The sequence below is a fragment of the Parasteatoda tepidariorum genome, chromosome 7 (genome assembly GCF_043381705.1).
Source record: "Parasteatoda tepidariorum isolate YZ-2023 chromosome 7, CAS_Ptep_4.0, whole genome shotgun sequence".
In the NCBI taxonomy this organism is placed as follows: Eukaryota; Metazoa; Arthropoda; class Arachnida; order Araneae; family Theridiidae; genus Parasteatoda; species Parasteatoda tepidariorum.
In genome coordinates, this window is record NC_092210.1 from 40,055,258 (window position 1) to 40,118,762 (window position 63,505).

Here is a 63,505-nt window from a genome sequence, read left to right on the forward strand (position 1 = left end):
TATATTGTATGTATGTATATATATATATATATATATTGTATGTATGTATATAATATGCATAGAGTCATAGATTGTTGTAACAATTTTACTATTCATTTTAATTTTCTCTGTTATAATAATTCCTTTTGTTAATTGAAAAATTAATTATTTTTTAAAATGTTGTAATTAATAAAATATTGTAATTTTAAAATGGAATTTTTTTTTTAAAAGTCGATATTAATATCAAGCGTTTATCGTTTACATAAGAAATATAAAGTATTGTTCAACTCTTTATCTGTACTAGGTAGTAATTTCATTCTGCCATCGGTGAGAAATAAACGCATCCTGTAACCCAGAAACACTCTCTCAGCTTGATATGTTTACCTAGTAAATGAGAATCGTACGTCTCCGGGTTGATTGGCGAGCTTTAGAAGTGTTGGCGACAAGGAAAGAGTGATGCTATAACCCCGAAACCGGCAATGAGATACAAAGTTGGCTGCTTTCCAGAAGAACATCAGCATCGCCAAAGATAGCGGAGAGCAAATCTTTAGGCACATTGCCAGGGTCTAATGAATTGCAAAGTAAAAAAAAATATAAGATGTTTTCTTATGAAATATTTTGATCGTTTTTAGATTTTTATTAACCGATGCTCAATAAAATTTGGTGCTTCGTTTCCTACAAATGCGGAGATTAAGAGTATTGATTTATGCCACTTTTACAGGTAAGGGGGACACGCTTTTTTTTGATAATTTCAATGTGTTTGAGTTATAAATATAAAACGTAATGGTACGTTGGAGTTTTGATAGAATGCCAAAAGTCAGCGTGTTGAACATGACAGGTATTATTCTAAAATGAGGGAAATGATTTAGTTTTCGAATAGTTCAATAAAGATAATGCCATCAAAGGTTTCGATTTTTACAAATTACGTTTTAGCATGTTAAGTATAAATTAAGCCATTCCTCTACAGTAATGAATAATAAAATTTATTTAACTTTAAATATTGTTTGTATTTATAAACAAAAATATAGGAAATCAAAATAAAGGCAATTAAATTGTTTTAAAGATTAGCGATTTGTATGGGGATACTAAATTTCTATGTTAATGTTTTTTTTATCCATATATCATGTACATTTTATGTACATCATGAGCATTTTATTTAAAAGACGAAATCAAAATACACGAGGTGTTTGTTATGGTTTATAAAATTTTTCAATCACTGTTTCTTAATTTGTTATTAAATCTGCAGCGAATATAATAATCTGAATCAAGTAAAATAATTCATACTTATGATTGACAAGATCTAAAAAAAGTATAAAAAATAAACAAGAAAAAACAAGCGAAAACAAAATAGTAAATAAACAAAACTGTAGGAAACCAAAATAAATTTAATTAAATTTTTTCGAAATCTATGTTTTGAGTGTAGCAACTAAACTTTCGTGATATTTTTTTCGTATAATTAATATTATTAATATTATTGCATAATTCATTTAAAAACCTAAACAAAAAGACACGTGGTATTATTATGTACAAAATTTTTTAATACCTTATATTTAATTTGCCATGAAATTGATTACGGATAATAATCATCAAGTTAACTAATTCATATTTATGATGGATAAGACCTAAAAAAAGTATCTTGAAAATAAAAAGATCCTGTTCTAATTAAGAAAAAGATCAAGCCTTGAAAAATATGCAATTTTACACGACTGCTTTTTGACTGCAGGATTCTATTAATTTAGATATTTGTTTTATACTTTCGATTTTCAGTGACAAGCATCAATTAATTAAATTGATGTATCTGTGACCTAATGCACGTAAAAATAATGTCTAAATTCTTTAAATGATTAACTTTTTGATAAATAATATGTTAAGGGCATGTTGTTCAATAAACAAGAGAAGGAAAAGAAATAATAAATTGATGACTAGATCTTGAAAATTTCAAGTTTCAGTTTGTGGTCAGTGGCCGGCTGACTCTAACTTAGTAGCTACTTTATCCTTAAATTTAATGAACTTAATTAAATTCATTAACTAAATTTATCAATCATTAATTAAATAATTTAATTAAATTTAAATAAATTTAATTTTACGGTGGCCAGTACCAATTTATCCTATTTATTTAACAACCAATTTTTTTTAACTTGGATTAAATTTTTTTTTAACTTTAAATTTCGATTAGAAATAATTTACGGCAGTAAAGAGTTAATTCAACAATAAAAATAATATAAAGATGTGACAAAATTTAGTTAAACATACTGACTTGACTTCACAGAACAAGAAAATTCTATGAACAATAAAAAAAAAATCGAAAAAAAATATTGGAAAAAGTGTCTGGTTTATTTAGTGTAATTTAAGTTGCTACTATTTTCCTGCTGACTTGGACATGGCAAAGTGGCAAGTAGCTATTTTCAGGTCCACTAATGACTCTAATCTATCCTATTAAAGGTTTACTTTAGTCGTTCAATTTGATAAAAAACATATTAGTTGATATTTTTTCGTTCGTTAAATAATCTCTCTCCTAATATTGACATAAACATTTATTTAGTTACACGAGGCTACATAGATTTGAAATTAGTTGTCCGAAAACAATATTAATTTTTTTTAAAAGTTTAATAAAAACATAAGCCAGGTGTATTTTATAATTTGTAGTCAGCTATTATTTTGATCGTGCAGTAGTAACTTTGATATTCTTTTTTCATTTCTAATGAAATCTATAAAAATCATATTAGTTATGAGTAATTCATATTTAGGCTATCAAAATTAGGTAAACATATGAAATAGATATAAAATAAGTTATTTGAAAGTAATATAGTGATTTCTAATTAAAGTTGCAAAAAGAATTTCCGAATATTTCGCAATTTTCCTTAATGTTAGTTAAGCTGCAACATTTTTATTTATTTGAATATTGCTATTAAACCTATTTCAAGTAACAGTTACCAACGAAGCTAATTACATAGGCTTGTGACAGGTTCAATAATCTCAACATATCCATGAAAACAATTAAGTATATTTCATAATATAAATAGTTACCATACGAAATATTCATAATAATAATGATATTTGTAGTATCAATTATATCTTATTTATTTAGTATATAAATATATATATATATATTAATATTAAGCAGACAATTGAACAATTGAAGACCTTAAGAGAAAGAAAAGATAAAGATATTTGATTATGATATAATAACAATAGGCATTACATATTTCCTAGCTTTAAAAACATTTTTAATATCTTAAATATATTTTTAAATCACATTTAATACATTTAAATACATTTTTCAATCTAATTTTAATTAAATTGAATCAATTATTTAATTTTTATTGCATTTTATAAAAAGCAGATATAAATATTTTATTCTCTACTTATCAATCAATTTAACAGCAAATTTTTTAATTCAATACAAATGTAAAACTCATTAGCTCACAGTTGCGACTACATCGAACATCAAAATTATATTTTATCATCAGAAATTATTATATTTTTAATTCATTCCTTAAATTACTTTATTTCTCATACCACAAAAATATTTCAGTTACGGGGTTATATTAATTCTTAAGTTTTTTTGGCGATTAAGTTATAGCCAAATTATTTAAAATTTAGCATTAAGTTGGGTTGGCCTTCTTTGTGGCTATTTTATCTTTCGATAAATTGTCAACTATGGATCTCTTCCCATGCACCTAATTCTCCATTGGGAGCAATTCAGTGACTTTTAATTTTAAATTCTTGACGTTAAGACTGAGTGGTGGGGGTTCACCCCACGGTCCAACCCTTAATAAATTTTACGAAAATCTACATGTTAGAGACAACGCATATCTTTATCCCTATAAGGGAACAGTTTTTATTTTTGATATATAATAGCCATGATGTATCTAATAATAATATTTCTAAAAATAAATCTGCAATTCTTTTTTTGAAATAATTTTGTTCAATTCTCTGGAATAAAAAATCTCTAAATCATAAGAAGCGCAAATGTACTAAAATTATTTTACGACTATGTTCAAAATCTTCATAAACCTGCAATGAATTCACTTCCATCATATAAACGGGAACAGCTTCCAATAAATTACTAAATGAACTAAACTTCCTTCAAATCAAATATGAGGATAAATGTCTGCTACCAGTGTAGAAACCTGACTACCTAAAATATTTGTAAAATGTTATTTTCATTAAGGTGAAACGAGTATCATAAGATCAAAACGGAATATTTTTCACGGAATATTTTCACTTTATGCTATTCTTTTTTAAAAATAACTTTATTTGGAAAGTTCAGAAACATTTAAGACTGTGGAAAACTAAAAACAATACATAATTTTTCTTTACTTTGTTTCTTTTTTTACTAGATGGTAAAAGGGGAAAAACTAGTTATTTAGCTGAACTACTTAAGTTATTCAATGAAAAATATTACATACAAAAACTTGATCTACAACGGAAAAGTACCAAAAGCTGACTTTTAAACTCAACATAGTTCCACTCTATAAAGAGATATAATAATATATCATTTTTTGAAAGTTGCATTAGGTTCCACAGAACCAAAAATTACGTTTTTGATTTAGTTTTTTTAAAAATACAACGTTAATTTAGTTGTAGGAAAGTAAGAGGCAGAAAAAATGAGCTATTTCTAAGAATATTTTAGAATAATTAATTTTAAAAATTTTGCCTCTAACCCTAAGAATATTGAAAGCTGACTCTCCAAACGTAATATAAAAACTCTCTAAATAAAGTAAAGTATTAATTTATAAAAGCTTTATTGGGTCTTACAGAACAAAAATGGGAATTTGGAGTTTTCTTTAAAAAACAACGTTATTTGAGGAATTAAATACCCAGAAACATTTAAGATTGAGAGAAACTGAAAATATTAAATTTTTCTTAATACAGTTTTTTTTAAATATAAAAAGAATGAAAAAAGCTGATTTTTCGGAAAATTTCAATTTAAAGCAATGCAATAATATAGAAACTTGAACAGAATGAAACTATATTAAACTTGAAACTTGACTCAAAGTACCAAAATAAGAGTTTCTAAATTTAACAATAAAAAGAAAATGCAACTCTCTAAAAAGATACGTGAAATATTGTTTCATAAAAGCTACACGGGTTTCCCCATAAGCAAAATAGGATTTTTGTTTACGTATTTTCCTTTGAAAATCAACGTCACATGGAAAATTAGATATCAGAAGCATTTAAGATTGAAGAAACTGAAGACAATAGACAGTTTTTTTAAAATGTTTCATTTTACACAACGTTAAAAATCCATAAAAAAAGAGCTATAACGAAAAATATTTCAGTAATCAAAATTTGACCTCTAAATCTAATAGTGCAAAAATTTAACCCTCTAAACTAGGTAAATTTGAAAGATAGAATAATTAAATAACTAATACATAAAAAAAAAGATAGTTTATAAACATACATAGTTTCTCAAACCTAACGAATAAAGTAACTCGAAAAAATTTATATAAATTTTAGCTAGCTGACTCCGTTTTATGTTCTATATTTACTTAGAAAATCTTATTTTAATTTAATTTTTTTTAATATAAAATAATTTTCTTTTAATTTTTGACTGTGCTACAAAAAAAATACTGAAAATATTTCAATAATGTATTGATAATTTACAGAAAATACACATGAATTATACGCATTAATAACAAAATAAAAAACAATTGAATTATAATGAAATTACTGTCCATTAAAAAGTAATTTTATAGCATTGTATAATAACTGGTAAGAATAACTACGTTATTAAGGAAATTAGATACCCAAAAAACATTTAAGATTTTTTTTTACGAAAGTGTAAAAGCAGAAAAAGATACTTCAAAGAATCTGATTTCCCAAACTTAACAATTTATCTCTTTAAAGAAAGACGTAAAATATTGTTTTATAAAAGTTGAAAATTGCACAGGGTTTCAGAGAGCCAAATTTGCATTTTATAATTTTGCTTTCTTTAAAATAAACGTCATTTGGTAAACCCAGAAACATTTAAGATTGAGGGAACGGAAAACAATAGACATTTTTTTCAACTTTGTGTTTCTTTGTTTTGTTAAAAGGCAAAAAAAAAAAAAAAAAAAAAAAAAAAAAAAAAAAAAAAAAAAANAAAAAAAAAAAAGAAAACTGTGCTATTTCGAAGAATATTAAGTATAAAAAAATATTAAGTACATTAAGAATACATAAAAAATATAGAATATTAAGTATATTTTACGTCTCTAAAGAGGGAGTAAAAATTATAAATTTAGCAATATAAATTTGTAAAGTGATAGCCTAGTAGTATAAAAGTTTGACCTTCTTAGATCAATGAAATTGAGGGGTAACTTTCTGAAAAGGGATATGAAATAGTGTTTCATAAAATCAAAATAGTGTATACTTAAACTATTTTTTATTTGTTTTTCATAAATTTTTGTTAAATAATTAATGATAAATCACTTATTATCAAAACATGTATAATAAAATTTTATATTTTAATTCAAATTTATTTTGTAATATTTATAAATTTCATAAAATAATTATTACAGGAATGTAATTTTTTTTTTTGCTTTCATAATTAATCCGAGGAAAAAATTATTTGAAATTCCTTTTCGAACTCCAACGTAACATATTTTTAAATCTACAATATAAACTTGCGTATTTGTAAGTAAAAGCAAATTTATTAAATAATTTCAATATATTATAGTTGCAAAGAAATAGTATGTATGTTTCTAAGAAAAGAAAAATATATCTGGAAGTCTCTAAAATGTAACTTTAAATTTCTGCAATATGATGAAATGATGAATATGATATGATGACCGGCTTTGAATCAAATTATACGTTAAGCATTTATTTAGAATTATTTTGCATTTTTATAGTAATAAAACTTTCAATTTAAACTTTAGAATTTACAAACGTTGCTGAATTCCACTGTGGAACTATGACTGAAGCACGTAATTTTTGTCACGCAAGGTATTGGCAAGATTTCTATGATGATCAAACTTTTGAAAGGGTTGTTCTGGATCTGACAAAAATTGTATTTAGTCATTGACCAGCTATCTGTTGGACTTTCCAGAATGAAGTCTTTTGAGTCGGTGACCATTGTGTCACCCAGTTCTGAAATAAAAAATTTTATCTATAAAGAGATCAGTAGAACATTCGGCAGAGTATTTAGTAGTACCTCTTTCACTCATACATTTTGTTTCTGTGTGTATATTTTAGCCACCCTATTTCATTGTCTAATTGAAATAGAAATATTTTATCTATATATTTTTCCCCATATATTTTTATACAGAATATTTAAATACAGTTGTGCTACGCATTTAGCTCGGTTATCATTAACGTTCATATTTTGTACAAGACAATTTTGAAAGGTAGCCAAGCTGGTCGCCAAAGGCAAATAGTTTGTTTTAAATATGGTAAATTAAATAACTCTGTTAACTAGTAAAATAAAATTCATAACCATCTCTCCTAGTTTAATGTATTTGCAAAGTAGAAATCTTAACCTAAAGAAATCGCACACTTGTCTTATTCAATGGTTCTTAAAAGTTATCTTATTAAATAATAAGAAGGAGATAGAAATCATTTGGTGGCTTATGCTCATTTTGCACTTTTCTAAATGTGTTGAGAATTTCTGATCATTTAAAGTAATTACAGTTTTAAATTATGAAATTATTAGTATCATTCTATTTTTAGTATCGTCATTATTAGTATCATTATTATGTCATTATTATATCATCATTATTAGTATCTTCTTCTTATTCTTTCTTATTTTCCCATTTTATTATCTTAAGAGAATATTTTATTTTGTTGCTTAATGTTTAGCGCTTATAAATTTAAAACTTCTTTGTTTATTGGATGAAAAAAATCTCAAGTTTTTTACTTTTTAGTGTTTCCTAAATATATTAAGTAACAACGTGAGATTAAATTAAATCATATTTCAATCAAAATTTTAAGCTTTTGATTAGATTAACTTTTATAGGAGTTTTTTAGTATTGAATTATAAATAATAAATAATTTTAGAAATAACTGTTTTTTTTGCATTTAAAATACTAAAGTGCATCCGGAAGAAAAATGACACGTTGAATCATTTTCAATAAAAAAATTTGGAAGCATGCTATTTTTTACAAATATGATTTTAATATTTATTGACTATTTCATGCTTAAAAATATAGAGGAAATTTTTTCCTTATGTTGTATTTTATCACAATATTTCTTATAGAATAAAACTCGTTTAAAGTGATAATCATTTTTCAATAATGGGCATATTATAATAAAATATATGGTGGCATAGCATTTCACTCACATGTTGCAGAGCATTTACATTACATTTTAAAAATATATTAACACTTTAAATCTTCAAATTTCAAATTTTTTAAGCATTAGTTCACGGAGAAAAAATTTGTAAAATTTTCATACTGCATGGTAAGGAAATTTTTGGTAAAAAATCCATAATTCTGGATAATAAAACCAAAATGTTAGGCATTTAAACCATTCATTTGGTAATTTTTCCGTTCATATGGTAACAAATAAGAAGTTCTGATTTTGAAAATTATTGTTCTTATTACACATGACATGAAATACTCAAAAGTAAGTTTATCCGAAAAAATGGCCATGTTCTAAGAGACTCATGATAAAAATGACCAAATTTTATTACGTTTAACAAATTTTATCGCATGATATAAAACCATATTTTATTGTTAACTTTACCAAAATCCTTCCCGAAGTGCTTTGGTAAAAATTACCGAGATTTTAGTTATTAGAATGACAATAGCTTTTGTCAATTACAATCACAAACCGCATGTCACAATGCGGTTTGTGATTAATTATTTAAAGAGTTAAGATAATTTAGAAGCTTAGTTCCATCACTAAGAAGATTACGATGGAATAAAAGAATAGGACATGAATAAGAATTAGGAAGAATCAAGAATAGAAAACTAAGGATAAAGGAAGTAGATATCGTTTATGATCAACTTTCGAAAACTGCTTGAAAATATTTTTGCTAATATTAGACTTGATTTCTAAGGCAGTTATCATTTTAGTTTAAATTCTGCTTACAGGAATCAAGCGGTATTTATTCGGCTCTTGGGAAACAAAAATTTTGAGACATCGGTCAAAATTTATTATTTTCATTTAAATAATTTATATTGAAGGCTATTAATTTTATATTTTCTTGAACTCTTACATTTTCGCGAAAGGATTTTGTTGTTGGTTTGTTTAATGTTATTAAAAACTCTTTTTCTGCACTGAGATGTTCTTAATTGTTGGTTAAACTTAGTGAATTTCTGTGAAACAAATAAATGCATGTGTGATTAATTATTTCGAAAATATACGTAGCACCGGAAAAAAAGAAACCATGTTTTATGTTAAGTGCGTTTTTTATTTAGCTCTTAATAATTTGAAAAAAATATATTCTATGTTTTCCAACTCGAACCACTCATTTTGCCCCTTGTGGGGAAAGTGTAAACTTAAAGAACAAAGTCTTAAGTAAAGTCTTTTATTGCAGATATGATAATGAGAATTTTGGATAAGATTAGAGAATTGACTTAGTTATTCCTGATTAGTGTTTTGTAAAATATTAAACATGCGTTTTTTTATCATCCATTGTGTATTTCATGGAATATTTCAGACTATTTCGGGACTTATGGCACGCTCATAGGTTACAGAGTCAATCTTTAGAATAACATTCATTTAGAATAACATATTATCTTCAACCATCATCAATCCAATATTGGTTAAAGGTCGTGTCCAAACCTTTCCAAAACATTTGATTTATTGCTATTGTTTGTTCTCCAATTCACACCTGCTGCTTTTATAATTGAATTGAATCACCATTTTGTGACCGTATGTTGATATTAGGATATCAGACCAAAGTTTTTTCAGGCCAGAGATTGTCATTTGTTGCAATCTAATTAAGTATATAGCAACTAAACATTTTGTTTTGTTATCTTATTTATGTTACCCACTCTCGAAATTACTTTCCGAACAATCCAATATTATGAATCGAATATGAAATATTCTAAGTTTGCTAATCTATTTTTCTCAAAGTGAAAATTAAGAAAAAACCTATCAAGACTTAAAGACGTTTTTAAATATGAATGTTTTTAGAACAGCTTTAGTAAATATGATCCTATCTTTGTTTTGATCATGATAATAAACAATGTATCTTAATTTCTACTTGAAATCAGCTTTAGCTCATCAAATGAAATTGTCTACAGAAAAAGTTTAAAATTGTTTCTTACCGAAAATGATTACGTATGCTTTAAAAATGTTTTTTTATGTAAGCAACTTTTAGCTAAGCATATTATCAAATGTACCCATTTTCTTCTGGCATATAGTTTTGCGAAGATATATCTTCTTTAAATATTTTAAAGTAAAATATTATGCAAAATCTTAATGTTCGTGGCACAAAATGTGAAGAGCAGGGAAAATCCTAGAAACTATTTTCTCCTTTCTCTTTAAATTATTCTTAGAATCATTTAGGTAAAGTGTTTTCATTACAAGGCAGAATTTTCTTTAAATGTAAGGATTAGTAGAGTTAAGAGTAAAATATTATTAAATAAAAAATGACATAGTAAAATATTGCATTCAAGCCATTACAACATAAAGAGCAGAATTTCAAAACTAGAAAAGTTATTTTTTAAGCAATTTAGAATACAAAAAACGATAATAATTTATGACTAAAATAAGTTTATCTCAGAAGTTGAGTGTGGTTGATGGCAGATCTTTCGAAGAAAGTGTTTTGTTCTGATTACTCTCGCCACTTTCAGTATAAAGAAAGAAAAAAAAATTAGCAAGAAAAAAGCATTATTTCAGCGCTTTTCCTGCTAGAATTTTGGACATGTAGAGATAAGTTACGTTAGAAAGCATTTAAGAAAATGGTACAGTATTGTGCGCCAACGCCATTACATTAAGTGAGCTCTTTCCTTTGGGATTGGCAAGAGAGAAAGGCAATAACATTTTTTGCCTGGAACATTGTCTTGTTTGAGTCTGTGCTTATATTGGTGATTCAGGTTGAATATATAAAAAGCTCTTTTCAGAGCGATAACAGCTTGGCGCAACAGTGTTAGGATACACACCAAAGCCATGACAGAATTATTGGAAGGATATTTATATTTTGTCAACTATTTATACAATCTTGTGTTATTTGTTTTTAGATATATTGTTATATTGTACTTTCAGGTTATTACTTTCTATCACTATAAAATGACTTTCAAAATAAAATAAAAAGTAGTGCAAGTAATATTGGATAGACAGTAATATTATATGTTTTAAAACTGGAAAAAACAACAGAAGTTTTTCGCATTGCAATAACACAAAAATTAGTTATGTTTGATTTGAAAATCCAATGGAGAAATGGTTTGAAATTTTTTTAGTTGTGTGGATCATCAATTTTGAAAAAAATGTAAAATTTTTTTTGAAGATTACAATACACAAGTACAAAAAAACAAGGAGAAAAAAATATTTTTTAAAAGAGAAGAAGAAAAATATTAATAAATAAAATGCTTTTAAAAAATATTTAAACATTTAAGAAAATTTTAAAGCTAAAAATAAGGAAAAGATATAATTTAGTCATCAGCTTACACAATTATAACCGCGAAAAAGAGTGCTTTCTAATATTGTATTAATACAGCCAAAGCAAACCATACTAATACAATAGTTTGAGCATTACACTATTGTATAGATATATTTTTTTTGGCTATATTAATACAATATTAGAAAATCACTCTTTTTACTGGATATAATCATGCGAGCTGATGACGAGATTATGTCTTTTATTTATTTTGTTTTCCGGCTTTATAATTTTTTAAAACATTTTTAAATATGCTTTAAAAACATTTTATTTATAAACAATGTTCCTACTTCCTTTTAATTTTTTTCTTTTTTGTATTCTAGTGAACCATATTTGGCAATTAATAAAAAAAACTTGATTTGAATATCTTAAAAATTAAAAAGTTTCAATCAATTTTCGAAGTAGTTTTTGTATTTCTTAAAAGAAAGCTCAAAACGATCAGAGGTGTATCATTACCATTTCATTTTGCATCAGAAGACAAAATTTAAAAAGAAATGATAATACCTTACAATAATCCTCTGGAAACTAAATTTTAATTGTATGGAGAAAGAAAACACACTTTTATGAGGGTTGATCTCCCATAATGTCGATCATATTTTTAACAAATCTTGTTTAATAGTACAATATGAAATTTGTGCAGATCCCCTTATCGTTTTGAGCTTCCTTATAAAAAATACAAAAGCAACTTAGAAAATTGCGTGAAACTTTTTAAATTTGTAAAACATTCAAATAAAGCTTTTATCATTAGTAGCCAAATACGATTCCCTACAAAATAATGAAAATACTTTTTTAAATTGCATGCTCAGTATAAAAGAACTAGCTTAAATTTTCATGTCTTGCTCAGTCGTTAAAGAATTTTTTTAAAATTTTAAATCAAAAATTTTGTAATTCACCTTAAATTTCTTGAAAATTTTTGTTTAATTCCATTGAATATTCATAAAGTTATAGCAAAAAAAAAANAAAAAAAAAAAAAAAAAAAAAAAAAAAAAAAAAAAAAAAAAAAAAAAAAAAAAAAACGTAAGGGAGGAAATTAATTTTTTTTTTATAAAAATGCCGCATCTCCATAAATATTTACTGTAGGTTTACGAAACCTTATGCATAATACATGCAAAATATATGTAATATATAAATATGCATAATATATACAAAATTATGGAAACACTTCTGTACTAGTTCATTTTTTCATATTTCTCAAGAAATACACAAAAAATTTATTTTAAGACTTTAGAAGTGTTAGTGCGAAATTATTAGTACGTTTTTATTAATCAAAATTTTCATTATGAGAGCTTAACTTTTGATATGACATAAATTTTGCTGTTTTTAAATATTCAGGCAAATTGCAATCATTTAAACATTTATGTAATTAACATTACATAAATCATTTCATTACGTAACATTTAATGTTAATAAATCATTTCGTAATCGTTAGACAGTAAATAAATTATGTTTACTTTCATAATTAGTTGTTTCCAGTTAAAATATGCAAGTAAAATCATGAATACGAAACTGTTATTAAAAATTAACTTCACCAAATATTACTAAACTGTCTGGGTGGTTAAGAATATTTAAATTTTTTTATAGTAACTAAAAGTTGCAATGGTAACAGAGAAAAATAGAGTTTAAATTTTATCATAATAAACTAAATCTTTGTTAATTAAATAAAAAATTTTGGGATCTTTTATTCGAACAGTTATAAATTTTTATATAAGAAACTTTTTGTCATTAAAATAAAAAAATCATAGCGCAGCAATCTAAAATCTCATAAGAAATGAATCACATTTCTAATGAATTACATTGCAACAAAATGAGTGATAAATAGTTACCAATTATTTAACTTTCATGATAGAAGCAAATTTTGCAAGTTGATTACTTGGGAATAAAAATATAAAATGATTCTGAACCCCCCCCCCTCCCAAAAAAAGCCAGTCTCTTTAAAAAAATTAAATCTCCGATTTTTTCAAACCCTGCTATCTGCTACTGGAACATAAAACGTTCATTATCTAAAGTGTTAAATTACTGTTGGCAATACTAAGATTTCGGCAAGATTTGGCGCTGGAAAAAAAGTTACAAATTTAGTACCTACATAATTATGAAATGATGGGTATGAACACGTTTTTATAAACTTGCATTGTTTGAACCAGAATTTCCATATAGTACAAGTTAAGGATCACACATTAGCTTTATAAAAATAGTTCCCTGATGAAAATAGTTCCCAAAACAAAATAGTTCCCAAAACATATTTATCTAGGACTCTAAATTGTCGAGATTCGAGATAAGAGAGTCATGGAATGGGATAGAAAAAATTATTTAAAGACAAAATTAAAATTTGACCTAGAGAATTCAATCTTCTAGAAATATATTTGAAAGTTGTAGGGCAAATGTGAATGTAATTTTTTAAAAAAATCTGTGGTAATATTGAGAAGGAGATTTAAGTGTTGGTTCCAGCTGCTATTACATTTCTACTCAAATCAATTCTATCTTTTCGCCTAAAAATTATTAACCTTTAGTTAAATCTAAGATTAAATTAACACAAACTTATGTTTAGGTAATATTCGTCTTAATTCAAGTTTAATTAATTATAAAATAATTATCGCTTGTGAGTGGCCTAATTCTATGGCCCCTTTTTAAATCGTATTTAACATGTTATGTTATGACGCTATGATGCAGTTAATCAGTATGGAAAACTGGAAAATAGTATTAAACGTTTGGTATTATTATGACGATAACATATTGATAAGATGAAATGCTGCAGAAAAGTTTTATGAATTATAATATGAAATTTCCGCATGAATGAATGGAAAGTTTTTTTTCTCTTTTCGCGAAATGATAAATGTTGGCAATTTATATATTGTTGTATGCTAAAATTTTTTCCGAATTTTTTGGCTAAGTTAAAGAAAAACTGATTTGGATTCTAATAATTGCTAAATGTCAAATATGATTTATGTTATGATGTAGTTAAATAAGAAAGTAATTTTGAAAACTTGTATGAAACCTCAAGCATTTTATAATAATTTAAGCAAAAATATGAGCAGTCGTGAGAAATTTTACGAGTTTTTATAATATGATATTACACTATACGATTTTATACTATATGATATTAATATACTATGATGATGAGAGAAATTTTTTGATGATATAATATGATATTATTTATAATATGCATGAACGACCGAAAAATTAATTTTTCTTTTTAAAACGTAAAATGTTATCATTAATACATTTTTGCTTGTTCAAATATGTTCAGAGCCATTTAGTTAGTTTAAAGTAAAAATGGTATTAATTCTAATTACATTAAAGCTGTTATTGAATAAAATGTTAAGAAATAGTTCGAAACGTTGCCCATTAAAGTTGTGATTAAAAACAAATGCAGGAGGAAAATGCAAGAAAAAAAATGTAGGTGAGGAAAAAGTGCTAAAAAACTGGGTGTAGCAGTTGAAAGCTAGCTTCACATGCTGTGTATCTTTACATTTAAGATATGATCGCTTTACCCGACTAAAAAATTTCAATACGAAATTAAACACCAAGTTATATTTCAAATAATAAATATTATTTCTGAAGTTCTCTACATTCTATTTGTAAAATTTATTTAACTTTAAAAAGACGTTGAAAGAAATAAGCTTTTGTTGAAGTAATGTCTGCAACATTTTATCTGACAATAAAAATTATAGGCAAACAAAGACAAACTAACGACCAAGTCAACAGTTTAGTTGTTTGTGGAAAAATTATTTGCGAAGAAAAAAAGCTGTCTATTTCGTTGATCAAACAAAGGATCACTTAGAAAGCAAAATGTTCAGCGGGTTTTTTTCATCTTGAAGTATGGGTAATACTTAATGGTATGGGTAATATTTGAAACTTCAAATATTATCGTAGATACACAAATTAAAGGTTTTTAAAAATTTGTTCAAAATTCGGTCTTACGAAAAAAAAAATTAAATAATTTATAAAATAAATAAAACTTGTTTATTGCTTTAATTTTGGAAAGTGAAATTTGTTAGATTAATTTTCACTACACTTTTTGTACCGGTTCCAAATGTGAAAATCGTTTTTGTATCTCAGGTCTGTAGTTAGAAATTCGTATTAGCTATGTTATATTTTCAGCCTTAAAATTTTTTTTCATGCTTTTTGCTTGGAATTGGTTTAAAAATTATATGGTAAAAAGATTACAAAATTAGTTTTTCTGGCATTAAAGATTTGTATATGCATGGTACCTGTTTTTCCTTCAAATAAAACTTAGAAAAAAAACATATCTAATACATTTCATTACAAACATAAAGATTTCATTGAAATTTTGTTATATGTAAAAAAAACCTATAAAGCAAGTAAATTGTAATAATTAGACAAATAAATGGTTCATCACTAAACAATAACTCATGCACTAATTATTAAAAGTTTTGATTTTTTTAAAACTATTTAGCGGTTTTGAGTTCTTTAGATTTTAATTTGATATTTTATAATAATAATAATTTAATTTATTATTACTTTTAAAAGTGAATAAGAAATTTAAAAGCNTATATATATATATAATGTTTGCTAAGTTTTAAAGGAAGAAAAGTGGTTTCGATTTTTCCTCGGACTGTGTCGAATCGCATTTTACATGTTGCCTCGAAGAATAAAAAAGAACAATGAGTTATCAAATAATAAAGATACCCAATTTACGGAAGGTAATTTTAGTTTGCTGCGTTTTAAGAATAAAACAAGAGTTCGATCGTTTAATTTATATTTTTCTACCAAAGTAATGGTATGAGTTAAAAGTACCACTGGTAGCTGGACGCAATAAATAAAAGTAACGCCCTTCGTCTAGTTTAGAGCTTAAATCAAGAAATCTTTAAATTACAGGGGGGCAGGACATTTGCTGAAGGAACAAGAAAGTAGGGGTAGATTTTGAATTCGGTCTGCTTGGCAGCTTGCCACAGTAGGCTCTGCAGCGGCCGCTTTGGCCGCATGCGCTGTCGCAGCAAGATTTTCTCCGGAATTCGGGATACTTTTCCAAAAAATGAGATTTGTAAAAAAAAAAAGTTCAGATTCTTATTTACTTTTCTGATGTCTTAATTTTTTTTAAAAAAAATAAACGTATGTTAGTTTTTGCTAAATATTGATAAAAATATTGAATTTAATTTGAATCGAATTAAGATGATAAATAAGTAGATTGAAATTTAAATATCAGAATAAATTATTATGTTTTATAATTTTACATTAAAGACGTGATTTCAACCTCGATCAAATTTTGAGATATTTTTTAATTCTTTGCGATTCATTGATATATTTAAAAATAAAGTTCATCTTAATCAATTTAGACAAGCGATATTTTTGAGTGGAGCACAACCAAGCTCATTAATCAAACTTTCAAGAGTGGCAATATTAATAAAAAAAAATTGCAAAAAAGCAGTATAAATGTTTCTTTGAAAATAAACAACCATATCTGAAGTCTTTCCATTCAATTAATAAGCCTCCACCTATCCTAGGGGAAGGCTATCCTCAGTAAGATTGCATTTACAGAAAAGGACTGCGGCGGAATTTAAGACAGTCAACATTGAAACGTGACATAATATTGATGCTTATTGTCCTCCCGAGGATGGTTTGCAACATCATTGATTTTAAGTCAGATAAAAATATGGTAGAAATTTTGGCTATTATCAGAAGTGGCTTTATTTGGATGGGGCATTTTTTTACTTATTCATTGTGCAGCTCTAGTGCGACGTAAATGAACTACAACAACAACAACAACAACGTTTACTTATTCGATGCCTTTTTTTTCTCCAAGTAGATCAGGGAGTGGGTTACTCGTTGTAAATGTGTGTTTTAAATATGAAAATATCCAAAAGTATAATTTTTATGATATACATGTTTGGTTTTCAGTAGATTTCTCTGAGCCCAGATATATCAAAAAATAAAGGTAGCTTTATTTAGTTGTGACACACGGTATTTAAATTAAAATAACTGATAACAATTTACGAAACATCACAGTGTAAAAATGTTTAAAGAGCATAACCCTTTTTTTAAGAAAGAAAATCAGACATTTTTAAACGCAAAAACAATTTTATATATTTTACTGCATTTAAATTAAAACTTACATATTTTTTATTTCATCTTTTTAATAATTGTATTAAATTTACGTTCATGACATTAATGAATTAAGATTTGTAAATGTTAGCTTTTGAAAAGGAAAAAAATAAGCTACTAAGTATTTCGATTTGTTTACAATAATTTTATAATTTACAGTAATAGTAAAAATTCATGTTTTTGATTTGTGAAAATGAGTTGCCGTTAATAGCGTTTGTAAGTCATATTAAAAAACAACAAATTTAAGTAGAAGTTAAAGTGATGGCAAAGGATAAATATTTCTTTAATTTTTAATGTTTATTTGATTTAGAGAGAGAAGCATTTTAATACCAAACTTATAAATGGAACAGGCTTTTAAGTTTTTATAATTTGCTTTTAGAAAATAATTTTATTTTTATAAGTTAAGAAAATATTTAAGCTAATTACTCTCTTCAAATAACTACTATTAGTAAGTAAAATTAAATTTCAATAAATTATAAAGCTCTATTTTTACACCATGTAATAAATTTCGAAATAAATAAAAGTCAATTAATTTTATTTCCTAATTAAAACTAATACGATAAGATAAAAAACGGCTGAATTCAGCATAGTAAATATGCGCTTCATATGAGAAGATATTAAGAATGAAAATATCCAAAAGTATAATTTTTTAAGCTTAAAAAAATTCTGTAATGTTTATATTTAAGCATAAGTAAAACAATATTTTTAAGCCATCATCAGATCTATTTAGAAGGTACTTCATATAAAATATTTTGATAATCAACTAATTTAAAACTTTTTATGCTTTAAAATCTCCTATATTTCTAGTTAAATGTTGGTAAGCTCAGAAATAACACGTATAAATATACACGTATATCTAATTTTCTAAATGTTTTTGATAGTGTAATGAATTGCAAATGAATAGAGAATGTGTCAGATATTTAATTTTTATTTGGAATTTGTTGTATAATTTCACGCAATATATTTATTTAAAATTCCTTTAGTCAGATACTGTTATTTATCCTGATTTATAACAAAAAAACATAGATTTCATTTTCGAATTAAATTTTATTAATTACATGTTATTTTAATTTCAGTGTTATGTACAGTGTTTTGGTGTTCTAAAGGAGAAGAGGAGTGCATGAGTAAGTAAAATATGCAAAATAATTTCATTATTATTTTAAATTATAAAAACAATGGTTACTTTTATTAAATAAATAATTAAAAAATGAATTTTGTGTATTAGATTTGACTTTTATTTATTTTTTGAAGCAAATTTTTTTTAATGAAATGTATGGATCATTTTTGATGAAAAATGTTTCGATGAAAAATGAGTTTTGTAAAACTTATGTTTCACTTACCATTTTTATGGAATCATTATTTTGTTTTTAATACGGTCATGTTAACAGCTCAACAGTTTTTAAATCTCTCATGCGCTTTGCAAATGCATTCAGAGTATCGGATAAAAAAGTTAAGAATTTTAAAACATGATAATTAATTATTTATGAATCAAAATGTGATTTTTTTAAAAATATTGCGAGTTTATTTTTATTTGAGTTTATTCCTTAAATAAATTCTTAAATGCGCAGTTTCAAAACTAAAACAATAGTGTTCTTTTTTATTATTATTAAACTGTTTAAATACAAAATATAGTAAATATATTAGTTTAATATTTCAATAAAAAAATTCTGACTAGTAGAAATCTTCCATTATATACCAGAGTTGATGCTAAAAAATGTATCTGATTAGTATCTGAGAAGATTGTTTAAAAATTTATTTAAATATTAATAAGATATTTGCTAAATAAAAACAACAAGATAAGGAAAGCATTAAATAAACAAAAGATTTAATTTAAGAATAAAAAAACCGTTCAAAAGGTTTAATTTTTTGACATAAAATAAATAAGGGGGCATAAATATGCTCTTTTTTAAAGAATAGTTTTATATTAAAATAAAACTTGATCAACATACATAAAATAATATTGTGCAAAATATATTCTCATAAAAATATCTTCATAAATGATTTGCAGTTAATATAGCAATATAAAAAGTAATAAATTTAATTTAAAGAATATTTTAATTAAATAAATGATTATGAATTTAACTAGAGATCATAGACATTGGACTAAAAGTTTTTATTAAATGAGCAAATGCACACGACTAAAATGAAGTTTATATTTTTTGCATGTACATATAAAACTAGGTCAAAGTACAAAAAGATCTTAGGTATATACACAAGCTAAAAAATGCATTATAACGACGACATCCCCCCTCTTTTTTGTAAGATTTTTTTAGTATTTTTAAATAATAATTTTAATAATCATTTTTTTTTAAAGTTTTTTAATTTAATAATTCTTCATATCCAAAGCTGTCAAAAGTTTACCTCCTAGAATCAAAAGTTTCCTAATTTAATTACGCAATTTCTTTTGATTACTTGTATCGATTCTTAGATGGATTATTTATTTCAATTATTAATATCCATCTTGTTTCTACAAAGTAGAATATAAGTGTTATTGGAAAATAATACCACTTTAAATGTTCATTTTTAATATTTTAATGATAGTTCAGACATAAACATGTTATTTACACATTTTGTGCTGTTTACACATACAATGTATTGTGAATATATTTTATGTTTTTTTTTTAAACAAACAATAATGGTCAACTAAATAGTTAATTAATTTTAATTTTGAGATTACAATAGAGATCATTATACTGAGATTACAAATTGTATTATTTATGCATTACATAGTTTTTTGTTTGAAAATTAAAAGTAAGTAACAGAATTTTTAAACTTTACTATAAGCTTAACTAAATTTGTATTGAAAAATGTTAACTGATACTGTTCATCGAAGCTTAAGTTGCAATTCTTTAATGATACTGTTAATAAATATTTTGATATTGATAATAAACCTAAAATCTAATGGAAAAAATTCTAATTGAATTATGTTATTTTCATTTATTATTCTTTTAAATCTGTAAGAATTGTTATAGGTCCGATCGGTCTTCCATAGGTCAATTCCTTTTTAAGCATTTAAATGTAAGAAAAAAATGGGAAGTGTCAAAAAGTTTTCAAAATTTAAATTATGAAAATATTTTTAGTAAAGAAGCCTTTTGAAATAGCATTTGCTAAAATATTATTATTAATCCAAAAATTCAGTTTTTTTTTTAAAACCTGACTTGAAAATGAAAAATGCTTTAGTTTTTACCAAGTCCTTGAGAAAATTTAAGAAACTTAATGCTTTAAAAAATTTCATAAATAGTTTAAGTTGAAAAAAATAATCTTCAATCTTTGTGATGCATTTTTAAAACTGTCTCCAAAAAGTACTATGTACACTGTTAGAAATTGTGGGGGGAAAATGGTAAAATAACAATTTATTTAATTGTTATTTTACCCTACTGAAGCAAGACAGTCAATTAACCATACATAAGATGTTATTCAAACTGTTAACTGAGACAAAACCGTCTATTAACTGCTTTCACCTAATACGGTTGAACAACCAGAAATTTATCCTTCTAGGCGCACCTAATGTTGCCACTTAGTTTCTTACGTCTGGGTACATATTGCAGCCGATAGAACGGGGGTTCGAGCTCCCAGCGTTGACGCCACAATATTTCCCTCATTCCCTTCAACGCATTAAGAGTTTCCATAGTCCGGCACTCTCCAATCTTTGACCATTAACTGTTATATTATAAAACTCTCACGCAGGAATAGATGACAGCATCATAAAGCTGCTTAACACAAAAAAGTTCATGCTAGTTGTAAATGATTAAAAAAAAAAGCACAATTTTGTATTCATGTTTTTTTAATCGCACTAGTTGTAAACGGCTTCAAAAACGTAAAGGTAAAAATTTGTTCTTCCCCGAAAACTTTTCGGTTAATTGTATAGACAGACTACTGCCGGTTATTTCACCGTAATTTTGGAAGGAAATTTTTTACAGTGTAGATTAACGCGTTCTTTTATAGTTATACATAACTACAGTATAGGACCGTGATTTTTAGTAAATGTTACAGAAAGGGAAAACTATGGGAGTTGTTAGCGTATGTTAAGATAAGGTTTAAAAACGTTCATCAATGATTACTTTAAGAGTAAATTCGAAAGCATTTGAAAAGTTACTAAATAAGTAGAGAAACAAAAACTGCCAAGCTTGTTAACAATGCGTTTTTATGCTTACACATTAATCAAGGACTTTTAAAGATAACATATGGATATTCCATATTCAGATTCGTTACTTTAGCATCACAACTTAGTAATTATATGCGTTCTGTTTCATAAATAAAGTAGGATATTTTAACGACATTCGTTGAATTAAATACACTCATATACTCTAGTATTTAATAATGCATTTCTCTTTCCTAATGCAATTCTATTTGCCACATTCATAATGAAAGTTAGAAAGCATCTCTTTTCAAAATCAGCCATGCATACTCTTTTGAAATTTGATTCTACTTTCTAAAATAAGTTTGATTAGTTTCAAAACTGCTTCATTAATTCTAAACTGAATAAATTTATTTGAAAGTTTTGTATATTTTAAGGATTAGAATTGTAGTTTGCGAATTGCATTAATACTTCCTGAATGTTTATGTTTCTTACTTAAGGTTTCTATTTCATCATACAGATTAATTTTATAATAGATAAAAAATAAATCCTCTACATTTGAAAAGCTTCGAAAAGGATTTTTTTATTTGGCTTTACTACATTTTAAACTTAACATGAAAATTCATTGCTTTTAATTTTTGATAAATCAACCAAAATATCTTTTTTAAACATTACTTTTCACAAATAATGATTTCAGTTAACATAATTTTTTTTAAATAGCAAAAATACAATATTTTGGAAATTTACAAAAACTTCTGTTTAGAATTGAGCTATAATTATTTAAATTTAATCATTATTTAGAATTAAAGTTTTTAGAATTAACTTATCCAAATAAAATAAATGAATACATTTTTCATAAAAATATTCGGATATATCGTGTTATTTAGATCAGCGGTTTCCAATTTTTTGACTTCAGAACCCTAAATGATCAAAATTCTTTCGACGGAACCCCAACTTAATAAAAAAATAATACAAAAAGATAATTATGAACTTATTCAACAATTATATCGTGTTTTATTTTGAGATTTAATAAGACGAATGATTTTTTTATCGTTTTATTATAAATAATCTTAAATTAGATTTTATGTCCTACAGTTAAATTCGAAGCCTTAGAACTTTGTCTAGTCTAATAAATTTGTTTTTGGCACACGTATTTAAATTGAAAACAAACAAAATGAGCCGAATTATGGTTTTCTTTGAAATGAAAACTGAAAAGAACTGGCCTAAACATTGAAAATGGTTATTACGGAAACGCATTTCTTTATTGGCAAATTTAGTTATTATAATTTGATATAAAAAACAAGATGGGAAATACGAATGCAATTTTTTAAATGCATGTCTTCTTCATAATTTATTCAATATATTGTTATTAAAAAGATACATATATATATTTCTTTTTTAAAAAAAAAGTGCTATTTCCTTTTTATTGGTAGTTAAGTTTAAATAATTTCATAAAGGCAACCCAAATATTAAGTATATAATGGCTTATTGATTAGATTTAAATATAATTAAAAGCTAAAAATTATTACTAGTAAATAAAAACTCCTACCTTTCGGAATCCCTTTAATTCTTCCAAGGAGTCCTAGGGCTCAACGGAACATCATGTGGAAATCACTAATTAAGATAATTGAGAAAATTAGTAAGAATTTAAATTCTGCACTATGCATATAAATGGATAGTTCGATACTTACAAAACTATAGAATGAAAGTATGATATAAAGCTTGTAATCACGTAAAAATGTCCAAAATCTTTACCAGCAATTATAATTTCAGCTTACTTATTTCTAAGGATAACAATTAAAGATAATGCTTATTACTAAATTGCACAATTTCTAAAAAATATTTTTTTTGGAATTAAGGGCACATCTACCGGTCTAATCCAGAATCACAATGGAATTAAGAATTTAAGTTAGGAGTATTTCTTTTTTTTTTGCGTTTTCAAACGAATTTAGAGCCATCATGGACTATTTTTTTTCTGAAAGCTGTCTGGAATTACGCAATTGCATAAATCCATACATACTAGTTTAAATTTCTTTGAATAAGTCGAATTGGCTTTAACTTTAGTATGGTGCAAAGTGAAACACTTCGTATTTCTAACTCTATTATATGATACGATGGTTCAGCTTGAATAAAAACATGTTTCGGTTCAACACCTTATTAAGATTGCATCAAATTTGCACCACATTTTGGTTCAACTTGAAATTCGGTAGGGCATACATCAATAATGCTAAAACTGACCCTTTTCAATGTACCCTTTCTAAGAATCAACTTTCTACTACTGATATCGCTTTGAAACTTTTTGGGGATATTTGAGATTACATCAGTTGTATGTTGTGATGATTCAGTGTAAACAGGAATACTTTTTGAGATATAAAAGATTTTTGATGAAGCTTTTAAAAAATTAAAAGTTTTCAGTTCATAATTGTTTTGATAAATTTTCGACCAAAGATACATATTAACAGTTATCGCAGTGCAAACATGTGTATGTGAATGTAATGTGAAACAAAAACTCCAGCGATATTTTGTTTAGATGCTGAGAAAAGGTACATCGATGAAGGTTAGCTTTAGAATTATTAGTACATGTCCTACCGACTCCTACCCTTTTTAAACTATTTCATTGTGCAGTAGAAAGTTTAACATTTTGGGAATAAAAATTATTTTGGGATCCATGAAATTTCAAAACCAATTTCGTTACAAAATCTTATTTAAGTTGAAAGTTAAAGTTTTTAGTAATGTTGAAATCTTAGTAATCCTTTGGCTTCCAAAACATTTTCAGTAACAACAGTTGCAACAGATAATAATATCACAGCTTTTTTTCTTAGAATTAATCTGTTTAGAACTTAGTTTGACCGTACTAGGTAAGTTCTTGCCAAATTTTGTCAATTAAAGGGCTCGTATTAATACATTCTTAAATTACAGTGCTATATAACTGTTCACTAGTTTTATTCCAAATAAGTATTTAACAAGCTTTTGGAGTTTCCACTAGATGGCAGCATCATAAACAGGTAGGTAAGTAATTTATTTACGTCACACTAGAGCTGCACAACGGGCTATTGGTGACTGTCTGGGAAAACATCCCCGAGGATGATCCAAAGACATGCAATCACAATTTTGATCCTCTGAAGAGGAGATGGCTCCCTCGCGTTGGTAGTCCGACAACCTGCACGCAAAGTCGAACACTTCACGGTAGAACAGTTTAAAGAGGCCCGATATAGCGCATCCTCGGTCCATACGCAGGCTGATAAAAGTGGTCATTCACCCGCTTACTGACCACAGCCAGTGATGCTTGACTTCGGTGTTCTCCTGGGAACCATGTCTTTACGATCAGTCCATTGTGGGACGCATAATAAACAGAAATATGTTATTAGCTTTAATAAAAATCCTGTTTTTTTTAAAATAATAAATACATTTTTATGTACAGTTAGAAAAATGGAGCTTATGATTACATTGCTTAAAGCCATTCAATTGTGAGAAAAATGAAATAGTGTTTACTAGTGATGTTGATAAGAGTGAAAGAAAGGTAATATAAATAAATCTTAATAAAATATTTTTTGAAAATTCATAATTTTTTTTTTATTGATTACAGAGAGCACATATTGGTGCTATGAGTGTGACACAAATTCAGACGCAAGATGTAAAGACCCTTTCAATTCCACTGCCCATCCTAATGATCTTCCTCCACTTAAACAATGTGAAGGCTGTTGTGTTAAGATCGTCATGTACGCAGCAACGCGTAAGTATGCCTATGCCTTTTATGTAAAGACAGAATTAGTTACTATAAGCAACTTTCACAACATAGTTGCGTGAAATATTATTTTTATCATAATTAGACAAAGAAATGCTTATTTGATTGTGAGCGAAAAAAAGACGTTTCTTAAATAGAGATGAAATTAAAATCTTCAATGGCCCTTTATTTTGCGGATGGAACCGTTGAACAGTTTGATCAGATATGTTTATTTTGCTTTGTCATGCTACATAACCCTTCAAATAGAATCAATTTATATTTAATCCTTAATTTTCTTTATTTCTTTTTCATTCTTATCTTTTCAACAAAAAATATTTCAAATCAAAATATTCGATTTTGAAATAGTCAGACGTGTTACTAAGTCACTTAAACCAGTGCCTGCTTGATATTTAAATGGATAGTAGCCATTAGAGGTTATGACACACATACCTACGAATAGAAATCTATGATTTAGCCAGTAATAATTATTGATTATTTCTAATGTTATAATTCTTTTTACAAGCTTTGAAAAGATAAAACGTTAATCTAATAATGACGTTAAGCTAATAAAGACTTTATAAAGTCAAAATGCTTTTTTTTAAAAATACGATCTTTTTTATGTATTTCGAATTTTAAGAAAATGTTATCTGTAGAAGGATATTATATTTAGAGAATTTTTGATTTGTGCTAGGAAGTGGCTACTCATGAAAAGACATTAATTATACTTACCGAGAAATATATTTAACGAAATAAAAATTTAATAAACCAATGTAAGGAAATACGTTATGCTTATGCTCGCATGTTATGCATGTAGCATTAAACATAATGTAGCATTAAACTTCCATGAAAATAATAATTTTTTTAATTTGAAAAAATGTACTCTCTAAGAATTTCGCTAGTAAGTGCTTTGTCAAAAATGAAGAAAATTTCGGACGTTCATTATAGTTCATTACATTTTTTACAGTTCATTATAGTTATGCAAACATTTATTTCACTAAAATTTTTTTTTGTAAATTAGTTTAAATTTAGTTAAAAACTTATAATAATATAAAAAAATCTATCTATGCGTGTACACTGCCTTAATTCAGTTAATACATTATTAGGTTAATATACTTATTTTAGTTAATATAGGGTATTAGATTTTGTATAAGGATTTGAAAAAGGCTGTGCTTAAGATGTGATTGTTAGTTCATAGCAGAGTTTCAAAATAACATTATGAGACATGCCCTGTCGGCCATGCAAATATTTAATTCTAATCCACTAGTGAAGGAGGACTCAGTGCAATGAATAAAAAATGGTGACTGATGCACGCAAAATCTGTCGAGTCGCGAAGTCTGCCATGTTCCCATAACAAATCAGTATCTCTGGGGGTACTGAATTGGAGATTGATCGTTCTCTGATTTAGGTCAAAATTACGATCCGTGGATGAATGAATAGAGGCACGAATGGGTCCGCCCTATAAACGGGTGTGACGTATGTGTGTGGCAGAAGTCGAATTTTTGGCCATAGATGGCGCCACTGGAAAACAAGAACAATCGCAACTCTCTGCCTTAACAGGCATACGTAAGCAAGCAAGCATTCAGTTATAAATCTTATTAATAAATTATCTTTCGATTCGTGACTTTCATTACCAAATTTGTTTTAAAAAAACCGTAGAAAGTAATGCAAATGAATGTGATGAGTGATTTTTAATAGTTTTCTAGTTCATGAATATTCGCTAAAACTAAAGATTGTTTTGTAATATGATGTTTTATGAGTGCGAATATTCGTGGGACATTGATACCTTGATCTTTTCTTTTAATGCTCTTTCCCAAATTCAATATTTTGTACAATTATGCTTGTTCAAATTTGTTTAACCACTATATAATGTAAAATGCAATTTTAAATAAAATACCTTTAGTTTTAATCTTACATGAAAATGGAGTATTATAATTTGAAATTAACGTTTCTTTAGTATTAACATTAATACTTTTCAAGGATTCGGTAAATTCTTTTTTAATAGATTATAAAACGGAGTTGGACTATCTGAAAAGTCTGTACTTGGGAGAGTCGAAGTTAAACATTTCAACTGCTTACTTCTTAGCTCTGAATTTAAGGCTGTTTAAATTTTTGAACTTTTTCAGATTGCTTTATTTATAATTTTACTTATATAAATTGAACTACATATTTTTAAATTATGGTTCTCTTAGAAATAACGTTAATATTTCATAAGGATTTGGTAATTTTTTTTAATCAAGTTATAAGTTGAAGTTGGTCCCTCAGAAACGTCTGTAGTTTGAGACAAAGTCAAATATTTCAACTACCGACTCCACAGTTCTGAACTTAGACAGTTTAAATTTTTAAACTTTTTAAGGTTGCTTTAATTTTTAATTTATTTTTCATGAATTAGGTTTATTTTATGAACTGTTACATTGTTATAATTTTGCATTCGAAAATATTAAAAAAAAGTATAAAAAGGACTTTTTTTGTTGCATTTAGTCAATATGCTCGAATACTTCGTTTTCTTCCTTTTTTTAATATTTTTTATATAAATCTTGTCCGTTTCATTTTTAATTTCTTTTCTTTATGAATCAGGTTTATTTTTCACAAGGCTATAACTTGTATTCGAAAATATTTAGGGAAAGTCTTCAGAGAAAATCTTTTCTTTGTTGTTTTTAGTCATTATCTATTTTTTCAAAATTTAAATTTTTTTTTTGTATTTTACTAATATTCAGTTTGCTCTATTTCTTTTTTAAATCCTTTTCTTTTTATTGTTGATATTCTTTATTTAAGTCTTATTCTTTTAATTTAACGCATTCTTCGTTCCCTAGAACGTGACGTAATAGAAATTCTCACGATGCCTTGAAAGAGCTTTAAATATTTGTTTAATTTCTTCGAAAGAATTTGTTTATGTTTTGTATAAATAGACTTTTCAGAATTTAGACATCTTTATCAATAGGACTATTTCAAATAACACAAACTACGACAATTTTATTCTGCTTAATTTATTTAGTTTTATTTTAATTAAAGAGCTTGTTTGGATTCTGAAATATTTATTCAATGAAACCTATTTATAATTTCAGCATTGAATAATTTAGTTTAGATTATGTAATGTGTAGAAAAGCCCAGTAGAAGGTATTAAGAGTATTATTTAAGTTTTGACATTTTACAACTAAATAAGAAGAAATTAGTCTCGCAAGGATAATAATAAATAAAACTAAGAAAAAATAACTTTTCAACTATCAAAAAAAAAAAAAAAAAAAAGACGGCGATCATTAATTGGTTAAATACAATACTAAAACTCTTTCTTTGGAGATAGTTCAAAAATATCATTGCAAGTTAATGAAGAATAATTTTTTCAACACGAATTTTATCTAAATTTTTTTTAAATGTTCCCTTCCTTAAATTTTATGAACGGCAACACGTATCGTAGAATTAGTACATGAAGAATTGCAAAATAATGTTTTGCATCTTAAATTTTATGATAAATGTTTTGCATAAAAATAAGCTTTAAATTGTAAATACAAGTTTAAATTGCAAAGAAGCTTTAGATTGTAAATTTACGTTTGCAAAATTTAATAGCTTTTTTTCAAAATCAAATTAGCTACAGAAATAACTTTGGTAAAGATGTAATATGTATTTAACTGCTGTCTCTGTTTAATATTTTATCTTTATTTTAATTGTAATTTAAAGTCTTTTAGCAACCGTAATTTTAGCTTTCTTTCTAATAAAATTTTGCTGAAAATAAAAAAAACTGTGACTTTATTTCAGCAGTAGATTTAAGTTTGCAGAGGTTGAAAAGTTTTCTTCAAACCCAAATTAGTAACAGAAATTAGCTTTAGGTTTAACCTAATACGTTATTAACAGCTTTCACTGCAGGACTGAACATTTTATCTGTTTTTTGCTATTAAAATAATCGGAATTGTTTTATTTATTATACTATATTTCTTTTTATAGCAAAAGAAGTCATCAGACGTACGTGCACTAAAAGTTTACAAATCAATCTCTTCATGGTGGACCATGTTTGTATGTATGAAGGTGGGAATACTGGCCATATGTGCTTTTGCGAGAGAGACAACTGCAACGGAGCCAGGGACTTGGTTATTCGGGCACCTTTTCTATGTGCCTTTCTAGGGATAGTTCTTATTAACACACTACTTCATTTTAGGAATATTTAATGCAAAAAAAAGAGTGTAAAAATGTCAGTTGCTTGGAATAAGCTGGCCTTGATATTTAATTGGAAATGATATCCGGGAGATGCATTCGTTGAGCGCTCGATTACTAAACTGTCTGCAACAGTTTAATACGAGTTTCCTAAAGTTCAGAAGTTGTTATAAATAGGGGTTTGTTTGAGGATGATTTGTTACAATAGAGGACTGGTGTTAAGACACAGTTTGTTGGCAATGCCTGCTAACAATGGAAAAAAATTTTGCTTTATTTCGAATTAAAGAAATGTTACACACAAAATACTCAAATAGTGAATATTTTATTATTGAAAGAGCTTTTTTGAATTCCGAAAATGTATTGACATTATAGTAATGTCATTAGATTCATGTAAACATTTAACCTTCATTTTTGTGCAAGCAAATCCATTGCCAACATTGGTTTTAAGTATAAAGTATTGTGTCAGAAAACTATCGTTCGTATATTTTAATCATAATTATAATTTAGCATTTTTTTAAAATATCGATTATCAAATCGTTTGCGAATTTTTAATCATTCATAGAATTATAGTTGAGAATTGTTTAGTACTGGTCTGTTTTACCACTCACAAGGTGAGCTTGCGGTGAGTTTTGTTAAGAAAAATATAAATTTCTTCTTTTTATAACAAGTTTTTGTAATTTCCTTGAATCAGTTAAAGTAAAATTTTTAACTTAGCTTCTAACACTAAGCATTTTAATTTCATGTATATTAAAGGGGCTTTTTCTTACCATTATAATGAATTCAGATTGTCGTTATTCTTGCCAATAAAATTTTGAGCTTGTGACCTTTTTTTAAAATAAACATAAGTTTTTATTGCATTGAACAACAGAAAAAGGAAACAAACTGTAATGTTTTAAGGTTAATAGAGCTTATTGGGAATTCAATCTGAGATAAATAAGCCTAAATACCTATGTAATTAAATTGAAGTCGTATTTGGCTGATAATGACGAAACCCAATATTAATTCAATAACAATTAGTTTTAAATAGTTATTTTAAATGCTGGTTCTGATGTTAGTTTAAATTAAATAAATCAGATGCAGACCTTTGTACATTCAGGACATAGTAATTCTGTTAAAAGCCTAATTGCGTTATTCCTATTATTAAGGAGCGCAATTCGTTACCACAGCAGCTGAAATTGTTAATTATTTGCAGTAAATTTTGTATTTTGGCAGTTAAATTACGTAGTTGAAGTAAAAATATTTACATTTTACAGCTTCAAATTTTTTTGTCGATTATTATATTTAATAATAAATAATTGTAATCGCATTTTGCATTGAAATATCATCGGATTAATGAGTTTTATAATTGTGTTAAAGGGTTGTTTGATTTGCTTAAATGTTTTTAGAACCATAACGAAAGGCGCAAGAAATAAAACAAGTATTAAGACTTGTGACGGTGCTCTGAACTAAACAATTGGGATTATCAGTTGGACAAAGACTTTTCGGTTTATATCAGTTCAGACTTGGGACATTTCAATCAGCGACTCCCCCAATATTTTGAGGGTCTAGAATCCCACGAAGAAGAAGGTATCGAAGTATCGAAAGTATCGAAGAAGAAGGTATATTTTTGAGTTGGATTTCGAAACTTAAAATATCTTCTGCACACAATAGGGTAAACTAACCAGTAAAGGAACACTTAAGCGTCGCTTGCCTTTTAAAAAATCATATTAATTTCAAAATTTGGAATTTTAGTTAAATGGCAGTGTCAACATATTTGTTACTAATTGCAAATTATGTAAAAAAATTGTAAGGAATTGCATAATATTGTTTTAAAGTTTTGGAGGTTCAAATAACAAGTAGTAAGAAGACCGAGTGAAGGAACAGCTCTTACCAGTGAATGAATACCCAGTAAAGGAACACTTAATTTTGGTTAATTTTTAATGCTCTTTATGAATTTATAACTTTTTTTTTGTAATCATGAATTGAAAATTAAAGTGTCAACATATTAACATATACTGTTCATTCACTGGGAAATATATGCCCAGTAAAGGAACATGCCTGTTCCTTCACTGGTTAGAATTTGTTTTTCATATTTTTAACATAAGTTTGATGCGAAACATCACTAAAGGTACAAGAAAATTAAAGTTTATCTTTTATTTTCATTAACTTAGAAAGAAACCCAGTAAAGGAACGCTTGTTCCTTCTCTGGTTTTTCATCGTTTGGTGATCCAGTGAATAAATACCTCCTTATCTCAGTACTTTATTATGCTATGATGCTTTAAAAAAATAAAACGTAACTTCAATAACGATATTTTGAATTCTCTTTTTCACAGTGAGAAAAATAAAACTATTACATTCAATTAATTCTACTTCAAACATATAAATCCAAACACTCAACTTATAATTTTTTCAAAGAAACACGGTGTTGCAGAGATAATAACAAATTCAAAAATTTTTCCAGAGGAGTCTATTTGACCAGGTAATCCAAAACATTGCTAGATGACCTTCCTGTTGTGTGGCAGTAAGCTATTGTTACCAATCAATCTAAAGAAAAACTTTCAAATTCTTATTTTTAATCAATATATATGAAATGTTCCTTCACTGGTTGGTTTACCCTAATTACAAAGTTTNACAAGTATTAAGACTTGTGACGGTGCTCTGAACTAAACAATTGGGATTATCAGTTGGACAAAGACTTTTCGGTTTATATCAGTTCAGACTTGGGACTTTTCAGTCAGCGACTCCCCCAATATTTTGAGGGTCTAGAATCCCACGAAGAAGAAGGTATCGAAGTATCGAAAGTATCGAAGAAGAAGGTATATTTTTGAGTTGGATTTCGAAACTTAAAATATCTTCTGCACATAATAGGGTAAACTAACCAGTGAAGGAACACTTAAGCTTCGCTTGCCTTTTAAAAAATCATAATAATTTCAAAATTCGTAATTTTAGTTAAATGACAGTGTCAACATATTGGTTACTAATTGCAAATTATGTAAAAAAATTGTAAAGAATTACATAATATTGCTTTAAAGTTTTGGAGGTTCAAATAACAAGTAGCAAGAAGACCGAGTGAAGGAACAGCTCTTACCAGTGAATGAATACCCAGTAAAGGAACACTTAATTTTGGTTAAATTTTAATGCTCTTTATAAATTTATAACTTTTTTTTTGTAATCATCAATTGAAAATTAAAGTGTCAGCATATTAACATATACTGTTCATTCACTGGGAAATATATGCCCAGTAAAGGAACATGCCTGTTCCTTCACTGGTTAGAAGTTGTTTTTCGTATTTTTAACATAAATTTGATGCGAAACATCACTAAAGGTACAAGAAAATTAAAGTTTATCTTTTATTTTCATTAATTTAGAAAGAAACCCAGTAAAGGAGCGCTTGTAACTTCTCTGGTTTTTCATCGTTTGGTGATTCAGTGAATAAATGCCCCCTTATCTCAGTACTTTATTATGCTATGATGCTTAAAAAAATAAAACGTAACTTCAATAACTATATTTTGAATTTTCTTTTTCACAGTGAGAAAAATAAAACTATTAAATTCAATTAATTCTACTTCAAACATATAAATCCAAACACTCAACTTATAATTTTTTCAAAGAAACACGGTGTTGCAGAGATAATAACAAATTCAAAAATTTTTCCAGAGGAGTCTATTTGACCAGGTAATCCATAACATTGCTAGATGACCTTCCTGTTGTGTGGCAGTAAGCTATTGTTACCAATCAATCTAAAGAAAAACTTTCAAATTCTTATTTTTAATCAATATATGTGAAATGTTCCTTCACTGGTTGGTTTACCCTAATTTACATAATTTAAATTGGCCCCAAGAATTAGATTTCTCTTTACTACATAAAAATCTGACCTTTAAATCAAAAGTTATACAGATATTCCATTTTTAATTTTGCGCATTGTACACAACATAACACTTATAGGTTTCGGTTTATCGTGGCAGCGTCACAAGGTAAGTGAAGGGTTAGAAGCATTTTATAGGCGATTATGATTTCATTTGTAATATTTAACCAAATGCCTGTCAGCCAATAAAATTTTCTAATAAATCTTATTAAATAATTTAAGTCATATAATTTTTGTTATTCAAAAACTTTTTTCAATGTTTTTATTGTTTGTTTTAAAAAACTTAAAGTCTACCAGTCCTAATCACAGTTTTTTGAATTTATGATTCCTTATGTGATTAACTAAAAAAAAAAATTTACGAGTCATAGTTGTTTTGTAAATTATCAAAACAATAATTTCAATTTTCTGTTCTCGAATAGTTTTTCGAGATTAATTTTGTGTATTACTAAGTGGAAAATAACTACAGATATTTTTCTTATATGATAAATTGCACTTTTATTTTTCTATTTGTTGCAGACAGTTTTTAACTTCCTTTTTAGAATTTTATAATGTGGACTCAACTTTTTCCTTTCGTATGCAACTTCCAAGCTTAAAAATTTTTATTTTAAGTTTGTTTAGGTTTCGTACTTATTTGAAATGTATAATTATATAAACAAATTGTACGTTTATGCCCAGCCAGTTGCCTTACGTGAAATAAGTGCCATTTTGTTAAATAGAATTAAATAGTACAATATTAGTTTTATTGTTAAGTTTCATATTTGTGTGTTTGTTCCATGCCTTCAACTAGTTATAAAATCTATTTGTGCGAAAAGTGTATGTAAAAGTTATGTATTTGGTATTTGTATAGACAAAATATTTCAATGGTATAAACTGCACACATTGTATTTCATTTTTAACAATAAAATAGTTGTTACTTACGTATTACGTAAAGGGAATATTTAATTTATGAATATTTCTGAATATTCCCTGAATATTTCTGTTAATTGTGCAAAAAATAATACTTTATTTCCATTTTTATGATACAATGTTAATTCGTTTGAAAAAGAAAAGTTTTTATCTGTGTGCATTTACAATTATAAATACACAAAGATAAAAATTTTAACATATCCTTCAAATCGTAGTCTTATTGCTAAAGCTCATAGTATTTTTTATCGGAAAACTTATGCTCTAAATTTTTCAGAATGATTTTTTTTTCCAAGCAAAAATTAGTAAGTAGTAATCAAAACTTTTTCTCCTAAAATTGAACTTGAAAATTTAGACATAATTTTATTTATGATGCCTATTTATATTGTAGGCATTTTTAGTTTTTAATTAATAAGAAGTTTCTAAATTTTTTAAAAAAAAATTAAATTTTATATTTTTTTTAACCGAGTCTTCTTTTTATATGTGTAATTTTATTTTTTTAGTAAGAAAAGCTCCGAAAATTGAACTTAAAAATGTGTAAGGAAGAATTTTGGAATAATTTTATTTATTATATCTATTAATATTTTAGACTGACTTATTTAGTTTTCAAATAATAAAAAAAAACTAAAAACTGCAAGAAAATCGCATATCTTTTTTAATATTTTTTTACATGTAATTTGATTTTTTAATAATGAAATTTTTAAACAAATTTTTACTAAGCATTATTAAAATTGCATTATGTATTTCAAAATTTGTGTTGAACATTAAAATTACAATTAACTTTTGCGGTCGTATTTTGTTGTTGTTCAAGAGAAATTTACTGCCGAGAAAAGGCATACGACCGAAAAGGTAAAATGTTTCAACGATTTATTTTCTAGTGTCGATTTTTCTTATATCCTAGAAAAGTGTACAAAGTTAAAATATCATTATATCATTATAATCTCAATTAAAGTTTAAAGAATTTGAACATAAATGTACGATAAGCGCACAATATATAAATCTGACTAAACAAAATTATTCGTAACTATTATCTTAAGTTCCTAAAATATAAAGAACCCCCCTAAAACATAAAGAAAAGAAGTAAACTAATGGGTGCACTTTTTTAAATAGAGTTTAGGGTTTTCGAATCTATTTTTTGTATAAACAAAAGGAAACTGGATTTTTTAAAACTTATTCCTACTTGTTAGTTATTAGTAGAATTCATCAAAGAAATCTTTTTTCGTGCTCAAATGATTTTATCTTACAGCCGTCATAAAACAACCGACTCAATTTTGAGTTTACGGCTACTAGTGTTCAACTCTGTACCCTTGTAATTTTGAACCCAATTCTGACGACAAGGGAACTTCTAGATCAATTATTTAGAGAAAATTGGCCTTCGTGGAGGACTTTTTGGTTAAACAAACCCTTATTTGCGTTACATGGAGAGGAAGACCAAGAAAACCTCCCATGATTAGCCTGACGGCAAAAGGATTCTTAACCCATGATCCATCTACCAGTGAGGATATTTTTCGTCAGCACTGTGGTCAGTGCGATCCGGGTGCTGATAAAATGATTTTATTTTACAACTGTCGTTGAGCAGCCAATCTAATTTTGAGTTTATGACTACTAATGTTCAACTCCGTAACCATGTAGTTTTGAACCCAATCCAGATGACAAGGGAGCTCCTGGATTAAGTATTGGGCGAAATTTGTCTTTTTGGAGGACTTTTTTTATGAAACTATTTTGCATTTGCGTTATATGGAAAGGGGAACCATGAAACCCTTACACGGTTAGCCTGACGGCAAGGGTACTCTAAGATCCCTCTACTGCAGTGGGTATTTTAAGTGAGCACTCAGGTCTGTAAGAGCTGGTACAGATTCGTTTCGACCAGCCATTGGGGGGAATCGAACCCGGATACCTCTTTGGAAAGTTACAGCTTTATCACTTGAGCCACTATATCTCTTTTCTAAAATGATTGTTCGATTTGGAAGTTTATTTTAAATTAGATCTCTCTCTGTATATGAAAAAGTTTTAGGATGTGAGTTTTTTTTAATAATTTAATATACTATATAATTAAGTTTTTGAGTCTTTTTTTTTGCAAACCTCGTAAAATGCTATACTAAATAAATTAAATATTCAATATCAAAAATTATCACAATTGCATATATTTAAAAATAAGCTAGCAATTTTTCTAAAAAATATTAAATTATTTTAATGTAGTCTAAGCACTAGTGAGAACTAAAAACTACTAGCATTAAAATACAAATAATTATAACTTAAATGAAATTAATTCTTAGAAAGTTAAAAAAAAAATTTTCCTCCGGAAACTAAAACATTTTAATACAGACGTACTGAATGGAAGTTACATAATATGAAAATTTATTCTTACTTTTTAAAACAGCATTTATTATTTATTTATGCTAGTATTTAAAGGAATAACACAATTAGATAACAGATTTCAAATTTGACAATCATTTTAACACTAGGAGTTACAATCGAATATTCAGAATGTTAGTTTATATATATATATACACTATTTAAATAAAAAGCTACAAGTATATATATATATATATATATATATATCAGATNCTCTACTTGGAATTCTTGGAGCCGATAAGCAAATGTGTTATAGTTTAGGCAGTTTAAACTATAAAGTGGAATAGTTTATAATTAAAGTATTTTAAAAATGAAACTACATGTAAAAATAAAAAACCGAAGTATGTAACTAATTTTGAAAAAAGAATTTACAATTGCCTAAAATTTCAGTAATTAAAATATTGTAATTGGTATCTCCAAATCACAAACTTTTATAGTTTTTAAATTTTTTTAGAGCTAATGTAAAATACTTGGGGTTGTATTAGAAGTATAAATTTTGACACTACATGAGTGTTGTACTGTACTCTTTGTTAAAATTTAATGTTATACATGAAATTATTAATGCATGAATTCTATTTTTTGTAGTTTGTTCTCGATATTTACATAGCAATAAGGCAGATTTTAGATTTGAATTTTATAGCTCTTGTAGAAAATTTTTGCTCACGTTAAATCTTTCTAATCTTTACTCTCAAAATATATTTTTATTTCATAGATAAAAACTATATCCTTCGCAGTATACATACAATTACTTTTGGGGTAAACACTTATCCCACAATATTAAAAATGTTGGTACAGTTAAATAATTAATAAAATGTTGATAAATTAAAAAATTTAAAATGTTGATGTATTGGTGATGAATGTTAATGTAACTACATATTATCCTATAACAGCTTTTATAGAAGGAGATGAACTTTTTTAAAAAGGTAGCATGGAAAATTTACTAAATGTGAGCATGCTATGAAATGTGAGTACATACGAATTATGCCATCTACCATTTTTGCCAACATCGTGTTTAAGTAATTTCATTATCTCTCAAATTTATTTTTTCACAATAATTCATTATAAAGAAATCAGATAAAATACAAATATAACTTATTGCATAAAAACATTGAGAAAATATTTAAATTTGAAACACTTCCAAATTTATTTATTTGGCACAAATGGTCGACGGGGTAATACGAAAGTAGAAAAGCAAATATTAATCAAATATCAGGATGACTAAGTTTTTTTTAATAAAAACTTAGCTAATCACACACATTTATCAATTTTACTTGAAAAAATTTGTATGAGATAAATATTTTTCTCAGTTTTGTTAGATGCGATATTCCGAGATAATTGTGTGTGGAGAAAACTATTTTTTCAAAAAGGAAATTTTTGCAAAAAAATTTAATTGTTGCGCGAAATAAATATTAGCTAAAATTATTTTTCTTACAAAAAATTTCTAAATTCCATGCATGAAGTAAATTGATTCAAGCTGCGCATTTGAAAGTGAAAGAAACATTTAAACAACTTTTGTATAGATTTATAGTGCTGATTATAAAATGTAATTGCATTCTATAAATTGTAATTGCTTGAGATAAAATTGTGTAAGAATGAAAAAATATTTTGTGACAAAAATGAATTGCAAGAAAAAAAAACTAAAAAAAATATTTTAACGTTGCACAAATTAAATAAGTAGAATAATTAAGTAATTAGATTTCAAACTATGCGTTTCTGTGGGTTAAATTATGTGTTTGCATAAAATTAGGTATTTCTATACTTCAATATTTGAGTGTAAGATTATCGCTAATTCCTTTAATAGGGGAAAAAAATAGAATTTTTGCTCTAAATTTGCACTTTTTCGGTGTTTCTTAATCTCATAGAGTTGCCTTAGATCTGTGTGTGTCATTCTATTGACAATAGCTCAGAAATTTTAAAATTTAATAGCACGAGAAAGCTTTTAGCTTTTAACAAAATACTCAGATTATAGCGCATATCCCGAAATGATTTAAAATTCATATTTTAAAACCGTAATAAATGCACATTTCTTACATGCTTTAAATATTTTTGCTATCTTACTTCTTTTAAAATCTTTACTTTAGAAAACTTTTTTTTCTTGATTGTAGAGTAGATAGTTGTGAATTTTTTTTCAAAGAATGTCTCGTACTGGTTTATTAGTTTTTTGACAATGCTTATTATGATGCCAAAAATGCTAGACGTATTCTGAAATGTGTAAAAAAATACTTCAATTTTTTTCATGCTTGTTTAAGGGCTTACAATTATTTAAGAACTCGGATGAAGTTATCTTTGACCATGAGAGTTCGAGTTAAATCAATAAAACTTTTAAAGTGAAATAATATTTATTAATGATGTGCATGGTCTTAAAATTACTTTACTCCGTTTCATTTTTCAAAGGTAATTTTTTATAGTATATCTGAAACAAAATAAATGAAATTTATGAAATTTATTTCTTTATTTAGTTCTTTATTTAGTTTTATTTAGTTCTTAAAAAATGTAGATTTTTTAGTCTTTTTATTTTTTGGAAAAAAGCAACTGAGTTATATAATAAAGAAGATGCCAATGACTTATTCTAATTTAATAGTTAAATTGAAATTAATTCTTAGAACTAATACAATGCAAAACAGCTATTTTCATTATTAAAAAAATTATAAAAATTTTGGTGAAAATTGATAAAAAAATTATGTATATCGGTAGTTTTTAAGAGAAATGATATCCACGATTCAATGAATAATATAAAACTTATACTGAAAGATGTACTTGCAAATCTGAAAAATGCATTTATTTTTTAAAAAAAAATGATGGTTTAAGTTGACCTGTTTCGAGCGCTCAAAATTAGGCACTCATTCTCAAGACTCGCTAGACTTTAATGACTACACTACATTTATTTTTAATGAATCTTCAAAATAGGACCTTAATTTTAAACGCTTAGAACATGTCAGAAAAACCCTTTTCCTAATTTTTTGGAAGCAAATGAATTTTTATATTATAAAGCATATCCTTCCACTAAAAATATACTGTAAATTTCTGGTAAAAAAGTATGTTAGAAATTATATCTATGTTATTACACATTTCCTACTTTAATGAGAACTGATAAGAATGTAAAAATCTAAGAGATTAATATTATACTAGACTGAATTTGAATTGGCGCTTCAAAGTCAACGTAAATTTCAGTTAGAAATGAAACGAAATAAAACTTTCTCTTTTAAACAATTCTCACTTTTAAAATAAATGTGTATTTGAATGTAAAGAAACTTATCTTATGTAGTTAAAGTATAATTGGTGATCCTCTTCCTATGCCGAAATAGCATAAAACTCGCGGAAAAAATTACTTTAAAGTCTGTTCTTTTCGTGTCTATCATAATTATGCCGAGTATACTTATATAGTATTATGCCGAGTATACAGGGTAAAGGAAAATGAAAAATACTTGATGGTAATTATTTTCGCTAGTCAGTTGAAGTGTTATCATGAGTTGCTTTGTGAACTTTAAAGTGAGTTTCTCTACTTGGAATTCTTGGAGCGTGCTCCAAAATGTTTTGACGCTGTCGTTCAAAAACAACGGAAAAAATTTAATCGGTTTTCATCTTAAGAGAGGAGTTGAGATGTTCCATCCTTCTCTTTTTGTTATAAGCAAACGATTTGGTGATGAATCAAAATGTTTTAAAAATGAAAATACAAAATATTTTTTAATTTTTTCAATTTGCACCGTCTGTAACTTTTCATCAAAATAAAAATTCACATGAAAAATGCATTTAGAAATTGCGAATCTGATTCGTACATTTTAAGCAAAAATAGTCTAACTAGATCCAGTAAGAATATTCTCGTTTTGAAAAATGTGAATTGAATTTTATAATTTTTAAATATTTGAAATTTTTTTAGTGTATTTTATTTCTTGACAGAAATATTTAAAATATTTTTAAAAGATTTATTTTAAATAAAAAATCATTATTTCATAGGAAAACTATGAACTGGTACGTTCGAATAGTCGGCAGTCAAACGATCATTTACTTTTCAAAAGTTGAAGTAATTTGGAGTGGGCTCCAAAAGTTTCGGGTTCCTAAACTCAGCCATAAATTATTGACTCCTGCAGAGCACAACAACTTGTCAAAGGAAACGATATTATTGATTATGATTTTGGAATTCAATTAATCTAAATTTATAATTTTATTTCTGGAACTAAAGAAAAATTTGAAGACTCTATTTATGTTACCAAGTTTTACTAATCCATAACAAGATTTTTTAGGAAAAAATTTGTTTCGACACAGCAGATGTGTTAATTTTTTTATGACTTTTTTGAATTTTTAACAATTTGTTTTTAAGGATTTGAATTAAACTTGAATGTAATGTCATTTAAATGTCCATAAATTTGCATTCCAGGCTTATCTTTCTATCCTTGTATGTATGCAGTGCTCAAAAGAAATAAACAGACCACCCTGAATAACTTTTGATCTAATGATTGGATCTTCACGTTCTCGAACTCATAATGGTCCGAGGGATAACCTCAAATATGCTAATAAGGGCAGGCGATATCCCATACAAGAACATACTTTTTCAGAATAAACCGAAATATCTATGCAATGTATTGTGCATAGATACTTGTATTCATTGGACATACATATATCGTACACATGTACATGCATATATCCTGCACATGTACAATATATCTATGTACATTCATTGTATGCATAATTCAGTTGAATAGTTCCTAGTATATCGGTAGGATAATTCCTGAGAAATCGAATTTTAAAAATGTTATGCTTTTAAAATTTTATTTCTCAGGAACTATTAGACCAATTTCTCTCTAACTTTGTAATTTGTCATGTAAAATTACGTTCTTTAAAATAATTTTAAAAAAATTGTACCTTACAATAACAATTTTTTCGAATATTATTAAATAAAATAATAAATATTTACTAAAATTTATTTTTTTGCGTGGAGTTATCTTTGGATATATGACTTTTATAATTGTGTGCAAAAGTCTTTCAATTCGTTATAAAGTTCCCGAGGTATGATAAAATAACGCAAAAGGTAAAAATAACATTAAGGGATGCAACCTTAAAATCGCTTTCCTGACCAAACTGTTGGTATCCAATTTCTCAGATTGTGGCTACCCACAATATTTTGGGAACCAGAAATCCGAATTAGCTGAAAAAAGGCTATGTTTATTCAGAGAAAGTATGCTTTTGCTTCTGATTTCGCGACTTAAAATATCGTCTGCACTAATTAATTAGCATATTTGATATCACCCTTTCGGAACATTAAGATTGGGTCCTAGAACAAAAAGATTCGATCACTGGATCAAACTTAATTGTTTTTCTTCTCCCCTTTTTTAGCACTGCACATTATCTCCGATAAAATTGTTTTTTTTTCCTGCATGCATCAACTCACACCTGTATACATATTATTCTCTATAATGTTCAATTATGTTCTGTTCAGCTTTTCCATTTGGTTACAATTAACTGTATTAATTGCAAATCGATTATGAATGATCTCTGTGAGAATGTTGTTCAAATAAATATAATCGTTTTGTGAGAAAGTGTGACTTGATAATGTTTTGTAAATAAATATTAATAAAAATATCTATTTTAGAGTTTTATATAATCTTTGTCTTGTTTATTTCATTAGATTTCAAGGTACCCTCGAACCTAATTTAGTATACATTTAAAGGAATATATTATATCACAGTATGATTAAAAATATTATTTTTTGATGATGTGTTTTTTAAAAAAAAACAAATTAGTGATTCATCTTTTGTTAGAAAAAATTGTGATTGAATAAGAATCTAGTAGATAAAGCCTCTAAACAGAAAATTGCATAAAAATTTCGTTCGGATAACAGTCTAATTGGAAGAGTATATTGGATGGTTAAAATCCGTATCAAAATACTATATTGGACAGATTCGATCTAATAAATGAATTGAAAGAACTAGCCTTTTATTCTTGCAATTTTGAATCCTTATTTAGAAGAGAAGCGAAATAAAGGTAAGTTTTGAGATAAATCACTTTAGAAGAGTAAAACCTTCGAACAATTAATTGAAAATTTCATACTTTTCATATTTATAATTTATATAGTATAAGTTAACTAATGCAATTAAAATGCTTACAGAATTTTTTAACTCACAATACAAGAACTGAAAGTTATCAGAATAAATACGAAAATTACAAAGCTAAAGGTTTAAAGATGCTTTATAGCTTGAACAAGCTTGAGGCACCTTTGAACACAAATGAATAAATATTTATCAAAAAGTGGTTCTAAAGAAAACTAAATTTTAAAAAAGTACTTAGTATGATTAAAGTAAAAGCTAAAAAGCAAAATTGTTAAAAAAATATATACTTATTTTGCTTACTATGTAAAATAACCAAATTTTCTGAAAATTAAATCGGATTAAATCATTTAATTGAAGCAACTTGTTGTATTCCTCCAGTTGTGATTAAACAATATTATTTTCTTGCAATATTTTGAAAATCTCCCTATTGACTAATTTAATAATAATTTTTTTGAATTTAATAATATTCTTTTGAGTGAATATTTTTTTGTTCGAAGCTGAACTAAAATAAAATCATTGCCTACAATACAAAACTTTCATTAAAAATAAAGAAATAAATTAAGTAATTATATTTTTCAATTTTATTGTCTTACTGTGATTACATAAAGACGCATTTCGCGCATCACATACAATTTAATTCCATCAAAAATGATTATATAATAGGTAAGTATGTTAACAAGTTTGATAATTAAAAGTTACAGCTTTCAATCCATTGAATAATTAAAACAGAATAAAGGCAAATTAATATTCGTTCTAAACTTATAATTCTAATAATTTAAAATGGTAGATTCAAGAGTTAAAAACAATGCTTGCCTTGCTTTACCTGCAGCATCAAAGAAAAGAAAGAAAAATGGTTGAACTTGATTGAACTCGTTGCTTTCGATGAACTTATATTTAATACTGTTGATTTCATTTCTATTATGGAGAAAAGAAAAATTTTCTATTTTTAGAATATGTGTACCTTCAAACAATAGAAATTAAAAGAGTTCTGTTGAACAACTCAAATTTGTAAGATTTCATCGCTATCGTTTTCCTAATCTTACAGTAAAATTGTTTTTCTTCTTTTTAAATAATAGCCATCTTAAATACTTTAATCGAATTAGTAAAAATGTATTTTATAGATTAAGAAATTGAGCTTGTTAATCTTGTCACAGCTTCATATCATTTTATTTATTTTTCTCTTTTTTAAATCGAATTTGAGAACTTTGTCGATATGTTTAAAAATGCATTGCATTTCACGCCATTTATGATGCATGAAGTCAATATAATTCAAAAATGGATTAATATTATTTTAGATAAACGAATCAATTAGTTAACCAGAAAATATTTTAGCCCCCGTCATCAAAACAGTAGTTCAATTAGCTGAAAAGCTTTTGGTTAGAAAACGAAACTTTTATAGATCATTAATTGTTTTAACATTGAGCAAACGTCGACTAAATTTACTAATTACTTTGTAATGACTTTGATAAGAGCTCAACAATATCATTAGGACTTCTTTGCATTTGGAATTTAATGTCTGTGTAAAATGTCTTTCAAAGCGAGATCTAGGAATTTAGGACTATTACTGATACAATCGAATGTTAAATAGCAGATATTACTTTTTGAACGAATTCTATTGTATACTTTCAAATTGTATAAGTTTGATACCAAAGGAAACAGTTATCATTGTGCTCAAAATTGTGTAAATACAACGTATAATGCACTGTTTTGCAATTTTGTGCATTGGGGCTGGGATACAGATGATAGTACTGAAATATAGTATTATCATTAGTGCCAAGATACCGAATTGCAATATGAAAAATTAGCAAAATTTTTTGTTTTGGCACTAATGACGATTTTTGCTTGTCTGAAATGACCGACTATTTTTCGAACTTGTTTATTTACTTTTTAGAAGTTACTTACTTGTTATTCAAAAGTTTGAGCTCAAAAGTTGAAGTCGAGGTTTTTGATAATTTCAAGGGCAAAAATTTTTTTAACTATCAAAAAAAATTTTTTTCTTCTTTTTTTAATTAATATAATGTGAAAATATTACGTATTTTAATTAATTATTGGTAGTTTCAGAAAAATTGGATTTGTAAGTTTTTTTTATCATAGATTTCTATATCAAAAAGAAAGTGAATCATTTAGGGCTTATTGGCGGAAAAATTGGGATCCGTTGGCTCAAACTATGATGTGATTTTTATATTTTATTATTTTAGTGCACCAAAAAAACAGAAATTGTGAAAGACTTCCCTCTTTGGTTTTTTAATGTACAGACTTGACATTTAGTTTTTTAAGGTACACAAAAATATAGTTTGCATTAATTAATTAGTATATTTAAAGTCAGGCTATCGAACCTTTTAGAGTGAGTCCTAGGAGGAGGAGTTCGGACATTTCGACCATTAGAACGAAAGCTATTGATAGCATCCTCTTTTTCTTTCTTCATTCTGTAATATTATCTGTATAAAATAATGTCACTTTCCACTATATTCTCAATTAAAAAACTGCATTCAGCATATAAATATCGTTAAAATTCAAAAGGCATTTTTTTTTGTTTGAAAAAAGGAACTAATTTAGATCATTTGATCATTTTCTTTTGAAAATGATCAAAATTGATTATTAGATCATTTTGTTTTGAAAATTTTTTTCATTTTTTAACTTTTTCAAACAAAATTTACACAATTACTATATTCTATATTATAGTTTATCTGAATTTGAAAGTGGAAAAGAAATTGAGAAAAATATGATATTAAAATAAATAAAATTGTGCAATTATTCATAGATCTCTATCGATTTTGTTACGAAAATAACAATTTTGGAAACTGTTAAGTAAAATAGCACCAGCCCGATATTTATTCAACACAAACGACTAAACAAAACGAAAGATTCTTGATTCCTTTTCTACATAGTAGATGATAGAGTATGGGTCTGAATACGAAATTTATTCTCGTCTGTTTATTGATTTCTAAGACAATACAGAGATGGCGCCAGCTTCGAAGCACGTGGTTGCAGGGCACAGGTAATTGGCAATGAAGAAAAGTGTACAGGGGAAAAGATTTTTAGTTTCGGTGTTCAACGGGATCCGTTCCGCTCCGTCCGGCCGGAGCCGGCTATAGCTTCAAAATTGCCGCCCCTTTTACTTTATTTTTGTACAAACGTTATAATGATCAGGTGTAGAACTATAATACTTTTGCCATCCGTCACATTAGTAGTAGGTAAGTCTGCATTTGAAGTTTGCATGCACTTTTCAAATTTTTTTCTTCTTGATGTTTGAAAACTTTTTCGAAGATTAAAGAAATATGAGATTTTTTAAATGTTGCGATCATATAAATTATTAATAACTATTATAAGCATAAAAATGTAAAAAAAGCACAAAATTAATTTACCTCTATATTGTTAAAATATTTTCGTTAAAAGTAAAATTTCTAATATCGATCTCATGTATTCTTTTTATAAAAAAAAGTTTTTACGAATCTTCATTGAAAAAGTTTTTCGTCTTATTGATCTGTGATATTTATGCATTTTTTCAATGTATAAGTAAATTATATTTATTTAATTTCCCTTGAAAATTATTTCGATGCTTATGCAAAGAAAAAAAATTCAGATAGGACCTACAACTGATTCAAACCTGTAATTCAGAGGACTGTTTTCGAAAAATTTGCAGATGGTTCAGTGATAGACAACAGATAAAGTAATTATTTCAATGAAAAAATATCGAAAGAATGATAGAAAGAAACGTATAACATGAAAAAAAAAACGACAAAAAAAAGTTAAAAGAGGGTTTAACACGAGTATAGAGTCAGAGGGAGTGTCGAGGTAACCAAATGATGTTATTTTTAATTGAAAGTTTTTTTTGCTCAGAGAAAAAAGTAAGAAAATACATCAGAGAAAGAATTAATTTTATTCATTACTAATTTCTTAATCGTCTATTTGCATTATGCAAGTAATGCTTCCAATAACTTTTATTAATAATTATTTTTTTACTTATACAAAAACATGTGCTTGTTTTTTTTTCAAATGCTTTAATAAGAAGACAATCGGAACAGCTAATGCAAAATTTGAATAAGAAAGGATTTTTTCTTTTTAAATGTTTGTGTAAAAAGCTGCAAAAAACAAGAAAGTTGTAAAAACATTCTCGTTTTTCTTTTTTTAAAAACTCTTTTATTTAATTGTTGTTCCGAGTTTCATGACAGAATTGGGGGAATCTGAAAACTCACTGCAATTTCAATTTAATTATATTTACCGTCTTGTTTGAAAAAACAAAAACAAAACAACAACTTGAAATGAAAAAGCATAGCATAGAGGTTAATAAGAACTAGAAAATACAATCAGTTTAAGCCTTGTCTGAAATTAAATTTCTCAATAAAAACAAATATTTACATCAACGAAATTTCGAAATCATCTTAGAGATAAGATGAGAGCTAAGATGAGAGATGAGAGATCATCTAGAGATAAGTAGAGAAATCATATTAGAGATAAGTTTTCTAAATAAATGTTTCTAAAATATTTCTTTTTTTTTGATACAAAAGTATTTTAGCTGTTTCTTTGTCTCTGAATCTTTTCGACACTATTTATATCCGACTTTCCGACAGTGTCTTTTTTGAAATTTTTTTTAATGCAGTATTATAACTATCGCATTTAGAGTATAAAACTTTTTAAGAGCGAGGAGTGAGTTTTCAGCTGTTATAAATATATATATATATATATTAGTTNATATATATATGTATAACAGCTATATTTTCAAAGCTGAAATATCTCTGGGCAGTAGTGTTTGTTTTTGGAATATTTTTCGGAGGAAAAAATATATTTTAACTGTTTCTACTAAACAGAACCTCATTGATGCTATATTGTTCTGTTGTTGTTGAATTAATGAAAAATAAGTATCACATTTAGTGTACTATTTTTTGCTGATTGAAACATAGCACAGTTTTTATAGTTTACAGTGATGACGTAGGGATCGAGGAATTTCGTTTTTTTAAATCACCGTGCTCTTTAAACTCAATTCTGGTGAAATTAACATGTATAAAGCTGTAACATACAAAAATGAGCTAAAATGTTTATAAACTGCTTTCTTTTTATGGCTTTTCATTTACACGTGGCCAAATATCATTTGAATTTTTTTATTTTTGACTGCATCTCAGCATCCATCTACACACATGATGCGAAAAACATTATCGCTAACATCAATTAATTGCCGAAAAGTTTTCAGTTTCTCGACTAACCCCACGTTATAGAACGTGATAAGTAGTAATTTAAATGTTTCTTTTATTTCAATTTCAGATTCTGCGTTTTATTAAAATTTGGTCAGAAATACGTAAGCAAACACAAGAGCAACAGTAGATATTCAATACATTCAATACTTTGCACAGCAACACCATTCATTTGTTATTTCGAATGAGTCGTTCTTGGCAAGACATTGAGAAAATTTGCATTTCCGACAGTAAACCAAACAGGAATTTCGTTAATTCAAAGTTCGACTTCGAAAAATTTGTATTTGCATTTTGTTATCTCATATGCATAACTACTAACTCGTCTAGATACTTCCTAGTAATATTTCAGGGCATTTTCAGGTTTTAAAATTTAGTTCTTGACAGTAAATATCTGTATCTAAATATCTCATCATTTTTTTTAAGAGAAATAGTTATATGTTGATGTATTCTCTTTTTATGGAATGTCTATTGTTTGTTTGTTCAAACTTAGAGCTAATTTCAGGCAGCTATTTAGCCTCTGTAGTCTCAAAATGAGTCTTCTACCAAAAACATCAAACTCTTGACTTCAAAACAAATAAATATTTATCATAAAGAAATTTAACAATGTGTAAAAGATAGTATGATCCAGCTAATAGTGTTATATTATTTTTGTTTACCATAAAAATATTTTTGTTATGATAAAAGGAGATATTTACTTATGGCGGCAGATTGAGAAAGAATATCATATGTCATATCTGTTTTAAATCTTAATATCTTTAATTAATTTCATTTTATGAATATCCAAGTTTTAGTTGGTATGTGGCGCCAGGCATGGTGCGTAGGCGCCAAAAGAATCAACGGGATTACAAACACACGATCGGCAACCTTGGAACTTCCCCAGTATTTAAGAAGCTTCGAACTTGACTCAGTCTCTATCCCACACCGTCCTACTTAATTTTATGTTTCTGTTTTAGCTTGTTTTGTTTCAGTTGCTAATAAATTTTTAGTTGATTTTTGTCATAGTTGTCTTCAACTTAATATGAGAGGGTTCCTCCCCCTCAGTTGGTGACCCGGACGTGATCTGAACACGCAACCTTCTGAGGGTTCCTTCTCCTCAATTGGTGACCCGGACGTGATCTGAACACGCAACCTTCTGAGGGTTCCTCCCCCTCAGGTAAAAGGTGGAAGCGTAAACTTTTCGACCTTTAACCACAAAGACTTTTAAAATGTTCTGATGTTCAGTCGGTAATTTGAGCCAATGAACATATCTGTTCATGAATCGTAGAACAAATTGCACTTTAAGAAATTTCCTGAAAAAAAATGTTAAATAACATCTTATTTAATTGGTATTTTAACATATTCAACCAAACAGTTAAATAACCCTAAAAAAGATGGTATTCAAAGAGTTAACAGTCCGAAAAATCGTTTATTAACTGTTTTCAACTAATACAGTTAAGCAACCAGAATTTTTTCGGCGGCAACTAGGCCCACTGTCAATGAAAATAAAGCGCACGTTCTTCGGAAGCTGGAAGCTAAACCATGTGACGAGGATTACAAGTTCATAATTTTATTTTCCATTATCAAATGCTTAATCTTACAGCAGTAAGAGTGCAGTAAATGCCTCATGGAGTTTCTTGCAGTTTGGTACATATTTTAGCCGAGAGGGTCAATATGTTAATCCCATGACCGACTGAATGGATTTTCAAATCTCATCGTTGACACCATAATATTTCCTTCAACACATGAGAGCTTCTAGTGTCCTGAACTCTTCAATTGGTGACTCTGAACTATTAGAATTTGAAATTCTCATTCACGCTTAGATGGAAAGACCACTTAGCTGCTTAACACAAAAAACTCTAATACTTTCCAATCTCTCTCTATAGATGACACCACAAGATAAACTAATTAAGCCACATTTCACTGTTCACTTAACAAGACACAATTCAGTCATAACGCAACCTATTTCTAATCTCCATTACCTAATAAAATGTCCAAGTAATCTTTGTTCATCAATGTAAACTTTTGTTCAGTTATATTTCATTTTAATGTTTTTGTAATCATGCTAGTTGTAAACGTAAGGTAAATAAAGGTAAATATATGTCCCTAACCATAAACTTGATGGTTAATTGAATGGAAAGACTGCCGTTGGTCATTTTACTTCTTTTCTTAGAATGAAAATTCTAAGAAGTAGTAGTCAAAAATTGGTAATCTGCGTTTTTAGTATGTATTTTTAAACCTTTATTTAAAAAATATATTTTTAATGGGGAATTTATTTTATAACCTCAAGTGTCTTGATAAACGGATTTTTTCATTAAAAAATGTTTAAATTACTGAAACTAACTTGGAATATAAATTTTGCTTTGTATCAAGCCCTTTTATGCAGTCCTTCAACTTTCATGGATTTCTGTATAGCAAACAAAAAACGACATCTGATTTTTTTTCATGCCGATCGGACTATATTGTCGTCAGGGAGCTGACCTTGCACCAGAAAAGCCCTGGGTTCGTATCCCGTACAAAGCGTGAGTGCTCTTTCATTCTCTTCACTATCTGTCCTTACTATGGGAACAACGTTGGCCCACCTAATATGGTACCTACAAAAGGATGGCCAACAAATCTGTCCTGCTAAAACTTGAATGACAAGTATCATTCAGGTATGCATTACACAATATAATTCTATAGTTTAAAATTAATGTACAATGGTTAAACGCTTAGTTTTCTGGAAGGAATTTAACAAGAGCCAGACTCAGCACAGTAAAATAATAAAACACAGTTTTACGTGACACATTAAACAAAAAGATTCGCCCTTTGTGCTCTTGGGTGACGTTAACAATAAAACCAAAATAATATGATATTCTTTTTAAAATAAGAGGCTATGCAAGTAAATTCAGAAATAAAACTGGTATACTTGCCTAATATCGTGTAGGGCCCTTGCAAGCACGCAGAAGTGCCGCAACACGACGTGGCATGGATTCGATCAATGTGTGACGTAGTGCTGGAGATAATTGACACCATGAATCCTGCAGAGTGTCCATAAACCAGTGGGAGTAAGAGGGGGTGGGGATATCTTCTGAACATCACGTAGCAAGGCATCCCAAATATGTTCAATAATGTTCATGTCTGGGGAGTTTGGTGGACAGCGGAAGTGCCTAAATTCAGAAGAGTGCTCTTGGATCCACTCCCAGACATGAACATTATTGAACATATTTGGGATGCCTTGCAACGTGATGTTCAGAAGATATCCCCATCCCTTCTTGTTCCTACTGGTTTATGGACTGCCCTGCAGGATTCATGGTGTCAATTATCTCCAGCACTACTTCACACATTGATCGAATCCATGCCACGTCGTGTTGCGGCACTTCTGCGTGCTCGCGGGGGCCCTACACGATATTAGGCAGGTATACCAGTTTTTTTTGACTCTTCAGTGTATAAACCACTAAGTAGATCATAAACGAGGAAAATTATATAATATCTTAAATTTTTCTTATTTCGAACAATATTAGAAATTATGATCCTTTATTGTGTCCTATGCGTTTCATTTCATACGATAAAGTATTATACTAAAAATTACATTAAAGTTGATAATTAAATAGTTATTAAATTTTAATATTTCATTTGACATAAATTTATTCTAGATTATAATGTTATTATTGTACTAAACAGCCATGCAGTAAACGTAAGCACCTATTGAAAAGAAAATGCTATGTTGAAAACAGACATTTTAATTAGTTTCGAATTCATGGTATCGATTGTTTTTCTGTAGAATGAGAATTTCAAAATTTTTTCTTTTTCTTTGGATACTGGCAAAACTCGAACAGTTTTAACTTTATAGTAATTAAAGTGTTTTTAAACTAAAACGAGTTATATTAGTTTTCCGAATTGTTATTTTAAAGAATATATTTTTAAAGGAAATACGTTTGTTCAAAAAGCTAACTTTCAATATTTAATGAAGTAATTCAAATAGGTTTTAAAAATTTACATTTTGTCTACAGTTAACGCGATTAAAATCTAGTTTTGCTGTTTCGCATTCGTTATGTTACAAATATATTTCTATCGACAAAGATTAAAACGAGTATCTTTTTATTTATGAACTCATAAAAGTCTCTTAGAATTGACTTTATTGACTCATTTACGTTTGACACATAACTTAAATAAAAATCGAAACGATGTTTAATTGTGGACAGATTTAAATACTAATAAAAATTTACAGCTTTTATTTGACTTATTTATTTCTGCATTAAAAAGTGTTAAAAATATTTATCAGGAACTTACTAATTTTCTGTTTCATGTCATATTAGGTTGTCTTATTTAATTTTGTCATTAGTGATTTATAGACATTCCACACAAACGAATACTGTATTTTTTTTTAACAATTCTTTTCTTCTAAACTCATTAAAACCATTCATACTTCACGCATGATCTTAAGTATAAATTGGAAAGATATTCAGCTAAATACAAAAACTTGTGAAATGTAAGATTTTTGCTTCCAAATAAGTATTTTTTAGAAAAACTTAAATAATAATTAATAGTGGTTGTTTCTTTGTAAGATATAAGGGTAGTGATTTTATTTTATCGTAAGTGATTACAATCGATAACTATCTCTCTTATATGTTAATTAACGTTTCAAGCTAATTTTATGTAATTATTTTTCAATATTCGGGTTAGTTTTGAAATTGCTGAAATTGATTTTTGAGAGTTTTACTTGACAGACTTTTCAAAATAATCAACATTACGTGATTAATCAACACATGCATGTTCATTGGACGTGAAAATAACAAAAGTTAACTTAAAAGGCGATTTGTATTATAAGCGTGCAAAGTACTTAAAAAAGTATTGCAGAATGTAGCAGATCCCCATGAACGCAAATCTTTGAAGGAGAGACTAGCTAACCACCGCAGGTTCAATCCGATAAAAAAGTTTAAGTATATTCAATACTAATACTATGTTACCTTTAGTTAAATTTCTTTTAAAATTTATAAAACGAAAAATAAAAAACCCCATAAGGATGCATTAATATTTTGACATAAACCAAAAACAAGTGAATTATAAATCAAGGTAGTTGAAATAATGGTCAAAAATACTTCCTAATATTAAGAACGAAAGAGATTTTTAATTCGTGTATAGTTTAAAATGCAGCGAAGGAGTTAATGAACTTATTTTTATGAAAGTCATTCTTTTTTTTCTGGTTACGAAAGTATTAACTGAATACTTAATTTAATACCTTTTTACATTAGTGACTACAAGTAATAGGAATTAGTGACTAAAATTCGAAGCACTGTTGGATTATCCTGTTGGTAAACACCATCCCCCGCAGGAAAAACTGTAGCCATGAATGGGTGAACCTGGTCTGCAACTATGTTCAAGTAGCTTACAGACGTCAGAGATTGTTCTATGAGGATTATGGGTCCTAATGTGCCCCATGAAAATATTGTTCCTGGGCGAGAAACCAAGAAAACCTGGGCTAGCCCATCGTTATAGATGGAGAGTGGTTATAATGTAATGGCTCTTTGGTGTATGTACTTCGTTATCTGTATAAAAAGAAATTCTAGAAAAAGTCATATCTCCCGGTCCTTCCCCATTAGTGGTGTAAGACTGGGTGTGCATGTTAACTATGGTAACTTTGTACTAAATTTCAGAAAAAAAAATTAGCAATCATTTTTATATTATATGACAATTTAAGGATATTATGCACGTGGTGTACATGTTATCTTCTTCCTTTTTGTTCTTTTGTAGTTTTCGTGGACTCATAGTCGACGCACATTAAGGGGGTGGCAAGACCAAGTAGTATACAGTCTTACCCTAAGAGCACATAGTATCGAAACGAAACAGAATAATTCTACTACTGAACTAAAGCTTTTTTGTTTGTTAGGTATGAATATTTAAGGAACGTTTAAGAATCTGGACAAAAAATAATTTTTATAACTTCAAATGACCAATGAATAAGAATAGTTTAAAAACATAAGGATGTTGGATAGTTGACATAGTACAACAAGCCAATCTATGCAGATGAATTTCCGAATTCATTAACAGCACGCCGATATTGACAAGTAAAGTGTAAATAGAGTTTATCCCCTAGAAAACGGACCTAATTTGGGCACAATTGAGGCACTCGGTCTTAACCCACCTTCCCTTACTTTAAAAGAATAAATAACTTACACTTACTCTCGTCATAAAATTTTGTCTATTTGTGTTTGGTTGGAGCAAAACTGGAATTTCGCTAATGAGCAATTAGTAAATATCTCTTGATCCGACGAATAATTAGCTAATGCAAGCATTACTCCGTTTCTACTCGATAACTACATAGGTAAGCAAAAATTCTTATTTGAATGTAACCCTGGAATGATGCAATTTTTTTGGAGAAACTTTTATAATACTCAAGCAAAGTGAGCATTTATGCTACAACAGTTTGTTATCGTCATTTGTGAGACATTATCGGTTAATTTAGCGACTTTTTAAAATTGCAAGCAATGATTCATGCTGAACATATATACAATAAAACACTTTAACTAAATAACTGTCAGATATAAATGAGTTTTCAATGCTTATATTTATTGCTATTCATTGGAAGTTGCACTTTTTTAATAAGTTTTACAGATGAATAAATAGTTTATTCACATGTACAATGCGAAAAAAAACAGACCACAGTAAATAACCTTTGATCTAGCTTTTTTGAAATTCAATTTTTCAGGGACTCTTCAGCCGATTTTGCACAAATTTTGTATTTTGTTTATTTTTTGTTCCATCAAAAAGTCCCTATCGAAGGCAAATTTCTCCCAATGTCTAGGAGTGATCTAGGAGTCTTCTGGATTGGATTCAAAATTACAGGGCAACGGAGATGAACATTGGTAGTCATAAACCTAAAATTGGGTCGGTTGCTCAATGACGGTATAAAATAAAACAAAATAATAATTACAGAATTATTAGAAGCCATGCAACAAACTAAGAACTAAAAGAAAAAAAAAACATCGCCTGAAGAGTTTAAAGGTTAGGTTAGGTTAGGTTTATCCATAGAATAGTAATTTAATACTTATTGTTTCTTAATATTCATGCAGTTCTTCTTTCAAAAATATTAAAAATTTTGAAATAATCTAGCTTAAGACATAATTGTAACACTTCTTAAAAAATCACATTACCGAACAATCTCCTTTTGATCAAAAATAATTAATAATTAAAGTAATATTAAACAGCTTACAAAAACATAGGAGAAAAGTTGTCTATAACTGCTTAAAAATTTTCGTTAAATGTCTCTAACTAGAAATTAGTAATTAATACTAACTTAAAAGAATATATAAGCATATTCTTATCAATATTTGTAGAAGTTATGAATTTTAAAACACGTTATAAGAAAATTTTCTTTATCTAAAATTCCTGTAATTAGTTAATAAAATAATGAGAACAGTTTACAAAAGTGCTTAAAGAATTACAATTTGCACGAAAACAGACATATTAAAAAAATATGAACTTCCAGTAGAAAAGTATAAAAATAGGCTAAGTACAAATATACCATTAAAATATCTCTTTGTTTTTCATTGAAATAACTGCAGCTAATTAAAATTTTAAATTCGAAATATAACACACATCTTTAACGCTTTGTATTGCTCTGTATACATTATATAGCGTTCCGGCAACAGTAAACGTTCTACAATAAACTGAAAGTTAGTTAAAAGTAATTTTGTCGTAATGTGTGTCTAATTATGATAATTATTTTTTTAAATAAATTTTTGTGTTAAAGGAATATCACAAATAGGTCCAATAATTATTATTAATGAGTTACGTAAGTTATTAAATATATTATTAATATCAACAAAAATACAAAAATACTTTTGTTGATTAACTATCAACTATTTATGCTAATTTTCGAGATGGTAATTTTTCCGATTTCATCGAAATATTTAAAGTTGGTAGTTGAAGAGCAATCGTTAGTGCGTCTTTAATTTAGAAGTAGTTTAGAATCTTTGTTTTGATAGAAGTTAACTAAGGATGGCACCATTGGTTGAATTGGGTGATAGAATCTTTGCATCTAACTATATATAACCTGCAGTTATCCTTAGTCGTCAATATATTTTTACTAGCTGGAAAAACACATGGTAGGATCCAGTTTTTCAACATTTATTTCGATATATTTTTATGTCATTAGCGTAAAATGAATAAAAATCATAAGGTATTGTCTTCCAGTAAAATATTTTTTTTAACCCATATCAAAATTATTTACATGGGATATTTATTTTTATTATTTTACCCTGCTATTATTACTCCTTTGATTTTGATTGTTTATTTATTATGACATAATTCTGCGACATTATCGTATTGTGCTACATTTTAAGATAAACTTATTTGAATCGGTGTCTAAACTTATGAACCGTTTTGAAATTATTAATTTTCTTGTAAGTTACATAAATATGCTATTACAAATTACGGTTAAAATAGATTAGTTTAATGAATTATAAATTCACACAGCATGTGATGCATGTACAAATCGTTTTTAATATATCAGCTTATTTGGTAAGCGAAAATAATATATTAAAGCAGAGGTGTCAAACTAAATTTTGCAGAGGGCCATATATTAAATTTAGAATGTGTAGGCGGGCCAGATTCAAATAAAAAAAATTTACTGAACTATTATAAAATTTTATTTATCTAATTATATGTTATATAATATACGGTTGTTAAAAATCATATCAAAGTTATAAAAGATGGTAATTATTTTGAGCTCGAGAATCCAGAGACCTGACTTCTTTTGTTTTCAGAATGCGTGCTGCATGCTTTTTTAATTCCGGGTAGTTATCCAAACTCTTGAAATATTGTGTATAAAATGTAAGAACGTTAACCTCTTTAAATTTTTCTTTTAAAATACTGTCCGACTGAAGATTTATCAACTCCATTTGCAAATGAACTGGTGCCTGTAAAGCTTCAAAATTGAATGGATTGTTGAAAATTGGGAACTCCATTTCATTCATTTTGTGGAAGTCTTCAAAACGATTGTTGAATTCCGTGATCAGATTTTGCAGAAGTTGAGAATACTGATCCAATTATTTTGGTTCACTGTGTCAAATGATTTTAAATGAGGGAAATGATCCAAAGTTTGATTTTTTACCTCATTTTCCCACAGCCTCAACTTTGTTTCAAAGGCTTGAATACATGAATACATTTAAGTGACAATCAGATTTTTACCCTGTAACTTCACATTCCGATCAGTCAAGTGTTAATTCATATCTACCAAAAAGACACAATCAATCCACCAGTCATTGTCATAATCAATTGGGTTGCCTTTTTCTTACATGAAAGCTTGAATAGGGTCACGTAATGCAAAAAATCTTTCTAAAACTACTTCTCGACTGAGCCAACGAACTTCAGGGAAATAAGGGACATCAAAAAAATTTTCGTCCAAATCTTGTAAAAACTACCTGAACTGTCGGTGATTTAGTCCTCTGCTCCTTATAAAATTTACTATTTTAATTATAGGTAGCATGACATGGTCCATTTTAAAATGCTTGGATGCCAATGATTCCTGATGAATTATGCAGTGAAATCCCACAAAATTCCCTGATGTTTTCTGTTTTAATTTAGTTACAACGCCCGAATGATTGCCAGCCATGGCAGGAGCGCAATCCGTAGTTGTGCTGCCAAGTATATTCCAGTCGAAGATTCCGCTTGTTGCTAAGAAATGTCGTTACTGTCTATCTCTCTCGCTTGTCTAGGCACGCGCTGCCCTTGAAATTACTTATAAATGTAGTGTGCACATTTTAAAACTTCCGTCGAGGAATCGAGTGAAGTCTAAAAGCTCGAAAAAACACGATTCTTCTTTCTGTGACATATCGCGATCGCGGGCCGTATTGATACGAACAGGGGGCCGGATGCGGCCAGCGGGGCCGTATCTTTGACATGACTGTATTCGAGTTATGAACTCACCTAATTTGTTATAAACACATATCTTTAAATTTAAATGTTATTTTGAAAGTAATTACTGAGCAAAAGTCTTTGTGTTCACTAATGGATCTTAATAGTATCAAAAGGGAAATAGATTCGTAATATTTACCAATCAAATTTGATTCAAAATAAACATATATTTAAAAAAAATGAATGTTGGGCGTGGGATGTGGGGCACAAGCATAAGCAAACATAATTCTTTATCGTATCTACATACATTTTAAATGAATGATTTCGACCTTTCCAGAAAAAAATTATTCCATGCTAAGAAATAACAATTATCGTGAAGCAATCATCGGGATTGGTGAGATGCAAGGAAAAGGGGATCACCCGCCCAAATAGAAATTATTTTAAGAAGGTAGAATTAAAAACTGAGAGAGTATATAAGAATAAATAATAGATTTTTTTTTGTTTCAAATTTGAAAAAAATTATTTTTCGAGTATTAGATTCGAGGTCTTTGTAAATATTAGATAGAATGGAAAGTTCTCATCATTGGTACATTAAAAAAGCGCACCTTCCGATAATGCAATACATTGAGTTGCCTAAATAGTTTCTCTCCTAAATAGTATTATCTCTTATTTCTGAAGAAGTATTGCATAGAAAACAAACTAGGGGGAAAGTTTTGATAGTTTCATGGAGATCCATGCAGAAGAATCAAGTCACTGTGTACTCGCGTTAAGTTTTTATTTAAATTAATTGTTTTTACAAGCTTTCAATATAATTTTTAACTACCTTTATATAGATTATAGTAAAATTATAGTAAAATTTCTACCTTTATATAGATTATAGTAAAATTTATCATAAATAGTGAGGCTTTATGATTTTGACTTATTCTATCAAAAAAAATTGTCCATTTTAAAGAAGAATAAGTTATTAAAAATATCACAATTTTACCTATAGTTTGATTTATATTGCAAAATAATCTGTTCCTAAGTCTAATTATACTGTGATTACCGTCAAATTTTTTTTTCTTATTGCTTAAGTCAAAAATTATCTCAAATATACATTTGTCCCCTCTGTTACAATTATATTCTTTTAAGTTTATTTTATTCATTACACAAAAAAACTTTTTAATTTAATATTTGGTTTTTACAATAAAGTTTATAAGTACAATCACGTTATGTTATATTTTTGAGAAAAAAAATTACAAATTTTAGAGTTTCTCATATAACAGAGGGGACCTAACAGAGAGGACAAAACTAAATACCCCCTCAGTTGCACAAAATTGATAAGTTGACCATTAAAAGGGAACTGTAGGAATGTAAACAAGTGCTAATGCATCCTGATTAAACTAGTTTAAATTTGTTCCTCCACTATTAGAGCACACTTTTTATTTGATAGTGTGCTTAGTTTATAGTTAAATTTTTTTTAAGTAACTAAACAATGTGGGGAAAACAGCAGTTTAAAGAAGGAGAGAATATAGAACTAGAATGTTCTATATTCTATAAGATAAATAACGATATTTGTGAGAAGAAAGATAAAGAATATGAAACAAAAATTTATAACAGAAGTATTTTGAGAAATAAACCTTAACAGAAAAATAGATAAATTGAAAAAAAAAATGAAGATGAAGGAAAAATAAAAAGGCACTGATACAAGCAGTAGAAATTGAGGAAGGATAGGGGGGAAGCTATTGAAGGGGAAGCTATTAAAAAAGCTCACCGTGCATTATATGCATCTCCAAGAAAACTTTATATTGTTCTCCGCATATTCAGTAACCTCACTACCAAAACAAGAGAAATAACCTAGTAACAAAGTTTCTGATGAAACAAAGACTTGTAATAAATTTCTACTCTTCTGATAAACTTTCTTACCAGACTTCTGGTGGAGCTGAGTGCAAGATTGTCAGAGAAAATGGACAGAAAGTCCACAAAGCCAAATGTGCACCTTGAAGGAAGCATATCAAGTATCAAAGCAGATGCATCCAAACATAAAAATTTTCAAATCTAAGTTTGCTGCACTACGACCTATCCATATTTTATGTGTAGGTAAAACACCATATAAAATGTGTATGAGCTATTCACGAAAATGTGAATTTCCTATTAAAATCACAGTTGTTTGCCTAATAACTCCATAAAATTACTAAATATGATAACGACTTGCGACAATCACACAATTGACTTCTTATTTTATAACCGTCGTTGAACAGCTGACCCAAATTTGAGTTTACGGCTACCAATGTTCAACTCCGTAGCCTTGTTATTTTGAACCCAATCTAAAAGACGAGGAAACTCCTTGATCAGTACCTCCAGAGGTATTGATTTGCTTTGGGAACTTGGAGGACTTCGTGATAAGACATATTTAATGTACACCAGTCACCATTTAGATCACTGTGATTCTTTGGATGTTGCAATAGATAGTTTTGAAACTGTAAAAAGCTCTAGGAAAAAATTAGGTAGTTAATTTTGCTACCCAAATAACTGAAATTGAGAAGGAAACGAACAATGTACTTGTTTTTTTTTAAAACACGGTCTGGTAAAATAAAACTTTAAATATAACTACAAAGATGTAGCACAGGTTTCAATTATAGCAGTACTGCCAACTCCAACTTAAAATAACCGAAGAGACACTTTTAGCAGTGATATTTCCCTTCAACTTTGTGTCAAATTTGTAACACGTCCCCTCTATGACATTTCATGTCCTCTCTGTTACTAAGCATTATTTGGACTTTGCAATTTTAGAAATCTTATAATAATTTATTTTACCTTAAAATATTATAATTTAAAAAAAACAAACTACAGATAATGTTTAGGATGGTCCAAATCATAGAATTTAGCATAAATAACAGTGCATGGTAAAAATGTGGGATTTTATTTATCCCCTCTGTTACAAGTACTTTTAATTAACTTATAATTCAACTATGAGGCTCTTTTATTATTGTATGCCAATTAATTAAACATTGCACCCTAAAGTAGCATATTCTAGTAGTATGTTTGTTTTCGAAAATATTTAATGTATTTTTTAGAATAAAATACTTGTGTGATTTCCCCTCTGTTACTCTTGAAATTCAATAATATCACATTTCTTATTATGCCATTAAGCATGATTTACTTATTCACTTTAACGCTAACTATCATTATTTTTTAAATTGGGACAAATTAGAAAGTGGTTTCTTAAATTAAGACCTTCAATTTGCAGACCTTGCGAAAATAACTAATATCAGCACTTAGTGTTGCGCAAATATTCTTACCAAAAAAATTATGTAAATAGCTGAATGACTGTATTTCATAATTAGGATGTAATTTAAATGTAATTGTCAGTGACTGTTGTGACTGTGGCGATTTATGTATCTCAGATAATAATAAAATAAATATAAATTAATAATAAACTGATAATAAATCAAAAGTAAATATTTAATTAATAATAAATTTCTGTTCTAGAGTTCTGTTTACAATTTCCAATATTTCTTAAAAAATATTTTTCATTGAGTTACGGGTATTTATCATTATTGTAATTAAGGTCAGGAGCCTTCTTAAAAAGTTCTCGTTACATCAAGCAATAACAAAAAAATTTTTAAAAATGTTTTTAAAGATAATATACATATTTGAGACCATTTTCGAATATTTTAAATGCTGATGGAAGTTTACTACATTTATTGTTATATATGCAACAAAAATATCTTACTTCTTTTTAGTCTACTAGACAAACGTAATTTTTAAAATTTAAAATTTTATTTAAATATTTTTTCTTTTAGTTTGTATCTGTTATTCTGTTTACGCCAAAAAGTGGTTGATTTTGATAGGTTGTAAAATGTTAAAAAATTTGGTAGCACTATTTGAGAAATTTTAATAATCTACATTAGCAGAAGCTCCAGTAAAAATTTAAGCACTCTAGCTAGTCAGAAAATATAGTATTGCTTCTGAATGATAATAAATTTTATTGGGAGTTAAAAGGACGATATAAATTCCTCTTACAGCTGTAAGAAATGATTAAAGATTTTTTGTTATTAAGCAAAGAGTTCTATTACAGTTTCATACGCCATAATAACGAATAAATTGTAAGTAGACGAATTTTGAATTAACGATAAATAATTTTTGGCGATAATATAACAATAAATTCTGCTCGTAGCTGTCAGGAAATTATTGAATTATTGCCATCTAGTCTTTGTTTCAATTTTAATTTCAGCTCATAACAAAAAATGGTCGAAATTTTGTCTGATAGTAAATTCTGTACGAAAATTGGAACAGGAAATTGGAAAACAGGAAACGATTGAATATTGTGTATTCAATCGTAACAGACTTTGAACTTCACTGGAGTTATAAGAATATAAGTCGAGAAGAATATAAGTCGAGAAGAATATAAGTCGAGAAGATTCTGATTGATGATATCTGAAAGGTCCCTTCTTTCAGTAAATTATTCAATCGTTTGTTTGATTACTAAACGGTTATTGTGTGTATAAAACAACATAAATAAAATGTTTTTATTGTAATAATTTCAATTTTGATTGACAAGAAATTAATGTGGCATTTTCAAGAAATAAATTTTTCTTAATATTTAATTTCTTAAACACCTTTAACCGCATTTAAATTTGTAAAATGTTTATAGATTTTTAAAAAATTTTTTTATCAAGAAATTGTGTGAGTAATTTTCTGGATATTTGTAAGCATTGTTTGGTCTGTTTGCTCAAAAATAAAGATATTACTTTAAAATTAATTGTAACTTATACGTAAGAGGCAGATTATGTTTATAAATGAGATTTAGAAAATAGAAATTTCAGATATTTGGTAAAATAATTAATTATTTGATAGGATTTAGGAGCTTAAAGGTAGTTTAGCAATCGTATAAGCCAAATTAATTTTAGAAATCTAAGTTCAGTGATAATCTCGAATAGAACAGTCTCTTCAAACTTAGTTAATTCGTCTGACTTAAAGCGTAAAATGAATTCTGAATCATTCATTTTCATAGCTTACAAATAAGCGTGGACATTTCTAAGAGCTTTCATAGTTTGGTGACTAATTGAGAACTTATCTTTGGCTTCGTTTGGAAGGAATTGCAAACAAATATATTCATATGAAATCTGATTGGGGATAAATTATTAAAACATTTCGTTTTGCATTCAATTTCGTTGAAAATTTTTATTCGGTACTTTAGAGAAATAAATGTACTGTTTTGTGAAATTTCCAACATTAACTATACTTCTAGAATAATACAAAAATTTAAATATTATGGTTTGAAAGCTAATGATAAAGAGAGAATAGAAAAGATGGACGTAATTAAATACACAGATGTAAAACATAGTAGGATAGCACTTTGAAAGTGTTAATAATAATAACTAGTGGGCTGCACCCCCTGCTCGCTGACGCTCGCCAACCCCCAAAAATTGCTACGCAATCTTATATGGTTTGCTTCGAAAACAAAGCTCGCTTCGCTCGCTACAAACTTAGGTACATTGCAAATGCACAAAATTCTAAGAATTCAAAACAATAATTCAAATCCATATAACAACTTTTTTTTAAAAAAAGAATTTCATCATTTTAGTAAATACTAAGTCATTAAAATAAATTTGAATTCAAATAAATGACATGTAATTCGTTAAACCTATTAGAAATGTGCTATAGTATAAAATCTTAAAGCGTAACAGCACGGCTGAAACTCATTTTTCAATGCATAGCTAATAACAATAATAAAACAAATAAATTCGTGATATAAATCAGAAATCGTCAAATAAATTCATAATATATAAATTCGTGAAAAAAAGCGCTCTCGGCAAAATGCTAAAATAGAGATCTATCGACAAAGACTACTCACTTCTGCC

The 63,505-nt window shown here is 27.4% G+C and overlaps 2 protein-coding genes across 2 annotated transcripts in view; both read left to right on the top strand.

Annotated features, from left to right (window-relative positions):
• Nucleotides 1-429: 429 nt before the first annotated feature.
• Nucleotides 430-35,310, top strand: LOC107454033 (UPAR/Ly6 domain-containing protein qvr-like). Its single transcript, XM_016071076.4, has 5 exons — nt 430-700; nt 18,643-18,690; nt 25,231-25,377; nt 29,305-31,969; nt 33,166-35,310. The coding sequence occupies exons 1-4, from the start codon at nt 661-663 to the stop codon at nt 29,523-29,525; spliced, it is 456 nt and encodes a 151-aa protein (XP_015926562.1). The 5' UTR covers nt 430-660; the 3' UTR covers nt 29,526-31,969; nt 33,166-35,310.
• A 10,304-nt stretch (nt 35,311-45,614) lies between these two features.
• The window catches only part of LOC107454037 (UPAR/Ly6 domain-containing protein qvr-like), a 103,835-nt gene continuing 85,944 nt past the window's right edge, over nt 45,615-63,505 (top strand). The window contains exon 1 of the mRNA XM_016071085.3: nt 45,615-45,851. Coding sequence (XP_015926571.1) covers nt 45,800-45,851 — 52 coding nt within the window. The 5' untranslated portion in view covers nt 45,615-45,799. The remainder of the gene's footprint in view (nt 45,852-63,505) is intronic.

Bases quoted from the DNA above. Each gene is read 5' to 3' on its own strand.
- LOC107454033 (XM_016071076.4), top strand. From the start codon at position 661: ATGCGGAGATTAAGAGTATTGATTTATGCCACTTTTACAG. The intron at 701-18,642 runs GTAAGGGGGACA...TTTTAATTTCAG, and splicing joins GATTTATGCCACTTTTACAG to TGTTATGTACAGTGTTTTGG. The intron at 25,378-29,304 runs GTAAGTATGCCT...TTCTTTTTATAG, and splicing joins CGTCATGTACGCAGCAACGC to CAAAAGAAGTCATCAGACGT.